Here is a 52,282-nt window from a genome sequence, read left to right as displayed (position 1 = left end):
ATCATCTTTCAGGCTTCCTCTTCTCATGTATACTGTTGGTGTGATCCAAGGCTTCCATCTTTGTGATACTCTCTCCTTAAATCCTCTCCCTGGCACTTATTGGCAAACAACCTTACTTTCTACCCTAGGCAAACAGGAAAGAAGTTAGGGAGTTAGCCAGGGCGCTTTCCTCTATTTCAACTTTCACATTCAGTTGGTGACCAAGTCCCATGACACTGCACCCTTTTTAAAAACTATTTTTCAAGAAGAATAAAGGGGGAATACTTGCCTATTATTTTAAAAGATATAGCATGAACAGATAAATACTCAGAACAATGGAACAGACTAGACATTCCAAAATAGACCCAAGTATATATGGAGATTTAGTAAATAATAAAGATGCTCACTAGGAAAAATATTAACTCAAAAAAATGGTGCAGGGACAACTGATAGCCATTTCTAAAAAAGATGAATTAGATCTTTCTCTCGTATCATACATCAGAATAAATTTCAAATGGAGGCGTAATCTAAATGCAAAAAAATGCATAAAATGCTAAGAAAACATAAATGGGTTTGGAAAGAACTTCTTAAAGCTATAAAATGAGACCCCAAAGCAACAATAGAAAATCTTGATAAATTTGACTACATAAAAGTAAATTTTTTGGCAAGGTATAAGATATCACAAGCAAAGTCAAAAGGCAAATGACAAATTGGTGGAAATTTTTTGCAACTTATATTGAGACGAATCTCTTTAATATATAAAGAGTACCTCAAAATAAAAAAGAATACAATTCAAGACCTGAGAGAAAGATGTACAAAATCATAAACAGACAACTTGAGAAAGAGATACACAGGTGACTTTTTAATAAGAAAAATTTATTTAAATTTAATTTAGTTAACATATACTGTATTATTAGTTTCATGGGTAGAATTTAGTGATTTATCAGTTGCATATAACACTCAGTGCTCATTACACCAAGTGCCCTCCTTAATGCCCATCACCCAGTTACCCCATCCCCCAACCCACCTGCCTTCCAGCAACTCTTAGTTTGTTTCCTATAGTTAAGAGTTTCTGGGATCCCTGGGTGGTGCAGCGGTTTGGCGCCTGCCTTTGGCCCAGGGCACGATCCTGGAGACTTGGGATCGAATCCCACGTCGGGCACCCGGTGCATGGAGCCTGCTTCTCCCTCTGCCTGTGTCTCTGCCTCTCTCTCTCTCTCTGTGTGTGACTATCATAAATAAATAAAAATTAAAAAAAAAAAAGAGTTTCTTATGGTTTGTCTCCCTTTCTGTTTTCCTCTTATTTTATTTTTCCTTCCCTTCCCCTGTGTCCATCTGTTTTGTTTCTTAAATTCCACATATGAGTGAAATCACAATAATGGCCTTTCTCTGATTGACTTATTTGGCTTAGCATAATACCCCCCAGTTCTATCCATGTCATTGCAAATGGCAAGATTTCATTCTTTCTGATGGCTGAGTAATATTCCATTGTGTGTGTGTGTGTGTGTATATATATATATATATATCTTCTTTATCTATTCATGTGTCGATGGACATCTGGGCTCTTTCCTCAGTTTGGCTATTGTGGACATTGCTGCTGTAAACATTGGGGTGCAGGTGCCCCTTTTAATAACTATGTTTGTATCCTTTGGATAAATACATAGTAGTGCAATTGCTGGGTCATAGGGTAGCTGTATTTTCAACTTTTTGAGGAACCTACATACTGTTTTCCAGAGTGGCTGCACCAGTTTGCATTCCCAGCAACAGGAACAAGAGAGTTCCCTTTTCTCCGCCTCCTTGCCAATGTCTGTTTCCTGAGTTGTTAATTTTAAGCATTCTCACTAGTGTGAGGTGGTATCTTATTGTGGTTTTGATTTGTATTTCCCTGATGCTGAATGATGTTGAGCATTTTTTCATGTGACTGTTGGCCATTTGTATGTATTCTTTGGAGAAATGTCTGTGTCTTCTGCCCCTTTAATGACTAGATTTTGGGGGGGTTTTAGGTGTTGGGTTTGATAAATTCTTTACAGGTTTTGGATAGTAGCCCTTTATCTGATAGGTCATTTGCAAATATCTTCTCCCATTCTGTAGGTTGCCTTTTAGTTTTGTTGACTGTTTCCTTTGCTGTGCAGAAGCTTTTTATCCTGATGAAATCCCAATAGTTCATTTTTACTTTTGTTTCCCTCGCCTCCAGAGACGAGGAGACAGAGACATTTCTGGCAGAAATGTCTGCAGAAGTTGCTGCAGCCAAAGTCACGGAGTTGCTGCTTGTGTATCTCCTCTAGGATTTTGGTGAATTCCTGTTTCACATTTAGGTCTTTCATCCATTTTGAGTTTATTTTTGTGTGTGGTGTAAGAAAGTGGTCCAGTTTCATTCTTCTGCACGTGGTTGTCCAATTTTCCCAGCACCATTTGTTAAAGAGACTGTCCTTTTTCCATTGGATATTCTTTCCTGCTTTGTTGAAGATTAGTTGGCCATAGAGTTGAGGGTCCATTTCTGGATTCTCTATTCTGTTCCATTGATTTATGTGTCTGTTTTTCTGTCAGTACCATACTGTCTTGATAATCACAGCTTTGAATTGAGCTTGAAGTCTAGAACTGTGATGCCTCCAGATTTTCTTTTCTTTTCCAGAATTGTTTGGCTATTTGGGGTCTTTTCTGGTTTCCATACAAATTTTAGAATTGTCAGGGCACCTGGGTGGCTCAGCAGTTGAGCATCTGCTTTTGGCTCAGGTCATGATCCTGGGGTCCTGGTATCAAGCCCTACTCCCCCCCTCCCCAACCTGTGTCTCTGCCTCTCTCTCTGTGTCTCTCATGAATAAATAAATAAAATCTTTTTTTTAATGTAGGAATGTTTGTTCCAGCTCTGTGAAAAATGCTAATGGTATTTTGATACGGATTGCATTGAATATATAGATTGCTTTGGGTAGCATAGACATTGAAACAATATTTGTTCTGCACTTCCATGAACATGGAATGTTTTTCAATTTCATTGTGTCTTCCTCAATCTCTTTAGTTATCTTGGTGAGAATATTTGCACTCATGTTCATCAGGGATATTGGTCTGAAATTCTCCCTGGGGTCTTTATCTGGTTTGGGCTTCAAGGGAATGCTGGCCTCATAGAGTGAGTTTGGAAGTTTTCCTTCCATTTCTATTTTTAGGGAATAGTTTCAGAAGAATAGATATTAATTCTTCTTTAAATATTTGGTAGAATTCCTTTGGGAAGCCATTGGGCCCTGGACTCTAGTTTGTTGGGAGATTTTTGATAACTGATTCAATTTCTTTGCTGGTTTTGGGTCTATTCAGGTTTTAAAATTTCTTCTTATTGCAGTAGTTTTTGTAGTTTATATGTTTCTAGGAATTTTTCAATTTCTTTCAGACTGCCCAGTTTGTTGGCATATAATTTCTCATATATCTTTGTATATGTTTGTATATCTTTGGTGTTGGTTGTGATCTCTCCTGTTTCCTTCATGATTTTATTTATTTGGGTCCTTTTTATTTTCTTTATGATAAGTCTGGCTATGGGTTTATCTATCTTATTAATTCATCAAAGAGCCAGTTCCTAGTTTCATTGATTTGTTCCACCTTTTAAAAAAAATCTATATCATTGATTTCTGCTCTAATCTTTATTATTTATCTTTTCCTGGTGTATTTAGGCTTTATTTGCTGTTCTTTCCCCATATCCTTTAGGTGTAAGGTTAAACTGTGTATTTGAGACCTCTCATTTCTTGAGAAAGGCTTGCATTGCTATATACTTCTCTCTTAGGACTGCCTTTGCTGCGTTCCAAAGGTTTTGAGTTATTGTGTTTTCATTTTCTTTTGTTTCCATGAGTTTTTTAAATTCTTCTTTAATTTCCTGGTTGAGCCATTCATTCTTTAGTAGGATGCTCTTTAATCTCCAGGAATTTGTGGTCCTTCCAATTTTTTTTTTGTTATTGACTTTAAGTTTCATAGCATTGTGATCTGAAAATATGCATGGTATGAACTCAATCTTTTTGTACCAGCTAAGACCTAATTTATAACTCAATATATGATTTATTCTGGAGGCTGTTCCCTGTGCACCCTAAGAAGAATGTATATTCTGCTGCTTTAGGGTGAAATGCTCTGAATTATGTTAAGTCCATCTGGTTCAGTGTGTCATTCAAGCCCTTGTTTCTTTATTGATTTTATGATTAACAAGTGCTGTAAGTGGGGTGGTAAAGACCCCTACTATTATTGTATTATTATTAATGAGTCTCTTTAATTTTGTTATTAATTGGTTTATATGTTTAGCTGCTCCCAAGTTAGAAGCATAAATATTTACAATTATTAGATCTTGTTGGATAAACTCCTTTATTATGATATAATGTCCTTCATCTCTTATTGCAGTCTTTGGTTTAAAATCTAGTTTTTATTTTCTTTCTTTTTTTTTCTTTTTTTATTCATGATAGACAGAGAGAGAGAGAGGGAGAGAGAGAGGAAGAGGCACAGGCAGAGGGAGAAGCAGGCTCCATGCTGGGAGCCCGACATGGGACTCGATCCCGGGACTCCAGGATCGCACCCTGGGCCAAAGGCAGGTGCCAAACCTCTGAGCCACCCAGGGATCCCCTAAAATCTAGTTTTTCTGATATAAGGATAGCTATTCCAACTTTCTTTTGATGTCCATTAGCATGATAAATGGTTCTCCACCCCCTTACTTTCAATCTGGAGGTGACTTTGAGTCTAAAATGAGTCTCTTGTAAGCAGCATATCGACAGGTCTTTTTTTTTTTTAATCTATTCTGATACCCTCTGTCTTTTGATTGGAGCATTTAGTCCATATACATTCAGAGTAATTATTGAAACATATGAATTTAGTGCCATTGTATTACCTGTAAAGTTGCTGTTCCTATAGATTGTCTGTTCCTTTCAGGTCTTTGTGACTTCTGGGCTTTCTCTGCACTCAAAAGATCCCCTTTAATATTTCTTGCAGAGCTAGTTTAGTGTTTACATATTCCTTTAGTTTTTGTTTGTCCTGGAAACTCTTATCTCTCCTTCTATATTGAATGACAGCCTTGCTGGATAAAGTTTCCTTGGCTGCATATGTTTCCTATTCAACATCTTAGATATATCATGCCAGTCTTTTCTGTCCTGCCAGGTCTCTGTTGACAGGTCTGCTGTCATCCTTACGTGTCTACCCTTGTAGGTTGAGAACCTCTTGTCCCGAGCTGCTTTCAGGATTTCCTCTTTATCTTTGAAATTTGCAAGCTTCACTATAATATGTTAGGGTGTTGACTTATTTCTGTTAATTTTGAGGGGAGGTGTCTCTGTGCCTCTTGAGCTTTAATGCCTATTTCCTTTCCCTTCTCAGCTATATTTTGTTCAAATAAACCTTCTGCCCCTTTCTCCTGCTCCTCATCTTCTGGGATTCCTATAATATGGATATTATTTCCCCTTAAGGAATCACTGAGTTCTCTAAATCTCCCTTCATGATCTAATAGTTTTCTTTCTCTCTCCTTTTCAGCTTCCTTATTTTCCATCATTTTATCTTCTATATCACTGATTCGCTCTTCTGTTTTGTTCATCCTTATTTTTCTGGCTTCCACTTGGGACTGCTATTGGGAATTCCACTTAGAAATGCTATTACATCTCAGTAATGTATTTTAATGCATTTTAAATTTCAGCCTGACTAGATTTAAGTTATTTTATCTCTACAGTAAGGGACTCTTTATTATTGTCTATGCTTTTTTTTTCAAGCCCAACTAGTATATTTATAATTGTTTTAAGTTCTAGTTTGGACATCTTACTTATATCCATATTGATTGCATCCCTAACAGTGAGTACTACCTCCTATTCTTTTTTTGGGGGGGCAGGGGGGTGAATTTCTCTGTCTCATCATTTTGTCCAGGAAAGAGAAAAAACAACAATGACAACAGAAAAAAAACAAAACAAAAAACTACATTCTGGATGCATTTTGGTCTGCTTGTTAAAAGAAACTAGATCCCAAAATAAGAAAGAAAAAAAGCAGGAGACCTGGGTGGCTCAGTGGTTGAGCAACTGCCTTTAGTTCAGGTCATGATCCTGGGGTCCTGGGATTGAGTCCCACATCAGGTTTCCCACAGGGAGCCTGTTTCTCCCTTTGCCTATGTCTCTGCCTCTCTCTGCATGTCCCTCATGAATAAATAAATAAAATATTTTTTAAAAAGCTATATACATATATATATGGAAAGGAAACAACATAAAATATAGTGTATATGTAAAAAATAAAAATTAAAAGAGAATTGAAAAAAAAATTAGAAAGGAATTGAAAAAATAATACCAAAAGACTAAAGAATAAAAATACAAAGAATGCTATATACTATTTTCCCCAAGTGTTGAAGTTTTGCAGCCTTCTATGATCAGTAAACTTGGTGTGGGTGAGTTGTTCACACTGGTCCTCTAGGGGCGGGGCCTGTTGGGCTAATTCTCAGGTGGATTTGCTCTAATGCAGATGTGCCCCCTGAGTGCAGAAGCAGGGCTCAGTGCAAGCAGTTTGAGAGTCCACTAGGTGGCGATGTTTTGCTCCCTAAAGGCTTTTAGCATGGATGGGTGGGATGGATATGGTGGTGCCCTGGCTCTCTAGCCCCAGAGCTGAAAATTCACACAGAAAAGCAGTCAATCATACTTGTCTCCCTGGTTACTGTTAGAACTCTGTGCTCACCCGGCCTGTGACCAGGCATTTTTCTCTCAGGCTAGCTTGGAACCTTGCTGTGCCTCCCAGGAGGGGGGTGGGTCCTGTCATGCTTTTGTCCTTTGCTGGACCCTTCCCAAGAAAGAGGTTGCCCAACCATGTAGCCATTCACAGTTTATGGCAACATCGAGCAGAGAGCCAGCACCTAGACTTGCTGTCTTCAGCCAGCCTCTTCACTCCCATGCCTGGGAACCCTGTCCCACTCGGGCACCACCCATTCTTCCTGTGATCCCTGGGATCCTGAGACCACACTGTCGCACTTGTGATTTTGTCCCACTTCACCACCTGAGCACCTTTACACCAGGGACATCCCCCACTGTAGCAGACTTCTGAAAGTTCTGATTTTGCACTCATTTGCTTATAATACTTGGCAGTAGCCTCCTTAAGCTGGCTTCCTCCCCCTCTGCTGTATCATCAGCTATATCACACTAGATTCAGGTCTCTGTACCTCCTACCTTCCAAATGGTGGTCACTTTTCTACTTGTAGACTTACAGCATTTCTTTTCTTAGGTCTCCAATTAATCTCTCAGGTGTTCAGAATGATCTGATAACTATTTAGTTGTACTGGAGGGATGAGACAAATGTAGAGTCCCCCTACTCCTGCCATCTTGATTCATCCTCTTCTTTTTCTAAAAAAAGATTTATTTATTTATTTGGGAGACAGAGTGAGAGAGCACCAGTGTTGAAGGAAGGAGCAGAGGGAGGAGAGAGAAATTCAAGCAGATTCTGTGCTGAGCACAGAGCCCCATGTTGGGGCTCCATCCCACAGCCCTGAGATCATGACCTGAGTCAAAACCAAGAGTCAGACACTCAATCAACTGTACCACCCAGGCGCCCCTAGAATTGACTCTTAAAACATGTAAAAAGAAGTTGAAATTTATTCCTAATAGTATAAAAGCTATACAAATTGAAACTACACAGAGATATTTGTCACCTGTCAGATTCACAATAATTCAAAACCTTGGCACCCTACTCTGTTGGTGGGGCTGTGGGGAATTAAACACTGTCATACAATGCTAATAGGAATGCAAAATGATATAGTCCTTAGTGAAGGAAATTGAGCAACACTTAACAATAACTATTTTGTGTTTACTCAGGAAAACCACTTCTAGGAAACTACCTTTAAAGTAAACTTCCACAAATATTGAAAGAATGCATGTACAATATTCCTCATTACAATATTACTTGTAGTAGTAAGATAGTGGAAGCAGTGCAAATGGCCATTAATAAATTAAACTGTGGTACAGCTACATGATGGACTGCTAAGCAGTCACAAACAAATGAAATATTTCTATAATCTGATATGGAGTGATTTTCAGGATTATATTATTAAGTGAAAAAAATGAGGTGCAAAAAATAAGGAAACATAATATATATATACATATATACATACATATGCTTATTTTTTTGCAAAATAGGGAACATAGGAAGGATTTTAATAGTCTCTTAATGAAAATACCTGCTTCTGGAAATGGTGCGAACAGAGTGAAGGAGAGGGAAGCAAGTGACACTTCTTTGAATATACTTTTTTATATTGCTCTAACTTTTGAACCAAGAAAAAGTCATCCATAAACCAATGTAATAAAATGTAATAAAAATATTCTAAAAATCAAAACCTAAAATCAAATATAAAAAGAAGCAAATGAATCTCTATCAAATTATTATCAGGGATCCCTGGGTGGCGCAGCGGTTTAGTGCCTAACTTTGGCCTAGGGCGTGATCCTGGAGACCCGGGATCGAATCCCACATCGGGCTCCCGGTGCATGGAGCCTGCTTCTCCCTCTGCCTGTGCCTCTGCCTCTCTCTCTCTCTCTCTGTGACTATCATAAATAAATTTTAAAAATTATTATCAAGATTTCTTTTCAGTCCCTTTATGTTCTTAGAATATATCTCACTAAGGATGTACAGAGGACTATGTTCAAAGTTACCTGAATTACTCTGTTCTGTACTATCCACTATACCATGATTGCACATCCCTGGTGTCCTGAATTCTAAATAAAAAGGGAGACTGCAAAACGTCTAAACTCTACTTCATAGATTTATGATTGAAATTAATATTAGAATTGTGTTTCTAAAGCTATTTTTTTTTTCTTCATTCTTTTTTTTTTTTTTTAAATTTCTTATTTTTTTTTTTATTGGTGTTCAATTTACTAACATACAGAATAACACCCAGTGCCCGTCACCCATTCACTCCCACCCCCCGCCCTCCTCCCCTTCTACCACCCCTAGTTCGTTTCCCAGAGTTAGCAGTCTTTACGTTCTGTCTCCCTTTCTGATATTTCCCACCCATTTCTTCTCCCTTCCCTTATTTTCCCTTTCACTATTATTTATATTCCCCAAACGAATGAGAACATATAATGTTTGTCCTTCTCCGACTGACTTACTTCACTCAGCATAATACCCTCCAGTTCCATCCACGTTGAAGCAAATGGTGGGTATTTGTCATTTCTAATAGCTGAGTAATATTCCATTGTATACATAAACCACATCTTCTTTATCCATTCATCTTTCGTTGGACACCGAGGCTCCTTCCACAGTTTGGCTATAGTGGCCATTGCTGCTAGAAACATCGGGGTGCAGGTGTCCCGGCGTTTCATTGCATTTGTATCTTTGGGGTAAATCCCCAACAGTGCAATTGCTGGGTCGTAGGGCAGGTCTATTTTTAACTGTTTGAGGAACCTCCACACAGTTTTCCAGAGTGGCTGCACCAGTTCACATTCCCACCAACAGTGTAAGAGCGTTCCCTTTTCTCCGCATCCTCTCCAACATTTGTTGTTTCCTGCCTTGTTAATTTTCCCCATTCTCACTGGTGTGAGGTGGTATCTCATTGTAGTTTTGATTTGTATTTCCCTGATGGCAAGTGATGCAGAGCATTTTCTCATATGCATGTTGGCCATGTCTATGTCATCCTCTGTGAGATTTCTGTTCATGTCTTTTGCCCATTTCATGATTGCTATTTTATGTATACAATATTGTAGAATGCAGTGGGAAGTAAATATATGAATATTATTAGGAACCAAGGTTTTTACAGTGGTCCTGTAGAGCATTCTTAATCTTAGAAGATGCCCACTGAGGGGCACCCGGGAGGCTCAGTCTGTGATTGACTCTTGATTTTGGCTCAGGTCATGATCTCAGAGTCATGAGATCAAGCTCTGAGTCCGGTTGTAAACTTAGTGTGAGGAGTCTGCTTGGGATTCTCTCCCTGTCCCTCTGCCCCTTGCCCAGCTTGCACTCTAGCTTTCTAAAATAAATAAATAAATAAAATCTAAAAAAAAAAAAAAAGGAGATATCCATTGAAGTTTTTCCAGTGAGATTTCATGATGTCTGTAACTTTCTTTTAAATGATTCAGAAAAAAAAGCACGTGAGAAACATAAAGCAAAGGGAGCAAAATATGAGCAATTGATGAGTCTAGCTGAAGAATAAAGAGCGATCTTTATATAATTCTCAAATTTTCAATTTTTCTTAAATTCAAAATTCCAATAAAATTTTTAGACTAGGTGTGTAGCTTACATTTACGTTATGTTACGGTATATCTGGCATTTTAAAAAACACATGTTTTGGTAGTAACTCTAATTAGAAACACACAATTTATATCAATAAAAAGAGCTAGATTTTTGCTTCAGTAGGAATCAGCAGCAAAAATATCCAGGTCTTAGAAAATCAAAGGTTTCTTGCTTGCTTGCTCACACTACCTACCCATCACAGTCAACACAATCTGTGCAAGAGGAAAAAGCGCTGTGGAAGGTCCCTCTCAACTAATGAAATGCTTGACTAGAAATGACATGTGTAGCTCTTTAATCACATGACCCAATTCCCTAAGGGGAATTAGAGATTGGGAAATATCTGATGAGCAGTATTACTGATTATCACCTCGCTCGTTCACTGTTTCATGCCACAGTAAACCCTGATAGTTGTGAGAAGTTAATAGAGTATAGTGGGTAAGAACACAGGTCCTGTAGCCACATTACCAGTTAGTAGCTCAGTCACTTGCCAGCTAATCTTGGGCAGTTACTTCATCTCTTCGTGCCTCAGTTTCTTCAGGTGTAAAAATTTGGCTTAATAATATAAAAAGGGGGAAAAAAACAAAAAAAATAATAATAAAAAAGGGAAAGATTGGGGAGAGATTATGTGAGTAGCTGAAGCATTTAGAACAATGGCTGGCCTATCACCATCATCAACAGCATTATTAGTTTATAGTATGAAACTCAGAGTAATGTATTAAAGAAATTTCTCAATGTCCCTCCCCCAAATCAAGCAGTACAAAGATTTGCAGGGGAAAGTGAGTTTCTCTCTCACATCTGAGCCTCATGAGCAAGTTTTTCTCCCCAGATAAGCCTGGTACCAGTTGTGGCATTTAGGAATTCATTGCCTTCCAGCCCCCTCCTCCTGTTCATCTCTCTGCTTCTGATAAATGAAGCGTCTTTCCTTGCTCCCTGACACAGTGTGAAGCTTTGCTAGTAGAGGACACTGGTGGGACACTAGAGGAAAGATGAGCTTCTCTTCCTGGTTCTGGTGGGCTTTCTGTTTTTGTGCCTGTGGTGCTGAGCAGGTGTGTGGGAAACCCAATGATGGTGGGGGCCCCAGCTGGCTTCCCCAGGGCCAACTCAGCAGCACTCCTGTAAGCAGCTTCCCGGAGGGTTTCCACTGTGGTCAGCCAGGGGCCCAGCCAGCTTCCCACCAAGTTTAACAGCACTCTCCATGGCGGTTTCCCAGATAATTCCATCAGCAGCCCCAAGAAGTAATTTCTTTTCCACCAACCTCAGACTATTGGTTCCTCACTGGGGTATTTCCAGCTTCTCATCTGTCACCTGTCAACCATGGACCAGCTCTGACTTGAGGCAACCCAGCAAAATGCTACACCATGGTGGGAAGATGGCTTCTCCCTCTCCAAGGACATCTGGATCCAGCCTTGAGACTCCACCTTTCAAGTTCATTCACCCCCTCCCCACTTTTTTTTAAAGATTTTATTTATTTATTCATGAGAGACACAGAGAGAGGCAGAGACACAGGCAGAGGGAGAAGCAGGCTCCCTGTGGGGAGCCCAATGTAGGACTCGATCCCAGGATCCCAGGATCACCACCTGAGCCAGAGGCAGACACTCAACGTCTGAGCCACCCAGAGGCCCCTCAAGTTCATTCCTTTCTTGGATACTCTTTCTCAGCCCTAATGTGTTCTTCACAGAGTTCCCTTATTCTCACTCAGTAAATTCCCTGTAAATAACAACTTTTTTTTTTCAGGAACAATTTTGTGATTTATTCAGAAAATTGATTTCCAGATCACTGTGGACGTGGCCCAACTTGGCTGGAAGATGCAGTCCCTTGGCAGAGCTACATGGACAACTCAGCTGGCTAAATTTTATTCTCAGAAAGGATCAGAGAGGAAAATGCTGTTTTCCATAAAGCCCTGTTTCAGCAGTCAGGTGGGTGCAACTCATATTGAAAAGCAAGTCATTTCAAGAAAAAGTCCCATTTTAAGTGTAGTCATATAATGTATTCAATTGTGTTATGCGAATTCAACTGTAGGCACCCAGCAGACTAGTAAAAATAACAATAATAGCATGATAATGAGAGAAAAGACAGGACAAGTGAACATTACGCACCAGGCAGGCTTTCACCTGCCATTCTTCTCCCAGTGTGGAACTGGAGTCCGATCAGTAAGCCCCTGCTCCTAAGTGCCTCTCTGCCCCAAGCTTGAGTCCAGTACTTAAACATCTACTGTTTTCATATACCGTGGCCTCTAAAGCTGGCCAACTTCTTCAGCTGGTGCTCAGCTGAACGATCAACAACCTTCTCCAACACCATAGACTACCTGGCTGCACTGGAGTGACAGAGAAAACACTACAGTCTCCAAGTTAATGTCTCTCCAAGGGTTTCCAGAGGTCCCTTCTGACCATAGGAATGTGTGTTCCTCCTGGGAGTTCCAGTAACTACAGAGCTGCCCTATCACATCAAATATGATTTCCCTGGAATCTCAAAGTTGACTAGAATCTGGTTTTGCCCATATGGTTAAAGCAAATATTTTCTGGAAGTCAAGACTAACCCTATGACTGGGTTCAGGAGGGGCCATCAAGGAGATAAGACTAAAGGAAAGCAAATCAAGCACGCTACCTCCCATTTCCCACTCCCTAGACACCCTTCCACCTATTAAAAAAAAAAAAGCCCTAGAGAAAATACTTTTAATCTCATTGTGCTACCTGAATGAAGTAGCTCTTTCATCTTCAGTGGGCTAGCAAGGATCAGTTTACCCTCTTAGCCAACAGCCCACTAAAGCTCCGGGATGGGGATTTACAGATCCAGAAGGCTCAGCAGCCTGGGGAACACAGAACTAGTTCTCGCTCTCTCTCAGCTTTGTCCCCCCTGCATACAAACTCCCACTGCCCATAGAATGGTGTCCAAACTCAACAATCTTTGTCTGCCGAACCAGGATGAGTTGAGCCTCCCAAGGCAGAGTCTGGTTCTCACTTATGTGCAGGTCTGCCCAGCACTAAGCACACAAAGATGGTGGCACAAAAGCCAAATGGAGCTCAATGAATGGATGACAACCACGTGAAAATGTAACCCGTATAAAGCAAAAGTACCATGTGTGCAAGTTTCAGCACAATCTCACATCAAAAAAAAAATTTTTTTTAACTGGAGAGCCCTTTAAAATTTTGCCAAGTTTCTCAAAATTCTATTTATAGTGTAAAACAAAACTTACAAACTCATACCTCACCTCCATGGCAGCCGGCCTCCAAATCTCTCTCAAATTACCCCCGATTTTGCTAACTTTTCTCATCCCCTTCCTAGGTTCCTTTCCATGAGATACAGTTTTCACTCTTTCCTAAAAGTACAGACCTAAGCTCTGGGGTTCATCTTGCTGGGTCTGAATTTCTATCACGTTTTAACTGATGCAGGCACCTGGCCTGTGGTACGGGGCTCATTAAACACAACTTGTCACTTAAATCCTACTGGCTTCTCCGATATCCTTTGTTGTTGTTCCTTAAACTTGGCCCCTTTTTCATTAATGCATGAAGAAATGTTTAAGCAGTTTTCCAGGGCTGCCAAACAAATCGCCACAAACTTGGTGGCTGAACACAACGGGAATTTCTTCTCTCATCTCTGGAGGTCGGATATCCAAAGTCAAGCTGCTGGTAGGGCTGTGCTTCCTCCAGAGGAGGAGAGACTTCGTTCTTTGCCTCTTCAAGCTCCTGGTGGCTGTCAGCATCCCCGGATTTCTGGCTGCCTCTGTCTCCATGGCCTTCCCCTGTGTGCTCCTCTACTGTGGGTTTCACAGGAGCTTTTGTCATTGGATTTAGGGCCCACCCAGGTAATCCAAGGTGATCGCATTTCAAGATCCTGAACTTAACTCCATCTGCAAAGACACTTTTTCTAAATAGCCTCATATTCACAGATTCCAAGGGGTCAGGATGTGAACATCCTTTTGGGCAGCCACCATGCAACCCACTGCAAAATGGCCCTGGGTCCTTCCTCTTGGGGGTAGTGGGTGGGGAGAGGGCTGGATCCTCCTGACATTTAATTTTTTTTTGTTTTTTCCCCCTTGTCATGATGACTAGATCAAGTCAACAGGCAGTATCAGCTACTTGGGAACCTGGGATGAGGTCCTGCATTTGGCCAAACACAATTCAAAGTGATCCTGGTTGGCCACGAGTAGGTTCTGGAACGTCAGGGCTGCCTGGCTGGGGAAGTCACAGAAGTCACAGGCTGGGCTGAGGGCAGTAGGGCACACGGTCCTTGGAAGCGCTGCAGCAGCTGAGGTGCAAATGGAGCTCGGGTGGGGGTTCCACCCCGGGGGCCAGGCCGGCCTGCCCTTGCCCACACACTGACCGCATCTGCACTCTCCGCAGGCTGGGGTGTCACCGTGTCCAACCTGGAGGAGATTCCGATCTCTCGTTGCCCTCTCCCCCTGCCTGCAGGTGCTGGGGAGGAAGTAGATGAGCAGGAGCCCGAAGACCAGAGCGAGCGCACCCCTCTTCTGGAGGAGCCCACGCTGTACCCTGGAGGCCAAGGTCATGGTACGGGGCGCTGGCCCCGTGGCCTCCGGCCCAGCCGGTGTCTGGTGGCCTCCAACCACTCTTCATAGTAAGCCTTCGCTAGTCAAATTATTGTCTAACTTCTGTGTCCTGAAGGGACCCTGACAAAACAGCCTCTGGTCATAGTCTTCCAGAGGTTTTCTGTGGCTATGCACTGTGTGTGCGTGTGTGCACGTATCACATCTCTTTTGTTGTATTATTAGTAATATTCTGCACAATATTCTTGTTTTTTTTTTTAAATTTGGCCATTATTGTGTATCAGCACACATAGATTTTTCTCATTTTTAACAGCTGTGTAGTATTCTATTGTATAGATGTACCATAATTTATTTAACTAGTTTCCTACTAATGGAAAATTAGATTGTTCCCACTCTTTGCTCCCCACAAATACTATAGTAGTATTTTTATGCAACAGGGCCATATGCCCATGTGCAAGCCTATCTTACCTGAAAAATCCCTTCCTGGAAAAGAGTCTACCTTCTTAAATGCTCTCCAAACTATCTCCACGCTTACTGCTTCCACCATATTATAGGCATTCTTCATTAAAAAAAAAATAGTGTTTTTTACTAATTAGGATTAAGAAGGCATTTTGCATACATTTTAATTGTCTAAAAAACATGTAAAATAAGACCCCCTGGGTGGGTCTGTTGGTTAAGGCTGCAACTCTTGATTTTGGCTCAAGTCAGGACGTCAGGGTCCTGGGCCATCCCCCCGATGGACCAACCCCATGTTGGGCCCTGAGCTCAGCACAGAGTCTGCTTGCCCCTCTCCCTCTGCTCCTTCCTGCTACTAGATCACTCTCTCACACACACACTTGAATAAATTTTAAAAACCATGTAAAATCAGTGAAAAACATAACCCAAAGATTATTATCAGATATTTCGAGACAGGAATGCCCATGCATACACACACACACACACACAAACACACACACACACACACTTTCTAAGTCCCCAGAATATAAATTTCTTCTTGAGAATCTACTTTTTAAAGTTAATAACATACACAAAGATAAACTCAAAGTGGATGAAAGATCTAAATGTGAGACAAGATTCCATCAAAATCCTAGAGAAGAACACAGGCAACACCCTTTTTGAACTCGGCCATAGTAACTTCTTGCAAGATACATCCACGAAGGCAAAAGAAACAAAAGCAAAAATGAACTATTGGGACTTCATCAAGATAAGAAGCTTTTGCACAGCAAAGGATACAGTCAACAAAACTCAAAGACAACCTACAGAATGGGAGAAGATATTTGCAAATTATGTATCAGATAAAGGGCTAGTTTCCAAGATCTATAAAGAACTTATCAAACTCAACACCAAAGAAACAAACAATCCAATCATGAAATGGGCAAAAGACATGAACAGAAATCTCACAGAGGAAGACATAGACATGGCCAACATGCACATGAGAAAATGCTCTGCATCACTTGCCATCAGGGAAATACAAATCAAAACCACAATGAGATCCCACCTCACACCAGTGAGAAGGGGGAAAATTAACAAGACAGGAAACAACCAATGTTGGAGAGGATGCGGAGAAAAGGGAACCCTCATACACTGTTGGTGGGAATGTGAACTGGTGCAGCCACTCTGGAAAACTGTGTGGAGGTTCCTCAAACAGTTAAAAATATACCTGCCCTACGACCCAGCAATTGCACTGTTGGGGATTTACCCCAAAGAGACAAATGCAATGAAATGCCGGGACACCTGCACCCCGATGTTTATAGCAGCAATGGCCACGATAGCCAAACTGTGGAAGGAGCCTCGGTGTCCAACGAAAGATGAATGGATAAAGAAGATGTGGTTTATGTATACAATGGAATATTACTCAGCTATTAGAAATGACAAATACCCACCATTTGCTTCAACGTGGATGGAACTGGAGGGTATTATGCTGAGTGAAGTAAGCCAGTCGGAGAAGGACAAACAGTGTATGTTCTCATTCATTTGGGGAATATAAATAATAGTGAAAGGGAATATAAGGGAAGGGGGAAGAAATGTGTGGGAAATATCAGAAAGGGAGACAGAACGTAAAGACTGCTAACTCTGGGAAACGAACTAGGGGTGGTAGAAGGGGAGGAGGGCGGGGGGTGGGAGTGAATGGGTGACGGGCACTGGGGGTTATTCTGTATGTTAGTAAATTGAACACCAATAAAAAATAAATTTAAAAAAAATAAAGTTAATAACAGTTTCCTCGTACTTGTGCCAAACTGGATGCTAAAGAAGGAACATAAAAATAGAACAAAATATTTTAATACATTCTGAATTACTCCTCCATATAACTTGATTGATCATTCTTTCTTGAAGTAGTTCACTGACTGTTATCAGGTGCTATCCTCTGACATTTCCACTTCTTGCATCTGTTTTCTTGATTACCAAACCATCTTTCACTTTTCCTTATCCTACTCTCTATCCATTCAGCTTTCCTTTGAAGTGAGGTATATTGAGATACCCAATTTCTGTATAGTGAAATTCACCCTTTGTTGGTGCACAGTATTGATAAATGTATGCAGCTGTAGAACCACCACCATGGTAAAAATACTATATAAAATATTTCCCTATTACCCCAGAAAGTTCCACATGCCCCTTTGTAGGCAAATCCTCCCCATATCCCAGTACTTGGTAACCACTGGTCCAATTTCTATGCCACTAATTTTGTCTTTTTCGGAAAGTCATATCCAGAGAATCATACAGTGTGTGGTTTGGCTTCTTTCCCATAGCATAAGGCTTTTGAAATTCATCCATGTTATAGTATCAGTAGGTCGTTCCTTTTTATCGCACCCCATCCTATTTATGAATGTACACTTTATCCATTTACTAGTCAATACTTCCAATTTGGGGCTCTTGAGTGGTTCAGTGGCTGAGCGTCTGCCTTTGGCTCAGGTCATGATCCCCGTGTCCTGGGATCAAGTCCCACATCGGGCTCCCTGCAGAGGAGCCTGCTTCTCCTCTGCCTATGTCTCTGCCTCTCTGTGTCTCTCATGAATCAATAAATAAAACCTTTTTAAAAATACTTCCAACTTTAGTGATTATGAATAATGCTGCTCTAAACATTCCTGTCAAAGTCTTTGGGTGGACTTAAGATTTTTGTTTTCTTGAGTAAATGCCTAGTAGTGAAATTGTTGGGTTGTATGGTATAATATATTTAACTTTGTAAGAGACTGCCAAACTCTTTTTCAAAGCGGCTTGCTTTGCATCCTCCCCAACACTTGGCCATCTTTATTTCTGATGGAACGACTGCACTTGTCTCTACAATGATCTCTTAGCTCAAGCCTTCCAAACTCTGATCCATCCTTCAACTGAGCTTTACTCTAAAATGCCCTCCACTCTTAAGTGGCTCTGACTTCCTCAGGATAAAGTCTGAACTCTTCAGCTTGACACGCACAAAGCTCCTCAAGCTCTGAGCTCCTTCCTCACCCACCCTCCCCACCACATTCATTCCCACCAGGCATCTGGACACTGGCTCTATATTGCAGACTGGGCCTCTCTTTCCCAACTCAGTACTTCTGTGTAGCCTAATGCAGTTGTTTGGGCAGAGCATTTATTTTCTATGTTGAATTCCCAGCATGAATACTCTGTCTGCATTTTGGGTAGTGTTGGCAATTATGCAACTATACAGGGGTACGTTTTCTCCAACTATTTTGTATGAAAATTTTCAAAAACTCAACAAAGTTGAAAAACTAGTGCAACGAACAATCCAGATTCAACAATTATTGACGTTTTGATATGTTTGACTCCCTTATCTACCTACCATCCATTCATTTTTCTCCCCCTCCTCCTTCTTCTTTTCTTCTTCTGCTTCTCTTTCTCCTTTTCCTCCTCCTTCTCCTTTTGATAAACCATTTCCTAATTACATTTCAAGTGCATGTGTCTCCTAAAAATTAGAACAACTTCCTTCATTACAACACTACTTTACCCAAAGTAAATTTAAAATGTTTTCTAATATTGTCTAATATTCTCTATATTCATAGTTTTTTATTTTTAAAGATTTTATTTATTTATTCATGAGAGACACAGAGAGGGAGGCAGAGAGACACAGGCAGAGGGAGAAACAGACTTCCTATGGGGAGCCTAATGCAGGACTCAACCTCAGGACCATGAGCTGAAGGCAGATGCTCAACCACTGAGCCACCCACATGCCCCTGTATTCGTAGTTTTGCAATGTTCAATAGTGAATGTTTAACTTTGATTGAGTCTCGATTTGCCCTGCTTCTTCACTTTGATGACTCTGGCCTTCTAAGAAATCTCCCATGAGTCCCCAGCTCCATTCAAGTTCCCTCTGCCTTGCTGTACTTCCAAGAAGCCTGTGGTTAAATCTATTGGACATTTGACATTTTGTATTACAAAACTTTTGTTGAACTTTCCTATGTCCCCAATTAGAATCTGAGGACCTCTAGGGCCAAAAAATGGGTGTTCTTTGCCTTTCTGCTAGATGGTAATTGCTCAATACACATTTAAAGAAAAAATAATGGAATATAGTTCCTTAGTCTCTCATTGTGAAGAGCTGCAATAAATAAGAGGACTCTGAGGGCCAGAGCCAGGATGAAGAGAGAAGAAGGCAAGTAAAACAAAAGTTTGAGGCCATTCCAAATACAGAATATTGCTTGGAGGGCTTTAAATATGAATTGTATACTCCTTCCCCTCTCTCAGTAGGTGAAATACTAGATGTTAACCATTAATTAGAGAAAAACATAGAGTCTAGCAGCACCATAAGCATTTTGGCCAGATGATTCTTGAGAGAGAATTATAAAGACAAAACTCAAGGCAACTGCAACCAATGGTCCATTTTTGTTTACACAGCTGTTCTACTGCTGTTTTCTTAATGTGTTTTTAAGGAAATATCCACATCCGGTGGGTCCCTGGATTGGATCTCGACTAATGTTTTATGCCCATGGTCACTAGAGAAAATCACTATTCCTCCATTTTGAACTTCCAGGATGAAATTTCTCCCTGAATAGTAGCCTCTTCTGCAGTTAAATTTTCATCTTTGTGGCAAATTTTCCTTTGGATAAACTTCTTCAGATACTTCCTTCTTCTCCACTTCTCATCACCTGTGGGATTAATTCCAGGATCACACATTAACTTTGATTCCAAAGTGACTCAGAGGCTGCACATCAAGACTATTTTAGGTGGAGTGTTTCCTTCTGAGTCATCTCGTCCCCTGGTAGCAAGCATCCTGCGGATTTCCTCAGCTCTGCTGTTGAGAACAGGAAGCCAAGGCCAAAAGGAGCCAATAAGCACAGCAGCCCAGTGACTCTTTCCAGTTCCTGGAGGACCAGCAAGAAAATCCTGATTTAGTAAGAATTCATTGGCAAGAAATTTGGGAGTTTACTGGAGACAAATGGCTTCAGGAATCTTTTCTATGAGTTCACATATTTTTTTCGAGATGCAAGTTAAAAAAAGAGTCTTCATAGAAATGGAATTAAGTAAAATTCTTTCTTTTTTTTTTTTTTTTACTTATCTGGGGAGACTTCATTAGATATTTTCATTAATGGGATAACCAAAATCAGGACATTACACAACTCCCCTTTTCACAATTGTATCAAGTTTTCCAGCCTGTCATATCCTTTTCATTTACTTCTGTCATCCTTACTGAGCGATCTTCCAAGTGACAATTGTCCCTGGACCTCCTCAAGTCTTCACAACTATGTGTGATGTAAAAGCATCATTAGAGACACCTTTCTGGGGTCATTTAAGACTGGGGAGTATTAGCCACGCATGTTACCCTCCCCTGACCCTATCTCCATAGCAGACAGCAATAATCTCTCTAGTTAACCTATCTGGCCTGGTATCTCTCCCACTGAAACCGGTGTGCCTTGAAAATAACATTGTAGGCAGCCACTGCCAAGGAATCAGAATATCCACATTCAAAACCTATTTGCAATGAAGAAGAGGGGATTGATACATAGAAGTGTATCAGGTGAGGGCAGTTGAGGAGTCCAAAGAATATAAAAGTCTTGGATTTAACTTCTAGTTCTTGGACAAGTTGAAAGTTTTTTCTTAGTTCCATTTTTTTCCGCATACATAACGAGATTAATAACGCTTTCACCACAGTGTCATTGAACTCATTTTTTGTTTTGAGGCATGTGAAAGCTTCCAGCTCGGTTTCTAGCACAAAAAAAAGATACTCATTAGGTATCAGTTCACCATGATTACTTGGAGGGACACCCTGATTGCTCATCTCACTGACACTGAAATTTACTGGAAGCCATAGCACTGAGAGAAGATGGAAAATCCTCAATGACTGCACTCTCTGTAAACTTTAACAAAAAATATTCAGTCACTCTCCTTCAAAGTACAAAGCATTAGCGATAAAAACGTTTGTAAAATCTCAACTGAACCCTCTCAATTCTCGTTTCCCATCCTCTTGCCTCCCACCCTCCCTCGCCTCTCCCTCTCAGGGCCATGCCTTGTGTTAGTCTGCTGGAGCTGCTCTAACAAAATACCACAGACTAGGGGTTTAACAATATAAATTTATTTCTGAAAAGTAATGGAAGCTCCACGTCCAAGATCAAGAGGTTGGCAGATTTGGTTTCTCTTGAGACCTCTCTCATTGGCTTACAGATGGCTGCCTTCTTGTGTCGCACAGAGGCCTTTTCTCTGTGCGCAGGTCATACTAGATCTCTCCTTACGTGTTCAAATTTCCTCTTCTTGTAAGGACACCAGTCAGATTGGATTAGGATCCACCCTACCAGCCCAGGTTTAACTTAATTGCCACTTTAAATATAGTCACATCCTGAGGTTATAAGGCTTAGTGCTGCAACCTGATGAATTTTGAGAGGACACAATTTGGCCCATAATACATCCTTAGATGTCTTATTCAATTTCTGAAATATTTCAATCTCAAATTCCAGCATCCCACTTCTCAATCACTAAATTCTATCTTTCCAGCTCTATCTCTTTCTACTACCCCAAACCAGTAATTCTTCAACCACACTGGGACACATGGTCTCCTAATTCAATCCCTCGTTCACTGCCCCTTACATTCTCTCATGCCCTTACTTGTTTTTCTCACACTACATTCCGCGGTCCATCATTGTAATCACTCTCTTACATTTAGCCTTGACTCCTTTGCCTCTCTCTCTTCATGGTACTTACCTGGCCAAGTCCCAGTCCTGGCGATTCCAGCTTTCTTACTACTCTGCCCACACCTCTGCAGCTGAACTTAATCAGGAAAAATACTCAATCATGTTTCCTAGGCTCCCTATAAATTCATGACTTCACTGAGACCTCAGTGATGGCTGGCAATCTTGCCACATTGTTCCAGACCATTCACTATCCTAGGCAACTGTTTCTTACCTTTCCTCTCTCTCTCCCAACTTTCAACGCTCTCTCCCCATTCTTATTCTCCACTGATCAACCTGCTTCCTGTTTCGTGGAGAAAACAAAAGCCATCAGAAATTCCCCCTCTCTTTCCTTTCCTGCCCCCCCTTTCCAATTCTGTCTGTCTGTCTTCCCTTCTGTGAAGAGGACTGAAGTGCCCATGCTGCTATCTGAGACCAGCTCCTCCATCTGTGTACCTGCTCCCATCCTTTCTCATTTACTCAAGGATGAGTCCCAGCAATTCTCCTCCCTCTCTCTTGCGTTATTATTCCTCCTCTCCCCTCCCCTGCTCCCAAAAAGAACATTCCCATCAATGTGATACAATTTCTCCCATTAAACTTTTCCCCTTGATTTTCACTTTCCCTCCTGCCTCATTTTTCTGCTCTCCTTGACAGTAAAACTCTCCAAAAGAGCTCCTCTCCTCTCTTTTCATTCTCTCATGAACTCATTCCAGTTGGACTCCCATGTCTATCGCACCACCAAAGTTTCTCTTATCAGGGTCATTGGGGACCTCCGTGTTGCTAACTCCAACAGCCAACTCTCAGTCCTCCCATACTACTTGCTGTATAGGCAGCATTTGACTCAGTAGATCATTTCCTCCTCAGCGAGAAACTCAAGTTCTAGGATAAGCCTCTGGTTTTTCTTCTAATTCACTGGCCACTTCTCAGTCAAATTTGCAGGCTCCCCCTCATGTCTCCAGACTCAATCCATTGGACTTAGTCCTTGGGCCTCTTTTCTGTCTGTATTTATTCTCAGAGTGCTTCATGGCTTTAAACACCATTCAAAGCTGACAACTCTCATTTACTCCACTCCAGACTTCTCCCTTGAACTTCATATTTGTATATCCAACTATCTAATTGGCATCTCCACTTGGATTTTAATAGGTATCTCAAAACTTGGAATGTCTGAAACTTACCACTTCACCTACCACCCCCAAACCTGCTCAGCCTGCTGTTTTGTTCATTTCAGTTAATGACAGCTTTATTCTTCCTGTTACTTGGGCTGTGAACCATGCAGTCATCCCTGATGCCTCTCTTTCTCTTATACTCAATCCAGTCTGTCACCAAATACCGTTGAATCTATCTTAAAAATACATATAGGGGCACCTGGCTGGCTCAGTCAGTAGAGCATGTGACTTTTGATACCCTTGTTATGAGTTCAAGCCTCACATTGGGTGTAGAGATTATACCTAAAACAAAATCTTAACAAAAAAATACACACAGAATCCAGCCTTTTCTCACCATCTCTGCTACTACTGTCGTGGTCTGAGCCACTATATAATCTTTTACCTGGATTGTTGAAGTGACTTTAGACCTCATCTCCTTTCTTTCAACTGGATCTTTTACAACCTATTCATAACACAGCAGCCACGGTGAACCTTTTAACATAGCAAGCCATGTTCCTACTCAAAACTAATGTCAAGAGTTACTACTTTTCCCTTCCTTCACTTGGCTCCAGCCACAATGGTCTCTTCACCAGAATTCACTTCTACTTCAGGACTTTTGTACACTTGCCATTCTCTGCCTGGAATGCTTTCCTCCAGAGTTCCCTATATGGCTCACACTCTCCACTTCCTCAGATGTCATCTTCACTCTGATGTCATCTTCTCATTAAGGTCTTTCCTGACCACCCTGTTTGAAATGATATCCCCATACCCAGTCTCTGGCACTCCTAGTTACCCTTTTCTTGATTTATTTTAACCATGCTTACCACTACCTGAAAGCTATATATCCTGAAAGATATATATATATATATATATATATATATATATATATATATATATATATAATTTTTTTTTTTAAGAGCTCATGACACAGAACTCTTTAGGTACCAAGAGAAGTAAATAAACAGACTTTACTTCTCATCTCTGTACTATTTTGACAATTATGTCCCTATAACTGTTCTTTTTATTATTAATGATGGCTCCCATTCATTGCCTACTCCTTTTGTATCACCTGACACTGTGGTTTGTACACATGATCTTGTTTAACCCTCACATTATTCTTCTGGGGAAGGTATCTTTTTTTTTTTTTTTTTTTTTAATTCCCATTTCTTAGGTCTCTACTTCCTCATCATTGGTTCTGATGTTACCAATAGAAAGGGATGGCAGCAACATGAGGCAACCCTTGAATTCCTTACCACCACTGTCCACATCATCTTTAACGTAGTAGTATCAGCTCTCTCTCTCTTTCTCTCTCTCTCAAATAAATAAATAAATAAAGTCTTTTTTAAAAGGCAGGGGCATGTGCTTGGGTGGCTCAGTCAGTTAAGGATCTGCCTTTGGCTCAGGTCATGATCTCAGGGTCCTGGGATCCTGCATCGCATCGGGCTCCCTGCTCAGCAGGGAGTCTGCTTCTCCCTCTCCCTCTGCCCCTCCCTCCACTCGTGCTCTCTCTCAAATAAATAAATAACATATTTTTAAAAAAGACATAGTAGTGTCAGGATGCCTTCCCTTAATCCTTTCCTCATGTCAACCTAATTAGAGAGGACCTGTGGCTCTTTCAATTCAGGGTGATCATTTGGAAGGGAGAATTCTTAAGTCCATGTTTCAAACTTATTACTTGTGAAATCTTAATCAAATTCCCCAAATTCTTATACCCATTTTCCTAAGCAGTAGGAAAGATGTGAATTTACTCCTGTTATTATTTATCAGAGAGGTATAAATCACAGAGATGAACTCTCAGAAGGAAAGCTGTACCGGTATTGGCAACAGTAAACTCACCAACAGTGATGTCTTGTTTTTCTCACCCACTAGTCTGACCCTGTCTTTGTCCCCTTTGTGCCCCCTGCAGTTGGAACAAAGCTTGGTGAATAGTGAGCACAGAATTAAGAACACTGAATGAAGGGCAGATATATAAAGTCAGGATATCCGAGCAAACATACCACATACTCTGCTCTAGGATAAACTCCCTTGGCAGTTTTCTCTTTAACCCTCCTGTTCACAGTCAGATGAAATTTGCCAGATTCGATTCCACACCGCACCCTGCTCACCCCCCACCCCCAACTTCCTTCTTAAAAATACGCTCACGGTTGAGGCTTTAGTGCTGGAATCCAGAGGAAAATGACTTATTTTAAAATGCAGTAAAAACACCGCATTCCTTTGGCACAGGATGAAGACCAGCTCAGCTCTTCAGCCGTGGATCATTGTCTATTGTTCTCCAAACAGTAAACCACTATTTCACACCAGAGATTGTGTGGGCTGCAGTTCTATCCGAGCCCTGGGCTTCTCATGAATATGGAGTGAAGGGCTCTGACCCAGAAAGTGGAAGGTAATCTCAAAAAAGAAAAAAAAAAAAAAAAAAGGACAGGTAGGAAGAAAATTAAGCTTTATGTAATTCTACACTCTTGAAATCTGCAGGTTCTGAGCAGGGTAAGATGGGGTCTCGGAAATGTGGAGGCTGCCTAAGTGGTCTGCTGATTCCTCTTGCACTTTGGAGCATAATTGTCAATATATTATTATATTTTCCAAATGGGCAAACTTCCTATGCGTCCAGCAATAAACTCACCAACTACGTGTGGTATTTTGAAGGAATCTGTTTCTCAGGTGTCATGGTAAGTGTGACTTTGGAGACTTGGGGCTGTAGGAGGGGCTGTTCTTACTAAGCATTTTCTTATTCCTAGCAGAAGTAATGCATGGTGGAAGGATCACTGGACTTGGACTAATCCTGGGTTTGGGATTTAGAGGATGGGTCGGGGTGGAGGGGCAGGTAGTCAGTGAGGACTTGGGAGGGTGGCTTTGTCTTTGGTAAGCTGCCCACATATGTCGCTTCAGCAATGCAGGAAATTAGTCTGAACGAAATTAGTCTGTGGGACACTGGCCTGTCGAAATATTATGTCCTCATGAACCCTGTGTGTTGGTTTAAGCTGTTTAATGTTCAGTGGTATTGCCCTTTTTTTAGAATAGTTTCTACCTGGACTCACAGTTTATCTAGATTGGAGAGGTATCAAGACCATGTGGAAAAAGCAGAGATTTGGAGATTCAGACAAATTTACATTCAAATATAAGTTCTGTCGTTTGTGCCATGAGACCTTGAGCAAGTTACTCAGTGCCTCAGTGTCCTCATTTGAAAAATGGGAGTAATGGCATTTACTTTCTAGGGTAACTGTGGGGATTCAATAAAATCTCATGAAGGAAGTGCCTAGGACAGAGGTTGATGTGTAGTAGGTAGCCAGTGAATATTGTAATTATAAATACTTGTTGAAGAATGAACCATATTATCATTAAATAGTCTGATATTATGCCTCCCATATTGGGGGGTGTTTTTGAAAAAGAAATCAAATTATTTACCGTAAGAATCTATGAATGTTTTCCTGATGGCTTTGTGCTCTTTAAAAACAAACCGATAGTAAATCATGTTGGCAACTCAGAGGAAAAACACTTTTCCTGATCATATCATTTCTAAAAACAGCACATTGTTCACTGTAAGCTTACTATACCACCAAAGACATAAAAAATGCATTATAATTTATCTCTACATCTTCGTGGGCTCCTAAGTATTATAAAATTTGAATAACTATGATGAAAAGCAGTTTTCATTTAGTTACTATTTTGCATATTAACTTAGTCAACTTTAAAGTATTGATACCCAATGCTATTAAAGTTGCTGTGTGATAGGTACATAATGAATGTTTGGTGCTCGTACCATAAGTGAATGCAAATCTTTTGGAGAAGATTTTGATATGCTCTATTAAGATCCATGAAAATGCCTATGTCTTTGACTCAGTAATCCTAAATCTGAGAATTTATTCTGAGGAAATAATCCATAATAAGGAAAGAGATGGATGCATAGTTATTTATGACAGCACTATTTAGAATAGTAAGTAATTATAGGAGCACCGTAGCATAGAACTGGCCAAATATATTGTGGTATATTCACTTCCCATGGTGATGAAAACTATAATGGTGAAGCTGTAATTATGTGGAAAATAAATATTTTGTGTTTAGCAAAAGAAAAAAAGATAAAAAAAAGATACAAAAAACTTGAATAAATGACAATCGTACCATGTAAAATATACATAGGTGGTAAAACACCGGGAGTAAATACAGAAAAACATGTGAGGATGGTGGGATTTGGGGTAATGTTCCTCCATTATATTTGAGCCCTGTATTCCAATTCTAATTTTATAATGGAAAAAGAAAGCAGTTTCTCTTTCAACACGAGCAGTGCCTGTGTTTGTTTCTCTTTTGACACAGGATTCTAGGCTCTAGATCTAATTATTTCTACTAATATTGTCACAAAGCCAATTACTGTACCTGGCTGTGCCTTCTGTCATTGTTTCCCTCAATATGCAGCTGTAATAAATAGAAGAATTGCAAGGCATTAGTGAGATTAAGCCAGAATCTACTAAAATCTGTGATAACTAACAGTGTTGAAAGGAGGAGAGTATAGGACTCTTTTATTAATATTCTGTGTAAAAGAGAAAAGAACCTGTTCTCCATCTTCCACTGTTAAGGAATTCTTCAAAAACATTACTGTTATCACATCAAATCTTTTTAGGAGGAAGAAGAGGAATTTAGATAAATAAGTAAATAGACAAATGAAAGCTGAAGGAATTTGGAAAGTGGAAATATTGACTACACATAGTAAAAGAACGATGAACTCAGCTTCAAGATTCAGTCCTCAACATCAGGAGTAAAGGACAGGTGGAGAATTTGTTAGAAGCAATTCACAGTCCATATCTGCCCAAACGAGGACCTACAACAGTAAAGAAATCTATGTTCTTTCCAGAACCTGAGCCCTTCCCTAAGATACCAAAGAAGGGAAATAGGATACATTGAATTCTCCTAGTCCGTTAGCTTAACAGAGACAAAGAACCCTTGAAAATTTGAACCTGCGATGATCTGAATGCTTGGGGAAATCAAACTGACCTTACTTTGAATGAAGACATGTGGTTTCAGATTAACCATCCCTCTCGCCTGCATTCCCAAAGGGCAGTAAATGGAGAGAGGCTGGCAAATGGCAAAGTCTGGTGAATGATTTTCCTTTGGCCTCCGCAACTGAAGCCAGTGAGAAATGCAGATTTGCTGCCCTGGGGTGGTATTCCCATGTCCATACCATTTACTGCTTAATCATTAGCTTTTGATGACTGATAAGCATGATGATAAGAGCTCACATTTATCAATCACTTACTATAAATCAAGCACTGTGTTCAAAATTGTGTATATATTACCTCCTAACAACCCACCAAGGTGAGTCCTCAAACACCATTTTCTAGGGAAGGACCCTCAAGTTCATGCAGCTAGAAACTGGCAGAGCTGGGATTTGAACCCAGGTCCACTTGACCCCACTCCTGCTCTGAATCACTGTGCTCTGATTATGACTAGTATTCCATTTTTGATATTTCCTCTCTTCCCTACCACAGATGCTTATAGTAGCAGCAGTTCTTCTTGTACTGGAGAATGATAGCAACTATAAATGTTGCCAGAGTGAAAACTGCAGCAAAAAATACATGGTAAGAGCAATAGTACTTTGAGGATGCTTGAGTGGGCTCTGGCTCTCTTTCCTCTCGCTCAGAAACATGAAAATACTGACACTATTGTCCACTTTCCACCATCCTTTCAACGCAGAGCCCAAGAATTTACTAAAAAAAAAAAAAAAATCTTTCATTTTGTTTACTGTCTTTCCTCCACCTTTGTCCCTGCTGATGCTTTTCCAGAAGTTCAGGATTTAAAGATACATGAGTTTAGAAAATAACACTACCTTTTCCTAACGACGTGTCTGTGAACTTATTTTTTCCCCTTTTCAACTTGATTGAGGGCTAATTTACATGCAACAAATGGCATCCATCCCAATTATACAATTCCATGAGTTTTGACAGCCAAATAACCCATGAAACCATCATCACAATCAAGACACAGAACATTTCCGTCACTCCCAAAAGATTAATCTTTGATCTGCTTTATGTCATTATAGATTAGCTTATATTCTATGTAGATAGAACCATGCAGTATTTCTCTTTTGTATCTGGCTTCCTTCACTCAGCATAGTGATTAGATTTCTCCATGTGTTGGGTACATGTGATGCACATTTTTTTTTTTTAACTGGGACTTGAAAAATAATTTAAATAGAATCAAGAGAGAACAATACAACCATATTCTCTAAGCCTGTGCTCAGCAGGCAGGTGTTGGGCTCCCACATTTCTATCATTATCCTTCTCCTCAGGGTCATCATCTTTTAATCATTTTCATATAGCACTTCATAGTTTTTTCACACTTACCCAGTGAATTGCATCATTGTTATTCACACTTTATGTGAGTTACCTGTGGCTCAGAGAGAACACGTGACATATTAACTAAAAAGAACTTTCCTGGAGGCCTGGTAGGCATATCTTGCAGCAGTGGTTGCCTACCATTGGCTGCACATTGCAAACATCTGAGAGCTTGGAGTTGGAATCCCACCCCAGACACCCTGACCTAGCTGGTCCAAGGGCCAAATTTTAATGTGCAGCCAAGATAGCATGTCCAGCTTTCTTTGACAGATGAGTTAAATTAGCCGCTAAATTTGGAACTGTGCTCCTGGTGGAGGAGATTTGAAAAATTGAAAAAAATCTGTGCATGCGCATGTGCATTGTGTGCATCTGCCTTTTCTTAACCAATTGACTCAGACATCCCCTGGTAGTTGCTGGTATTATACTTATGGAAAAGCTTCAAAATTGCCTAGGTGAAGCAATAAATTCTGGCAAACATTAACCTATGATTCTCAGGGAATCTCTAGAAATCAAATGTATGTGCCATTAAGTTCATAATAAAAATAAATGTGTTCGATTTGCCTTGACTCACTCTCAGCACCTCCAGTACAAATGGGTGCTGTAAACAGTGTGGAGTCTGGACAGGGTTTTTTTTTTTTTTAATTTATTTTTTATTGGTGTTCAGTTTACTAACATACAGAATAACTCCCAGTGCCCGTCACCCATTCACTCCCACCCCCGCCCTCCTCCCCTTCTACCACCCCTAGTTCGTTTCCCAGAGTTAGCAGTCTTTACGTTCTGTCTCCCTTTCTGATATTTCCCACACATTTCTTCCCCCTTCCCTTATATTCCCTTTCACTATTATTTATATTCCCCAAATGAATGAGAACATATAATGTTTGTCCTTCTCCGACTGGCTTACTTCACTCAGCATAATACCCTCCAGTTCCATCCACGTTGAAGCAAATGGTGGGTATTTGTCATTTCTAATAGCTGAGTAATATTCCATTGTATACATAGACCACATCTTCTTTATCCATTCATCTTTCATTGGACACCGAGACAGGGTTTTATAATCAATTCGAATGAGATGACAGGCATCTGTATGGAAAGAACAGGAGGAAGGGAAAGGGGATTCCCCGCAGGGCTCTTTCACGGTCTTTAGAATAGGGGTCCCAGTATATATGCTCCCAGGAGCTAAAGATCTAACGAAAATGAAAGAAGTGAGCCTGGTAGGCATTAGAGCAAAATTTCTGTTTAAGGAGGAGAGGGAGCTGCTACACCAGTCCAGCCAATTGTTGTCACGACAAAACTGGATAGTGTTTCTCAGTTTTCAATAGAGTAGAAAGATGGAGCTTTAGGTACAACTTCTCAATTATAACATGTTGGCAATTAACTCATTTAAATTAAATAAAGCACATCTTGAAAGCTAAATGTGAGTCTGCCCTGGTTTGGAACTGCTGAAGCTCTGCAATGAAAATTGAGATCATCCAAGATTCACTATACAAAAGAGAAGAGGTTTTCCCCAAAAGTTTCCTTTTTCCCTTAACCAAAAGACCTTTAAGACTTTTAAGATTTGTATCTGCCCTTGACACATCTCCATAACTCATACCTTTTTCTTTTTTCTTTCTATCTTTCTTTCTTTTCTTTTCTTTTTCTTTTTTTTCTTTTTTGGCCAAAACGCATGCCTTTTTTTCTTGTCTACAGAGTTGTTCCCTTATTATTTCTAGTAGTTTTACTTTCTTTTCTTTAGGAGTTTGAATTACATATACTAATTAGAATTCTTAAGTCTTAGAAACTTTAATTTCTAGTGAAAACTACAAAGTTAGCAACTGTGGAATGTTATAGATATCCGCATCCTGTTAGTTGGCAAATTCATTAATATGCTATTTCATAATTTCTAAAGCATACATTTCCTCATAGTACATTTTTTCAGTGTGGTGCAAGACATATTTACTAAGAGACCCAAATATCTTTAGTTCCTCTTTAATAGACAAAAGTGGGTGAGCTTATGTTCACCAATGTTTCAGCAATTTATTTTATTTGGAAATGACCCGTACACTCAATGAATTACCATCATTTAACTTCACTTTGCATAATTTGTATAACTTTAAGGTTTCAAGTTAGCAAAAAGATTTTGGGAGGTATTTTAAAATAAACATATTTTGCAAAACCCAATGATTGTTGAAAAATTCACTTAAAAACTTTTTAGCACATGTGCATTTAACTCACTTGGTCTTAACAACTCTGTTTAGGTCACTCATGACAGTAGACAAAGTTAGCCATTATTTTAAGTTATTTTTCTTGTTGACAAATTTTGTGACATATATATTGGATAAGCATTAAACGTCACAGAAACAAAGCACCCAAAAAGTTAAACATACTTTTTCTCAACAGCTGTGCATGACATACATTCAGCAATTTATTTTTACAATATGCTTTGTTTTTAGGTTGAATTTATAGATTTATTTTCTTAAACATCTAGTAGAGATAATATGTTTGTTTGACTAGCAATCCTAGGTAGAAAAAAATTGCACGACTACATTATGCTTAAGGCTGACAACTCTCAAGATACACTTGTTGGGTTTTTTCCTAACAGTTTTTAAGAGACTATCCCAAAGACTGTTCCAGATCTTATGAACTTAAAAAATTGTTTTGGATTAGTTTCTGTATTTCTGAGAGTTTTAAGGATACTTAGTTTATATGAGCACTCATTTATCTCTATGTCAATTAGAATAGAACTCTTTTGAGAGATTTTTATAAATTATTTTGGCAATACCATCTAGAGGTAGAAAAATATCACATGTCTGTAGCATGTACATACAGACATAAATAGAGAGACAGACACAGAGATCTTACAGCCTTTGTTTTTTAATTTTAGCCATGTATCAGGTACACTGACAGAAAACTCACTAGTTTGTAAGAGTCCAGATCATGTTTCTGGCAGATAGAACAAATTTTGGCTACCCACTCAGATGGCTAAAGCTTTTTACCTATAGTTGCGGAGAAGACTTTTAAGATTTGTATCTGCCCTTAACATGGAATCTTATGAAGGTTGTGGACTAGATTTTGGTGAGGGAGTTTTTATAGCAGTTTGTTTTTTTAAAAGACTCCCCCACCCCTGGTATTTTTTCCCCCTTTGGTTCCAGGCAGTTCAGGGTTGTGTTTTAATTATCTCCTAGAATGTTTACATTTCTAAGACATGGGAAGAGTCACATCTAGGGGGATAAGAGGGTGTAGGTTTCCTTTTAGAAGGAATTTTGGGGCATATATGTCTATTATCTAGAGATCTAGAATAATTACTATTTAAATTTTTTCTGAAGCGCAGGGCAGTTCTGTTTCCTACATCCTGATCTATTGCAGCATTTACAAACATTTTGAGACGAATAGGGAAGCTTGGGGATTGGTAAAGGATAGGTAGGTGAACTTTGAATTGCTTTTACTGCCACATTTCTAGTTCGCATAAAGACTAGATTTGTTAATTGAACACCAATAAAAAATAAATTAAAAAAAAAAAGACAAGGACAGTTGTTTTTTAATTCCTCAAAGAATTGGGTCACAGCTTGGATGATCTTACCCTACCCATCCAACCACATTATCTTTGATTTGCTTTATATTAGGGAGAAGATTTCCAACTAAGATGGAAGTCAGAAAATTTCTATGTTCTAGATTTACAATGGTGTATCTTTGTAATGTTCTCATAATCATTTCACAAAACCTTCCACATGTTTTCTTTTCCTCTGAGTTCAGAGTTCTATTTTAGCTTAGGAGAGAAGGCCTTATTTTAAAAGTTTCTGTCAAGATCTGAATATCAACCTTCAATTTGGCCCACTTCTGACCATAGAGCTCATTTAAAAAATTGTTTCAAATATTTGAATTAAAAGTAAACCTATCGGGGATCCCTGGGTGGTGCAGCGGTTTGGCGCCTGCCTTTGGCCCAGGGCGCCATCCTGGAGACCAGGGATCGAATCCCACGTCGGGCTCCCGGTGCATGGAGCCTGCTTCTCCCTCTGCCTGTGTCTCTGCCTCTCTCTCTCTCTCTCTCTCTATGTGACTATCATAAATAAATAAATAAAAATTTTAAAAAATAAAAAAATAAATAAAAGTAAACCTATCAAGTGACTTGAAACCAAAACCAAAACTTAACCATGGGTGCAAGAGATGTCCCCAAAGAGGATGCACAAGATGCAGCCCTCCCAAGATCCAGAGCCATTCCCAAAGGTACCAAAAGAAAGACTTAGACAACTCTTCCTGAAAGCAGGCAACGGTTGGTAGGATGCTAGCCACAAAGTGGGGTGCAGCCCAAATCTCTGTACAGTGTATTTTTGGAGGCCCATAACCTGACACTCGGCTGCCTCTAAGAACAGACACTTGGCAGGCAAAATGCCGAGCCAAGTTCTCCAAACACAAATAGAGACAGAGGAAAGCAGATAGCTGTCCCTGAGAGAGAAAGGATCAATAACCAATGGATAACTCGAAATCAAATTTTAACCAGAGTCACAATCCAAAGAACTAATTCTTACAAATATTTTTGTCCTGCCCAGCTGAATCCGAAAAGGAAGACTCTTACCACTTTCCCTTGACCAGTGCCCCCGCCCCCCCAGGCAGTGGTCCCAGAAACTGACATGGTACAAATTCTTCTGAGGCTTTTGTCAGAGATCCAGGATCTCTAACTGTAGCTCCTGGACCAAGCAAGGTGTCCCCAGCCAATGGTGTCCCAGATTGGGTGCCAGAAACTGTTAGGGAGAAAAAGTTTTACTCAACCCTCCTAGGTTCTCCGGCTCAGTCTGAAAATTAAACTGACAAAGGCAGATTAGCAAGAGAAAGGGGTATACATTTTATTGAATTTTTACGTATACAGGGGGGCCTTCATGGGAGAATGAAGACCTGAAGAAGTGACCAGAGTAGCAAGAAACAACAAAGAATTTGTAAAGAATCGGTGAGAGTGAAGGGTTTGGGCTAGGGGTAGTAAAGAAGAAGTAACTAGAAAGAGAAGGTTTAGTTTAATGAAGTTTGTTTATACAGATTTCTTGGCCCCAAATCCCCTGTCTCTGCTGATAAGAATGTTTTCCTTCCTCCTTATACAGAGAGGGTACCTTGCACATGGGAGTTTTATGACCTGTTTCAAAGAAGAAGGGTGAAGGGGTTGGGAGGGGCCAGAGAGACCATCCTGCTTCTGTCATTTTCTCAAACTCCTTCAGTTTAAGATATTCAGTATGCTAAGGTGCCATATTTCAGGAATGACCTGAACCCCATTAATTTCTTGCTTGCTTTTCATTCCTCTGTGGACTCTCATTTTCTGCTGAAATCCTGTGGGTTGTTATCCCTGCAAAACAATTCTCAGCGAAGTAAAGGCACTTGGAATAATAGGTAATATTGTGATTATATTTAGACTTTTAAAATAATTTGTACATCCATTGTGTCCTTTAAATTTTGAAACATCCCTGTTATGTAGGTACTATAAACATCTACATCATTTGCAGTTTATAGAAAATGCTACTGTAACTCAGAGAGATTCGTTCTCCTGCTTTATTTTGAGGCTCAATTGTGCAATGGTATCCACTCACTAGACTGTAATTTGTATATATACACAAACATACACATTGTGCTATGGTTGCCGGTTTCACCAAATGAAGAAATTCTCCATTGATCTTTCCAGTGATCTGCTTAAGAGCACATTTGGTAAACAAGGAGCTCAATCTTTTCAAAACATCCTTCTTCCTTTTTGGAAAATGTCATTGGTGATTAGGTAAATTTTCTTTGGTAAGCATAACAAGCAGTAATCTACTATTAAAAAAAAAAGTAGCTGTGTCTCTAGTCCCTTGATAGGTCAAAATTCTATTAAAATCAATATGAGAAATATAATTAGAAAGATTTTTAAATCATATATGAAGATGCCAATGAAATAATATCAAATAGGAAAAAAAGCAGAATTGTTCTTTTCTTCTTAGTGATCTTAAAATATATTTTTCTGATTTCCAGTAATGAGCATGTATTAATGCTATAATCAGTAAAATAAATGTTAAATTATTAAAGAGATATATAATTTGAGATGACTTTTGTCCCCCAGATCACAGGTTTGTTGTTCTGTTTTTCTGGTCTCAATTTTTGAATTTATTATCAACCAACCTGGCTGTTCTACTCTCACTTGAAAGCAAGATTTCTAAAATTAGATTAAATTGTCTCCCAGACCAAACTACCCTTCTTGGCATCCCTATTACTGGCCTTTTCGCTCAAGTCCCAAACTCTGGAATTTTTTTTTTCAATCCATCTCCAGCTACTTATTTCCTCCCCAGCGTCTTTCCCTCCAGGGCACGTCTTTGTCACCGCAGTTTGAAGTTGTTTCCACATGGAATCCTTATTTTGGGCTCTCTCACTCTGGCTGGATGCCATTGCTGCCAGAGCCAGCTTTCAAAATTATATATTGGTTCATGTCACTTCCTTGCTCAAAAACCAAGTATATGGCTTCTTGGAAAAACAGTTATTCTAGTTCTTTATAAATTCAAAATGAGCTTGGTACATTCTGTGCCAGGAAGCAAAGAGGTGTTCAAAGGATGATAGGGATGTCTCAAAGGACACAGGATGACTTGACAGGATGTTCCTATTGGCCATATTTGGACCAAATGAGCATCTAAAAAATAATAACAGTTGTGAATTATAACACATTGAATTAGAAAATCCATGAGTCCACAATGAGAGAGAAAGAGAGAGATGGGAAATGGAAGTTCTTCTGTGTAGAAAAGCAATAATTTATAAATGTAGAAGAAATAATGGGATGAAATAAGCAGCATCCTGCAACCAGTCATTGTGATAACTGGTAATCAGTGGATATGAGGATCATCAGTGGGTGGTAAAATCCATCAGTTGAAATGTTTTGGGGGGATAGGACATGACACAGCCTCAAAGTGTTACCTCACAAATTATTTACTAATTGCAAACTTGAAAATGTACGTTTATAGATCTGAAGGACACCACCTTAACCAAGAGATCAAAAGCATCACCAAGGCAGCGAGAGCCTCCTAATGTACTCATGCCCAGCGGGTGTTTTTGTTAAAATGTTTAACCCAAGTCCAGTTGTAAGGAAACAATCAGAAAAGCCCAGATTGGTGGGACGTTCTATAAGACAATGCGCTGGGATTCTCCAAAAACAAATTAATGTTCTAAAAAACAAAAAGCTGGTAAGACTAATGTAGATTAAAGGAAACTAAAGAGATGTAACCCTGTACAAAAAAGTTAAAAAAAAAAATTTGCAAGATAATAGAATATCTTTTTGAGGGGAGATGTGTGCTGATGTGTTTAGGAGTGAGATATCACAGTTTCTACAACCTGCTTTCAGGTGGTTCAGCAGCAAAAATGTGTCAGTAAATAATATAGGTGCATGAATATATACATATATATAGAAAGAGTGAGAGAGCAAAAATGATAAAGTATCTCTCATAGAAGGTGTGTCTGGATATAGAGTATACAGAGCTACATTGGCTATACATTCAATTTTTTGGTTAATTTGGAAAAAATTTAATGAAAGGCTATGGGGGGTGGGTGGGAAGCTACTTTCCCTGAAGGATGAAATCTACTCTCCTTGATCCAGCATTCAAAGCCACCTTCTGCCTGAATATTCCAAGTCACACTCACTTTGCATGTAAGTCACTTGAGGACTGCGTCGTGTCCGACCACCCCATTTCCCCAGCATTTACAAACACGTCAATCTGGTCCTCATAAGCTTTTCTCTAATGCTCTGTAGGAACCCTCCCCCATGTCACATGAACCTACTTACCCTTACTACTCTTTGTACTGTTCTGCCTGTGAGCATTGCTCATTCTCTCTACTCCAGGGAAAATGCCCTCCTCCCCATCAATCCCATCCTCACTTGAACATAAATATGGCTTAGTAGGCTAACACCTGATACCTCCACTCATATTCCTAAAGGGAAGGTATTCACATATCATCTTCAAGTGAGAAAAGCAAAGGTCATAGCTTATGATTCTTAGGGAACCCACCCTACCTAGAAAGAAACGTCTTCAGTACGTAAATATAGAGATTGGTCACGCTGCTTCACTGCATTAATGTGTGATCATTATTTTGATCATCGAAATTCCAGAAGAAAGGAAGAAATTTAGTAAGCTAACTAGTATCCTCTGTGGAATTCCAAACAAAAAGTTATTTTAAAAACTTACTTTAAGGATCAAGTGGGTTTGGATGAACTGTTTCTGTTTTTCTGTGGGCATTTACCCAGATTGCGTGCAGTAGGCTTGGATGAGTAGGGGGAGGTACCTAGTTGATCTTTTTTATCCACAATAGCCCTTTGTCTATTTTATGGCACTGACCTCTTCCACCTCCTCCTCCTCCTTCTTCTTTTTTTTCTTCTGACCTCCTTCTTCTTTGTTTAATTTAGACACTGCTGTCGATGATCTTTTCCGCCCTTGGAATTGCTTTCTCTGGATACTGTTTGGTCATATCTGCTCTGGGCCTCGTTCAGGGTCCATACTGCCGCACCCTCGATGGCTGGGAGTATGCCTTTGAAGGCACTTCAGGACGGTAAGGAATAGTGCTCCACAAGTCAAGGGGCTCAGAAAGCCAGAAAGCCTGGCTTCATGTTCATGCTCATGTTCCATGATCACTTTGGGATTCCGCGTGGGGATGTTGGTGCAGAATTTTCCTATTAGTTTAATGATACTCAGACCAATTTCTTCCTACATAGATCTCTATTTAGATGTATTTTTGTTTTTGTTTTTTGCCAGTCTTTTAATGTCATATGCATTCACTATTTTGAGGCTGATGTGGAGGTATCCAAATGAAAGGTGTATTTCTCCCAAACTTCAGAGCAAAGCTTTGTGGTTATTATGGTCTGGCAACTGCTGGAGCCTTGCACTTGAATGGTTCTAGCAACTCAGTCTTGTCATGTGGCCAATGCGGATGTACGGTCTGTTATAGATGGGAAGGGGCTTGGCTTGGAGAGAATCACAGTGCCCTTGGCTGGTGTTACCCACGCTATACTGTCAGGAACAACACGGAGATTAGAACCAGGCAGCGTGAGCAGCCAAGTGCAGAATGAGATCCAGGAACATGACCTGGTGCACGGATTTGTGGAGCAGCCAGGAGATAATCTGGTGTGTACTGAACAAGAGTGTAGGAAGGTAGACTTACTTAGAGGGGTGGTGGCTCAGTTAACCATCAAGCAACCCAATCCTGGATCAAGGAATACCCCTCTGGCATTGTATTTACCAGTACCTGGGTTATTAGCCTGCCAGTCCCTACAGAAACAGCTCTAGAGGTAGCAGGGCCCAGACAGAGCTACAGGAGAGCTCCCCTGAATCTCTCCCTGTCTTGTCCTATGCTCAGAATTCTAATGGTATAAATTGAGAGAGTATCTCTATCACACCCCAGAGAAGTCTAGTTTCTTCCCAGCTCCCTGTGACTGGCTCTACTTCAGGGCCCACGTCTATTCGAAGCCTTACGTGCTCACCTAGACCTGTATTGCAAAACTGCTTCTGTGCCCATAGCCACCTTCATCCTGAAGCTTCCACAAAGTACCATGTGCTGTGAGCAGAGCTTTCTCTCGACTCAGGAGAACCTAGAAAATAGCAGGCATTTCTGAGCACTCCTGTGGGACTTACGGGGCTCAGGAAAGGGGACTCTAATGAAGAAAGTCCCACAGGGTGCAAAAAATCATCATTTGGTGCCATCATCCCTGAACTTCCCTGACCCCAAAACCAAAGAGATTTCACTTTCAATACAAGAATCTCAGACTGCCTACATGCCTCTCCATTTCTCTTTAAAGTTGCCCCTGATATTTGTATTCATTTGCTTCCAGCTACATACAAATGTTTGGAGGTGAAACATTGGAAGCCACGAGGGGAAGTTAAGTCTCTGGTCTCTTAGAGAAGTTTCCAAGCCTTGGCAAATTCTGGGTAGAACAAGTTGGTGGGGGGCATTGTTTGTTTTGTTGTTTTTTTGTTTTTGTTTTTGTTTTTTTTTTTTTGAGAGTGAGAGAGTGAAAGCATGAGCAGAGGGGAGGAGGGACAGAGGGAGAGGGAGAAGCAGATTCCCTGCCGAACAGGGAGCCTGATGTGAGGCTCGATCCCAGGACCCCGGGATCATGACCTGAGCCAAAGGCAGACCTGGATGGAACAAGTTCTACAAATTAGGTAATCATTTGTACATTTATTCAACACTTCATTGAGCATCTACTATGTCCAGGCTTTGAATTAGGTGCTGGGGAATCAAAGATAAATTACACAGTGCCACTTCCCTCTAGGAGCTCACCCAGACCTTACAGAATGTTCTGCTGAGGTGGAGCTTTCGAGTGATGTTACCCTCGTAGCACAGGCCCTCAATGCACAGGCCAGCACATCGGGATTCAAGTCTTCTCCATCTGCTACTGACAAACTGTGACCTGAAACAGATATCCCCGAGCCCCTGTAAACTGGAGATAATTAGTTCTACCTCCCAGAATTGACAATTAAATGGGAGGAAAGCATAAATTAGATTTAATATATTCTTAAGACATGCCAGATTTTATGATTAATGTCACTACCATGTGTAATCTTTCATGCCACACGATGTCGTCCATCTGGCGGGTGGTTAGCAGGCTCAGCCCCTGGCATGGTGACTGGTGAGGATCCTGAATCAGTTCCATTCGACAAGCATTTGCTGATCCTTGCAATGTGCTAGGAATGGCCTTAGGTCTTAGGCCTGGCCATTGGGGGGTGCAAACATCACAGCAGGGCTCTCCAAGTCCACAGTTTAGTGAGGGAGTAGATATGGATGCAGATAAGACAGACTTACAATATAATGAAGTAAATGCTGTGATAGAACCGCACATGGAGGTTGTGGAGGGAGGGAGCGTCGGAAAAAGCACCTCCCTTCCTTCCAGATCCTGCTGGTGCACTTACTACCCCGTGGTTTACACGAAGAATAAATAGCACCACAGTCCAGGAGAAAAATCAACACCCTGCAAATCATCTTGCTTTAGAATGTTGGCCGATCTGTGCGGAGCAGGTAATGGGAACAGTCTAGAGGAAGGATCTTGAAGACATTAGCCTCCCTGGTGTCCGAGACTGAGTCCAGAGTATGAGGGTGTATGGAATGGGTCTAGGGAAATGGTAACAAGAAATTATATTTGTATCATGCTTTATAGGTTCCAAAGTATGTTACACTCCTCTCCCCAAATATTCGTAAAAACCCCAGGGTTCGATATGTTAAGCCCATCATCTGAATAAGACTCTAGGGGTCAGAGGTGTAAATAAAGCCTCTTGTCCAAGATCCTACAGATGCAGGAGTTCCATATGGAACTTGAGACATAAAGTTGAGACATAAACTTGAGACATAAAGGCCTTTATTTAGCAAATCAAGAAATTCTGAGTGCTTCTTCTTCTTCTTCCTTTTTTAAAAAACATTTTATGTATTTATTCATGAGAGAGACACAGAGAGAGAGAGGTAGAGAGAGAAGCAGGCTTGGGACTTGATCCCAGGACCTCAGGATCAGGACCTGAGCCAAATGCAGATGCTCAACCGCTGAGCCATCCTGGTGCTCCTCTCAGAGTGCTTCTGAGGGTCCTGGAGCATAGGCAGTGGGAAATAAAGAAAGGGAGGAAAGAGAGAACTAAAGGAAAGGAATAGGAGAGAAACAGCGGTGGGGGAGAAGGAAAAACAAAGAGGAGAGAGAAGTCGTGGCGGTGATGTTCCCCAAAATGCAGGATTCACCCTCTCCCACTACAGACACCAATGCTCCGGGCCACCTGTCCAGTAGCCAGCTTACCTTAGTTGCCAGCTCAAGAAAAAGCATGTTGCTATTGACAAGATATTAATAGCTCTACCCTACAAACAGGTTTGATTATTTTTGTTTGGAGAATTTTCTGAGGAGACCAGCTTTCCATTTTGATTCAGTTGGACAGAGTGTCACCCTTAGGAGAAAGTGCTGCTGGCCATGGCACACCTGGAAGCGGGCCCAAGTCCAGTCGCGTAGATTCAGTGTGGTTTTAAGATGATCTCGGGACTGGTTTAATTCTCACAATCCAGTGCTAAACTAGATTGTGAGACAAAATGCAATTTTTTTTGCATTCCCCACCTCATCACCTAAATCTTAACAGCAGTAGAGCAGCAGTGGTCTACACCAGAGGTCCTCACACTGTGGCCTCCAAACCAGCAGCAGCAGTAGCAACACTGGGAACTTAGAAATGCAAAATCTCAAGCCCCATCCAGACCTTCTGAATCGGAAACTCTTTTGGGGTGAGGTCTCTGCAATCTGCATTCTCACAAGCCCTCCAGATAATCGTTTTTGAGAGCCACCTTTCTAAAGGACTTTGGGACAGAGTGGAGGAATTTCTAGCAGCATTTCCCTTTGCTATTTTGCCACATGTGTGGTTTTTATATCTAGCACAAGCCCAGCCTTCTCTCTACAGCCCAGGCTTACTTCTGGACTTTTCGGGAATAAGCAATCTATAGTTTTCTTGGCATTGATATGTGCTGCCTTTTATTACTAGGGAACTCTTCAGTATGTGTCTTGCCTTCTAACGGAATTAAAATCATCTCTGAGGCAGGCACCATGTTTAAAATAAGTATAGCCCAATGCTACGCATACTATATACCCAATATATGTATCTGAATGATTTTTAAGTACTTTAATTCACATTTAATAATATTATGTATTTCAGTCAGATTTATTAATTTCCCAAACATACAAGCCTTCTTACTTGGACCAAGTATTTAGGCTTGGCCATCAGTCTTGTTGACTATATCTCTTCTCTCTCTCAGTTTCCTTACAGACTCCAGCAGATGGACTGAGTGCCTGGAACCTGCACATGTAGTGGAGTGGAACATCATTTTATTTTCCATTCTCATAGCTCTCAGTGGGCTTCAAGTAATCGTTTGCCTCATCAGAGTAGTCGCTCAGTTATCCAAGATACTGTGTGGAACCTATTCCGTCATCATCCAGGTAATAGATCACCAGTAGTACCTGTACTGCCTCCACTTTACCCCCCTGCCCAATGTTCAATGACTCTTGTTTAAAAGGTTTTTAGCCTCCTATCTTTTTATTCCATTCCTACTGCCTCAACTTTACTCAAGCTCTAATATCTTAATTGTTTCTTCTTCTTCTTCTTCTTCTTCTTCTTCTTCTTCTTCTTCTTCTTCTTCTTCTTCTTCTTCTTCTTCTTCCTTTTTAATATTCCAACGTGTCTGTTGGCTTGCCTACATGGATTGAGTCAATGGAATAATTATAAAATCTGCACTTGGTCCTGAAAGTGAAAATAGCACAAGTGTTTTGAATGAGCAACAGTTTAGTTTTGTATAGAAATAACCCAAAGTACAAAGTCTTACTATGCATTGAGAATTTCCCTGTTCATAAGATAACTGAAGGCTCACAACATTATCCCATTGGAATAATTTATCTTCTGAATGCTGCTATATTAACCTAATAAGCATTCTTTATATGGAATCATTAGTAATTGGTTTTAAAGTAGAGAAATATGTTTTTGTCCCTGCAAAACTGCTTCTGCTCCATGTGCTAAAATACTAATGTTAATTCAGTTATGGTTGAAATTGCTTGAACTATCCAGCAAGTCCAGAGTAAAGAAAAATCATGATTGAGTTATCTTGTGTCTTATTCAACAACAAATAATGTATAACCTCCTAGTAGTTTCAAGTAGATATTTTCCTAATTCATCATGTTTTGAATATGACTATAAATTTAAGTTGCTAAATGTAATCATGGATAATTAATCAAGCTTAATTTACTACTTTTACTCACTTTCTTTTTTCTTTTTTCATAGCCTGGAATCATTTGAATGAGGACAAGAATATTTTCCATTATCAAGATATACCATCTGTCTGTATCACATCTACTGTATAGACCTTAAGGCAATATTCAAATGATGGTGGTTTCTCCATTTGGTGCTTTTTTGCCTGTTTATACAATTACAGTCCCCCCTGGAAGTGCCAATTAGGCTACCCTTCCATTTAGATTTTTTTCTAAGCAATATATATCAGGATCTTCAGAAAGTCCATACTCCTTGGTCAAACAAATCCATTTTCAATAATCTATACTATGGAAATAAATGAGAAAAGAAGAAAAAACTTTATGTAAATACAAATAATACAATATTATTTACTATTCTAGAAAATTAGAAATACCCCAAAGTCTAATTTTAGGGGAAGGATTAAATCAAGAGTAGTACATTAGTTGTAATATTATGTAGCCATTACAAATTACGTTACGCAGTCATTACAAATTATATCCTAGACATTAAGAATACTGTTAAATGAAAAAGCAGATTACAAATTTATGTTTAGTGGTATAAACATAACCATATAAAACAAACATGAAATCTTCAAAGTTTAGGAGAAAAACTAAATCTAGAAGGATTTACAGAAAAATGTCAACTGTCATTGGTCTGGATCGTAGGTGACCTTTCCTGCTTTTCTCTATTTCCCAAGTTTTCTTTATCATGTTTTATAATTAAAACATATTTTAATACTCATATTTTTACTATTAAAATTTTTTGCTTTTATCCAACCTTTAAAGATATGTGCTTTTTCCCACCTTGAGTATCTGTAAACATCATAATACAACGCTTTAATCAGTGTTCAATAAGGAAAGTATTGAGATACATAAGATAAAAAAAAGTTTTATATAAATTTATATAATCTAACTGAGCCTTTAGCCTTATTTTGTCATTCCTAATGATGAGTGTGGTAGGCTACAAGAGGTAACCTTGAAATAAATGAGTAGTTGAGGACATGCTCAATGAGTTAAAGAAAGTGACCACTGATCAGTTGATATCTATGTCATAGGGAGTTATCACTACCTGTATGTATAGAAAAAAAGTTTTAGTGAAACATCTAGAAACTTTCTGTCTATACTCTATACTTACCATGACTTCCTTGAGAACAGCAACCATGTTATATATTTTCCCACCATCCATAGGACATAGCACAAAGTGGGCATAGTAGACATTCAATGTTGGATATTCATGCCAGGCCCGTCTGCTCTTCATGGCTACTCTGCTGAACGCCTGTCTCCATCATAGGCCCACTGGGCCATAACACTTCTGCCACTTGCCCATTGCTCTCCTCCATGAACACTGTCAACAATGCTCTGTCAACACCTGCTCTGTGTCAAAGTTGGGCAGCAGCCTGGGGGAAGAGGGGAAAATGCTTCTCTCCTTGATATCTGACCTGCCCACATCCTTCTTTAAGGGAAGCTGCACTGTTGGCAGCCCTTGCTGATATAAGTATCTTGAAAGCAAGCCATGTTGTCTCAGATCATCTCCATGCCCTGGACCCAGCTGAAAGAATTGGGATGGGCACCCAAGCCACGGGCAGCCTATTGTTGCTTATTAGCTCTGACTCAGCCAAGAGTGAAACACCATCGAAATAAGATTAGTGGTCATTGTTACTTGAGAATCTGAACTCAAGGAAGGCAGGAATGAAGCAACCAGTCAGTGCTGTCAGGAAAATAATTAAAGGATGAGAAAAGATGCCAACACACTCAACATACAGAGAGTATCTAACTTCACCAAGCCCATAAACTTGTCATATTCAGCACCCACTTCTTTTAGTTCTCCCAATCCCTCCTTAACCTTCTTGTAAACAGACTTCCGGCAGGTCAATCCCACCAGTTTGTCAGACACATTCAGACTGTCTCAGTCTTGTTTAGGTACAATATGGCACCATACCTTGAGTGGACCATGAGTAGAGGTCAGCTGAACCACTCCACCACAGAATTGGAAACATTGCCTAAGAACAGGGTTGCAGCCAAATGCAGTACAGCATATGTATCAGTAAATCAAATATTAACACAGCCACCCCAAATTTTGTATTTAAAGAGCACTTGCTAATGATGTGTTTTTAAGGGAAAAAGCTGGATACAAATATATGTGTGCAGCGTGAGCCCAAACTTTTAAATAACCATATAATTACATGTAGACATGCACAAACCTTCAGATACAGACAAAAAGGACTGAAGCAATACATGAATGTTAATAGTTAATAGTTATCCCCTAATGGTGGGATTATGACTTCTGTTTCTTTTCTCTATATTGTTCTATATTTTCAAATTTTCATTTGAAAATGTGTTACTTGAATAACGAGAAAAAATAAACCCCATTTAAACAGGAAGTATTCTCTCCTTTCTGTAAAATCTGTTTAAGGAGCTTAAAATAAAAAAACACTAAACATAAAGGTATGTGTGTGATAGCCCTTTTTCTTATTCTTATCATTTTCCCATTCTTAGACTAAATATTGCTAATTTTAATTGAGAATGAATTCTATTTTGTGCATTTATGTTTTTATATTTCCCATTTCTCTCTTATTTCCCTTGCTTCTATCTCATTGTAATTTTCCTAACTTCTTAAATTTAATGCCTAGTTTTTTAATTTTCAACATTTCTTTTTCTTAAAATAAGGATTTAAGACTATGCACTTTTTCTTTAAGTACTACTTTGGTTTCAACTCTTGAGTGTTGAAATGTATTTTCCCTATTATCTAGTTATAAAGTTTTCCACTTTCCTGTATGATTTATTTTTCCATCTGTGTGTTTTTATTTTTTTTTTAAAGATTTTATTTATTTATTCATGAGAGACAGAGAGAGAGAGGCAGAGCCATAGTAGGAGGGAGAAGCAGGCTCCCTGTGTGGAGCCTGATGAGGAACTTAGCCTGAGGATCATAACCTGAGCCAAAGGCAGACACCTAACCACTGAGCCACCCAGGTGTCCCCATCTATGTGTTTTTAAATATGCTTTAAAATTCCCAAATATGTGAGGTTTTTTTAAATTGATTTACAACTTAATTGTATTGTGACTATACAATATGGTCTCTATAATTCTGATACTTTGAACATTTTTAAAACATGTTTTATGGTTACTACTTGTAAATATTTTATGTACTTTAAAAGTATATATTTTTCCAAAAATTGGGTGCAAGATTCTATAATGTCCATTAGATGAAGTTGTTAATTTTGTCTTTTAGATCCTCAGCATTTTTCCTTACAATCTTAATTACATCAGGAAACAGTATTTGGCACATGAATGTGTGGCTCAGGTTGTGATCCCAGAGTGCTGGATGGAGTCCACATCAGGTTCCCTTCAGGGAGCCTGTTTCTCCCTCTGCCTGTGGCTCTCCTCTTTCTATGTGTCTCTCATGAATAAATAAACAAAATCTTAAAAAAAAAAAACCCAGGGTGACTAAAATCAGAACCCAGTGTAGTTGGGGCAGATTTGGGGTGGCAGAGGTAAGAGGCAGACAATGCTAGGCTAAGTACAGTGCAAGACAGATCTGCACTTCCTTTCATCTCATGCTTGAAGAGGGCTAACATAATAGCCATCAGAATCAGGTTTCTAAAACCTCAGTCTCTGCTCTCTCTATATATTTCCATCTCACTGAAAAGCCACAAGGAAAGAGGGTAATTCAAGGGTACTATTATGAAAACCCCAACTATTTATATTCAGAATGACTCCTACCAGTTCTGCTTCCTGCTTTGTGAGATGAAGCCAGGAATTAGGGACACGATTCCAGTCCCAGAGGAACTGGGATATCTAGTAGGAAACCAAGTCAAGAAGTCAAGCTTTAGTGTGTGTAATTGGGTAGGGCAGGACACACAAACCTGGCCACTAAAATCCTTCTACTAGATGTGATGCCTGGCTAGTCTGGTCAGAGGCAACCCCTGCCTGACACAAGGAATATAACCAATTCAAATTAAATGCTTTTTCTGCCTTAATATGAAAACATGTGTGCACACCCACATCTACTTTCACTCCTGCCCCAAATCACACTAAATTTATAATGAAGTTTTTTTTTTAAAGACATAAGCCAACAAATATACAGAGATTAGGAGAAGAGACAACAGCAATAAGATTGTGGAAGCTACAAAGCATAATGATAAAACATAAATGACAAAACCAACTCATGAAACATGAAAATCCGGAGCTCTGGAAGGGAGGGTGGGGAGCAGAGAGCCAGAGTAATTTACATGTCAGAATCTTCAAAAGATTCCCAAGTGGATAGCACCAGGGTACATGGAGAGCTAGGAGTAAAGAAGGACCACCGAAACAAGGATTGGGTGACTTCCTGATATCCCTTCTCTCTATGTTATTGGAAAGTGGCAGACATTTGAAAGTTTATTCCCTGGGAAGGGTAAAATAGAGGGTCTCTGAATTGGAGGGAACTAGATTCACCAAAGACATTGACACTGCACCAAAACCAGAGACATTAAGTGACTAGTACATTCTGAATGAGGAATACTGAGACACACCTGCTCCCAAGCCCTTTTAATCCACTCAGATCTCAGAATACTGGTAGCCAAAATTTTACCTTCCACATTGGAGCCTCTTATAGGAAGTCTGGCCAGTGCAAGAGGGAAAACTTACATACTGATTGTGGTAGGCTGAGTAATAACCCCCCAAAATGTACACGTCCTAATCCCAGGAGCCTGTGAATATGGACTTTGCCAGCATGATTAAATTAAGGATTTAATTTAATTTATTTTTAAAACATTTTTAAAAATATTTAAAAGATTTTATTTATTTATTCATGAGAGACACACAGAAAGAGAGAGGCAGAGACATAGGCAGAGGGAGAAGCAGGCTTCCGAAGGGAAATTCGATCCCAGGACCCTGGGATCACACCCTGAGCTGAAGGCAGATGCTCAACCACTGAGCTACCCAGGTGTCCCTAAATTAAGGTTTTTAAAATGAAGAGATTATTCAGGATTATCCAGGCAAATCCAATGTAATCACAAAGGTCGTTACAGGAGGAAGACAGGAATATCACTTTCAGAGAGAGAAGACAAGGACAGAAAGAGACATCAGACAGGAGAGAAGCTGCTACACTTCTGGCTTTGATGATGGAGGAAGGGGATCAATCAAGGAACACAGGCAGCCCGTGGAAGTGGAAAAGTCAAGGAACTGGATTTTCATCTAGAACCTCCAGAGGAACTCAGGCCTGCCAATGTCTTGATTTTAGTCCAGTGAAGCTGATTTTGGACTTCCACTCTTCAGAACTGTAAGATAAATGAGCTTGTGTGGTTTTCTGTCACTAAGTTTGTAGTTACTTGTCACCATAGCAATAGGAAACGAATATAATGACATTTGCAGTTCTTCAACAAATAGCTCACCCAGTTTACCCAACAGTGAAGTCCAGGATCAATAAGCCCTACGCATACACACTCAACTTGCAATCAGCTCTTCCCTTCATTCCTAATCATAAGCAGATAGACAAGGGTCCCCACACATCTGAGGAATGCTTTTTACATGAAAGATAGAAGCTAAAACAAATGTAAATAAACACTGATTTGGGGGAGACAAACTTGGAAAGAAGACTTTAAAAAATATGTATCGTGAATTCCTCACGAAGATAAGATTCTGTGTTCATGAAAAAAGACAAGAATGCTATTTAAGGATACCTGGGTGACTCCCTCATTTAAGCATTTGCCTTCAGCTCAAGTTGAGATCCCAGGGCCCTGTGATGGAGTCCTGCATTGTGCTCCCTGCTCAGAGGGGAGTCTGCTTCTCCCTCTGCCCCCTCTCTCTCTCTCTCTGCCCCCTTCCCCACTAGTGCTCATGCTCTTTCTCTCACAAAAATAAATAAAATTTTTTTTTAAAAATGCTATTTGAAAAGAAACATTTGAAGAACAAAAACAACAAATCTTAGAAATTAAGAATAAGATAGCATAAATGAAAAACTCAATAGACAATTTGGCAAATGAAGTCAAGGAATCACTTGGAGACTGCAGCAAAAAGAATAAGAGTTTTTTTTTTAATGGGGCAAAAACTAAGGAAAATCAGAAGACCAGTGAGTCTGGGATGCCTGGGTGGCTCAGCGGTTGAGCATCTGCCTTCGGGCAGGTGTGATCTTGGTTGGAGGACATCAAGAGTCCCACATCGGGCTCCTTGCGAGGAGCCTGCTTCTCCCTCTGCCTGTGTCTCTGCCTCTCTCTCTGTGTCTCTGTGTCTCTCATGAATGCATAAATAAAATCTTAAAAAAAAAAGAAAAGAAAACCAGTCAAAGAAGTCAAACCAAATAATATGAATTTCTAGAAAGAGATAACAGACAAAATGGAGACAGAAATAATTTTAAGATTTTATTTATTTACTTATTTTAGAGAATTGAGCATGCAAGAGTAGGGGAGGGGTAAAAGGCAAAGAAGAGAATTTTGAGCAGACTGTGTGCTGAGCATGAAGCCTGACATAGGGCTGGATCTCATGACCCTGAGATTAGGGCCTGAGCTGAAACCATGAGTCAGACATTTAACCGACTGAGCCACCCAGGTATGCTTGGGCAGAAATAATTTTAATGCAAGAAAATTTCATGAGATTGAAGAGCATGAGTAACGAGATAGAAAAGGTATACCAAGTGAAGTTTTGAAACCCCTGATTGAAAGAGGATATTCTGTAACCTTCCAGATAAAAAAAGAACAGGTCACGTAGAAAGTATCAGGAATCATACTGGCTTTGGATTTCTAAACAGCTGGATTAGAGAAAGACTGGAGCAATGCCTTTTAAATTTTGGAGGAGATTACTTCCATGACACCTGACATTTTCTGATGAGTAAGTTCTCAAAACAATCACCTTCCCAGGAAACTCCTGGAGAATGCACTCCACCAAAACAAGAGAATTCTCCCTCCACGAAGAGGAAGAAATAAGATTCAGGAAACAGGAGATAGATCACAGAAGAGAGGTAAGGGGAATTCCCAGAAAGAAGGAAGAGTGTCCCAGAATAACACCTGTTCTCCAGGAGTAGAACAAGCAGTCCACTGGAGCACTATGACTTGGGAGACAGGTCGAGGGCAGTCGTCACCAAGAGCCCTGGTCCGAATGTCCTATCCTTTTACCTTGAGGATAGCATGACGGGGTGAGATTTTAATCTGTACTTGGTCAGGCCTAAGCATGTGCTGCTGATGTTCCTGCTGTCACTTCTGTTGGCCACCATTTGAATCGTCTGAGGACACTCACTTCACTCTCCAGGAATGCCCCTCTGTCCACATCTGAGGGTTGACAGGCCACAACAGGAACCAAATTGTTCTATTTACCTTCTCCCAGGAGCCTTCAGCCAACCGTTGCACGGTTGCCTCTTTCTTAACACAGACAGGTTTATGTTTGCTGTTATTTTTTTTTTCTTCAAAAGTAAACAGCATATTGTTTGGGGATAGAGATCTAGATAAAATGATACAGGACAGAACAACTTGTTTTCCAGGGAAAGTCCTGGTGCTCACCGAGGTGGATTCCAGTGTCACCCTGGCTGTTCCTGGGTCTTTAACGATCAGTTCTGGATTTCATATAAAGGGCTTTCTTGGGAAGGCCTGGGGAATTCTAACTCAAGGAAAGTCTCAAGCACAGCAGCGCAGGAACTTGCATTAGTAGGGAGGTTTGGGGGCTTTTTCGATGTTCTCCAGATTTATAAGCAAGCCTCGGTGCAGCCTGGATCTGGTCCTCTGTGGTCTCCATGGCCCTCCATGGTGGCCTCAGCTGCTGGAGCACCCAGAGGAACTCCGGTTGTGGGACACTTCATAACTTGTTACTCCAGGCACTAGGGTTAATATATTTGAGTGATTCTAAAGATGCTTAGAGAAATTTATTTTTACTTACAGACAAACTTGGGAGCCTGAGATCTTTAGAGAACAACTCAATATAGCTTCTGGACTTCCCCTCCTCCCTTTTATTTTCCATGACACTCCGGTTCTCTGTTTTCAGAACCACTGTTATCTAATGTAGAGATATAACAGAAGATACTCAGAGGAAGCTGGAACTCCTTTAGGTTGGGAGTTGAGCTTTCCTCTGCAGACCAAGGATGCAGAACTCTGCTGAATGAGTACCACTGAGCAATCTTAGCCTCAGGGCATCCAGATAAAGCTGATCCTGCAGGGCTTAGAAAAAAGAACCCTAGGAAATGAGTAAAATGTGGACATGTCCATTCCAGGGAGCAGGAAGAGGTACCCTGGCCGAGTCCTGCAGCTTTAGGGAATCTATCAGCTCCAGCACGGTGGAACTCTCTAGAAGTACAGATTCCGCCTGTCACGCTGGAGTCTTTCATTAGCTTCTCTGAACTGGAAAACGAGGCTCCTGGGAGCCTTTTGGTATTCTTGGGTATGATGAGGCAAGTCTCACTGCTCTGCATCCGAGTTCTAGGCCAACTCTTCGCCTATCTTGGCAGAGGCAGTAGCACCCAGCCCTGGGGTAAAGGCAGGAAGATTGAAGAAAAATATTTGCAAGAATCCTGGAGGCAGTTCCTGGTATCTTGGGTCAGTTTTTATAATGCCATAAACCCCTAAGGATGAGCTCCTTTGGATCTGAAGATCTAAAAGGATAGCCAAGGGGAAAGATTAAGGCAGGTTCAAAGAGTTCAGAGGCCCAGGTGAGGTTACTTTCATTAATTCTAGGTTTTCTGGAACTCAGTAATCAGAGATAGGCTTTGATGCCTTATGTTAATAAGAGCTATGAGTGGGGGGCCCTAGGTGGCTCAGTCGGTTAAGCACCTGCCTTTAGCTCGGGTCATGATCCCAGGGTCCTGGGATCCAGCCCCATGTTGGGCTCCCTACTCAGTGTGGAGTCTGCTGCTCCCTCGCCACCACCCAGCATGTGTGCATGTGCTCTCTTACTCAAAAAAATGAATAAAATCTTTTAAAAAAGAGTTATAAGTTAATAGTAAAATCGTTGAGTAAAAGTATGTTTGGGGAATAAAATGTTTACTTGATCTCAAAGATCACCTTTGAAATTCCTCATAAATTACAAAGGGAAATAGATACCTTTATTTCATGGAGATAGGTGACATCACCCTCTCTGAGTGACCCAACTGAACGTAGTAGATATGTCAGTGCCTCTCTCATTTCCCCTCAGTCCACCCTGCAGGGCTTCTGCAGATAGTTCCAGTACAGACAGATGACTTTCTGCATTTCTCTCCCTGAATATATTCTCTCTGGGTGTAGAAGCATTGCTTGCACAGCACAGAAGCCAAAAGCCAGGAGGACCTGGGAGTCAACAGCCCAGCAGAGGCCGTTAGGTCAGTAAGTTCCTCCTTGTTCTTTGATAGGGTAGTTCTCAGGGGGTATTATCCAGGTTCTCAAAGAATTCCCAACCTGACT

The 52,282-nt window shown here is 40.2% G+C and overlaps 2 protein-coding genes across 3 annotated transcripts; one reads left to right on the top strand and one right to left on the bottom strand.

The window, feature by feature from the left end:
* Positions 1–14,242: 14,242 nt before the first annotated feature.
* Positions 14,243–14,677, bottom strand: LOC102156095 (SREBP regulating gene protein-like). The gene has a single exon (XM_038570203.1). The coding sequence runs from the start codon at positions 14,675–14,677 to the stop codon at positions 14,243–14,245; it is 435 nt and encodes a 144-aa protein (XP_038426131.1).
* A 10,353-nt stretch (positions 14,678–25,030) lies between these two features.
* TM4SF18 (transmembrane 4 L six family member 18) lies at positions 25,031–45,391 on the top strand. 2 transcript variants are annotated; one of them, XM_038571185.1, is made up of 6 exons: positions 25,048–25,293; positions 25,383–25,576; positions 28,388–28,477; positions 37,605–37,747; positions 41,966–42,146; positions 42,982–45,391. In XM_038571185.1, exons 2-6 carry the CDS (start codon positions 25,400–25,402, stop codon positions 42,994–42,996), a joined length of 606 nt encoding a protein of 201 aa, XP_038427113.1. In that variant the 5' UTR covers positions 25,048–25,293; positions 25,383–25,399; the 3' UTR covers positions 42,997–45,391. The 2 variants fall into 2 exon arrangements, with proteins under 2 accessions (XP_038427114.1, XP_038427113.1); XM_038571186.1 differs by lacking the exon at positions 28,388–28,477 and having other exon boundaries at positions 25,031–25,293.
* Positions 45,392–52,282: the final 6,891 nt, after the last annotated feature.

The sequence above is a fragment of the Canis lupus genome, chromosome 23 (assembly GCF_011100685.1).
Source record: "Canis lupus familiaris isolate Mischka breed German Shepherd chromosome 23, alternate assembly UU_Cfam_GSD_1.0, whole genome shotgun sequence".
NCBI classification, from domain to species: Eukaryota; Metazoa; Chordata; class Mammalia; order Carnivora; family Canidae; genus Canis; species Canis lupus.
The sequence above is the reverse complement of the archived record's forward strand: the minus strand, read 5'-3'. Positions and strand labels throughout refer to the sequence as shown.

Bases quoted from the DNA above. Each gene is read 5' to 3' on its own strand.
- TM4SF18 (XM_038571185.1), top strand. From the start codon at position 25,400: ATGGGGTCTCGGAAATGTGGAGGCTGCCTAAGTGGTCTGCTGATTCCT. The intron at 25,577-28,387 runs GTAAGTGTGACT...TCCCTACCACAG, and splicing joins TCTGTTTCTCAGGTGTCATG to ATGCTTATAGTAGCAGCAGT. The intron at 37,748-41,965 runs GTAAGGAATAGT...TCTCTCTCTCAG, and splicing joins TTTGAAGGCACTTCAGGACG to TTTCCTTACAGACTCCAGCA.
- LOC102156095 (XM_038570203.1), bottom strand. From the start codon at position 14,677: ATGACCTTGGCCTCCAGGGTACAGCGTGGGCTCCTCCAGAAGAGGGGT.